Genomic DNA, 72,089 nt, shown 5'->3' with positions numbered 1-72,089 from the left:
TTTTTCCTTAGAAGTAACATTAAAATTTGAAAATGAATAATTTTAAGTAATCTAGTAGAATCACAATAGTGTTTAGTCTTTAAGAATGGTTACAGAATTAAATTATTGACAGATATGTCATTATGAACCATTTATGATAGTTTTATGTAACAAAAGAAAGCTGGATACATGTATGTACCTGTGTGTGCTGTATATATAGCTTTAGTCATTGTAAACTGTTGCCTTTTTATTGGATACCAATAATGTGGCTTTATAGTAACTTTATCATTTCTGAAATCTTTTTATATATATGAATGATCATGAGTTCCTTATTATCCATATAACAATACACAGCATCTTTTTCTCCTTATTTAATATATGGTTTTTAAGACAAGTTTTATGAAGTTCATTGGACATTTTATGTATTTAGTGTACATCAATCATCTCTGTTCACTGTTGTTCAGGTTAGTAAGTTGCAGTCGGAGTATATTGTACCCTCTTAGTGTACGCATGTTGTCATCTTATATTCTTATATTGAGTGATATATTAGAACATACACCTGATATAAGTATTTTTATTCTGTACAGATACAGATTGAGAATTTACAATGTGTACACAATACGCTGCTTAGCAGACAATGCTGTTGTATGGTTTATATGTGTCAGCTTCCATTATACCAGACAACTTGTTGTACCATGTTGTGCTATTTTTAAATATAGTTTTTAGTCTTTGGCTGTTTGACAAAATCCAGTTAAGCATATACATTGAACCTTGGTCTTGTAGAATTTATAAACACAAGTATCACAATTTTATTTGACACTAAATTTTGATTCACAGTCTTTTTTTCTTTTGAGATAACTTGTTCAGAATGGATTATTTTAAAGCTTTTTTTAACAAATCTTTTTTCTTTCATCTTTAAACATACTGCACATGCCACATGGTCTTCTAGCCACAGGAGAATGAGGAGTGGAGGAATTTGTTTTGCAAAAAAAAGATGTCTTACTCTAGTATTCAGGGATTAAACAACATCAATTGGTCATGAGTTTATATAGTATGATGAATTGAATTTTGACACGCTAACCTAATCCATGCATCAGCTCCTGTAGGCAGTATCGATTAAGTCTTCATTAAATGGAACAAATAGATAATCAATATCTTCTATAATCATGATAATGTATACAACAGCCCTTCAGACCAGTATGTAGATTCAGTATCATGCATAGTTATTATAATTAATATTCTACAACATTGATTGTGATCAAAATTTTTAGATACACATTTCCAAGTATATTTTTTCTAATATATTCATAGTTTTTTGTTATTGATTCAGTTTTGACTAATATTCTGTGAATATGTTTTTAACAAAGTCTATATTCTAAGAAAAGTGGAGCTATAGCTCTATGAGATTTATTGGATCACCTTGCAGTGCATGAAGGACAAATAGTTGTTATCCGTTACTTTGTCTATCTGTCTGTGAATCAGCAAGTAGTCACACTTTGTCCAAAAAAGATGACACAATCCTCAGAAAATACTAGTTTATCTTAAACTATCTATAGCTTCTTATTCTGCTTTGTTTTCTGTGCTTAGGCCAAAGTCCATCATGAAAGTGTAAGTAAAGAGGAAATGTTATGCATCATGGGAATGTCAATCCCTATACCCAGCTTTCAGATTTAGATTTTATGCATTATCCAACTAGTACCTTTTTAAGACTACAAAGTACATGTAATAGAAACCTGTGCTTGAAATGCAGTGTGATATAAAAAGCATAATTTAAGGACAGAAACCAGCATGTAAAAATAGTTATCATGGCATGGTTTCCCAGTTATACATGTTCTAGTGAGGATGTAATGATGGAAACTATAAATGTTAGCTTTCATCATGCCAATCTTTAGGGCCCTTAAAGTCATTTATAGTTTTTGATACCCCAGTTATCCACTAGCATCAGTATTTTGAATTTTTAGTTTGATTTGATACATACTTTTTTTGTAGATATTACTGTCACAATTAATAAGTTGATAAAGGATTTCTTTGGGGGGGGGGGGGGGGTCTCAACTTTTTCTTTGATTTATTGAACTTGCACTAATTCTCTTATCTCAAAATATTTGGTTTCATTTCAGCATTAAAATTTGAACTTGCACTAATTCTCTTATCTCAAAATATTTGGTTTCATTTCAGCATTAATATTTGAAACATATATTTTTTGCCTCTAACGTAAATGCATGTGTTTGATGGTTGAACACCAGAATGAATACTTGATGCATGGTTACACATTTTAACACAGACTTAGAGTTTTTTGCACACTTTGTTCTTTTATTTCTTTCTGAAACTTGCAAGCATTTGAGATCTCAATCACTTTTCTCCAGAAATATGTTCATAAATACTTAAAGTGACAATGTATGGAGAATGTAAATTTTTCTTAGGTCCAATCTGATAATTTGTGATTAATGAGTATTTGTGCATTTAATATTCAATGAGTAGACCTTTATTTTTTACAGAAGATTTGATTCAGAAGCTAGTTTAGAGTTGACCTCCACATTTCCAAGGTTAGAGGAAGTGAAGACAATGCAAATAGATGGGAAAGATGTTGTAGTCATTGATGTGGAAACTTATGTACATATCATGGAGGAGCTTGCCATGCTCAAGATGAAGCTCAGTCAGCTTACAGACTTCTTACAGGTCAGATTATATGGTGACAAGGCTGAAAATGCAGAAATATAAGTTTTGGACCTTCATTTCCACAAGAAAATTCCAGAATTGCTTTAGAAACTTTACATACTTACGTTAAAGGACTGTCATGGGGGCACATGATACATTCAAACCTCATTATCTCGAACTCGATAAGACCAAGAAAAAAACTTCCAAGAAATCTAAGGATATTGCGGGAGATTGTAGCCTTTGTAGTCTGCACAGCTGGAACAGAATCCAATACTTTTGTTGTTGATTGACTTGTAACTGCAATTTGATCCCCTCAATCCACATTTGCTCCTACCAAAGTTTCTGAAAATTTGCTCTGTCTGCTGTGTGAAGCTCCTTGTTGTGTTCTGTTGGTTAAATTAAACTTGATTCGAGCTCTGATCCTCATCTTTGCATAATTTTCTGTTTCAATCAACCACCAGAAACCTGGCCCATTGCACGTCTTTGGGTAGACTCATGGAATTGACTAGGGCTCCTCTCTGCAAGTATGCCACTTGTATCATAACTTAAATGGTTAAGCCTTCTGGGGATATTCTAAAGTTTTCGGATTTTATGGTTCTTTGGCCAATCAGTGTCTGGCTACCAAATCAGTTTTTACCAAATCTGGGGATGTAATATTGGTTGTATTTGTTGTTTTGAAATTATTTCCCAGAAATAAGTTTTGCCGTTGTAAATTGTTGTTTACTGTGCTCTGATCAGTTGCTGAAGAGTCCACACCTATTAGTGTAAGTACTCCTGAAGAAATTAATCTAATTAAACCCAAGGTCATTGGGCAAGTTCAAGTTAGTAAAACTTTGTAAGAAAGAAACATTGAATGCAACAGTTTAAAACAATTTGTTGGGGTCATCATTTTGAGAGCTCTCTCACAGTACTAGTAGTTTAATTTAAATATATATATAAACCACAATGCATTTGTATATTCCTAGAATTAACATTACAGGAACAAGACTTGCTGCAGCTGGATTCTTCAAAAGAGAGGGCTGATATATCAAGTTTGAACCAGTCTATAGAAGACCTAATGGACACAGCTTCTTTGAAGAAACCTTAACAAGTAATCTTTAATTGAAATTCTATATATAAATCTATAATTAAAAATTAGGTCTGCTCATTATTTTGCATTAAATTTTATGACACAGATTACTGTAAAATCACATATTTTCGTGGGGTCATTTTTTTGTGGTTTGAAGAAAAAATACTTGTTGATGGGGATTTGATTTTGTGGATGGAGAATTGCTAAGTTGTTATTTATTTGAAATTATACATTTTGTGGAGAATATGAATTCCTGGGTCTCTTCATACCACGATAACAGCAAAAATTACACACACCCAACCCCCCCCCCATGAAAATTGGTGATTTCACAGTATGTGACAAATAACGAAGGATTTCCATGTATAGCAGTTTACCGCAGACAGTCAAAATAAAATAAATTACATAATTTTATCTTTCATAATGGATTATTTAAAATTTTGATTTAATTAAATTATTTTTTTTAGCGGTGTAATTCTTCGAGGGAAAAGTCATTCCATTATAAACCTCATGAATCATTCAGCATCATACAGCTTGAAGTGGAAAGGATCCGTCCTATAGAAGTGCTAATGGAAAGCTGAACTTCTTTTCTCCCTGATAGGTTCAGATCTTTATGAATTTCAGTATTTGGATGCAGATAAGAGACTTTCTAAATTGATGAGCAGCAGGCCATCTACCTGTATTATGTTAAAATTAGGGATTTATTTTGTGTTCCCTTCTGATTATTAACCCAGAAATTTTATTTTTATTTTTTTTTAACTTAAAGAAACAAACATAAAAAGAAACACAGTATCACATATATTCATTCAGCAGATGATTTTTATTTTAAATATTTTATTTTTTGTTAACACAGAATGTGGCCAGGAATAATTTTGCATACATTTCTCAAAAATTCTGACTAATAGTGTTCTTTGTCTTGTTACTATATATCATGTATATGAGAGCACAGTTTTATTACAGTTTCAGTAGGTTGGTATATGCACTTGACTAAGGTTGTAGATGGGAAAAAAATCAGAGCTGTGATTTAATTCTAATATTTAAAGATGACTGCATATTTTGTTGTCATGTCATATTAAAGACTTACAATGTGTGGAAGGTATTAGACTCTAAAACACTTGTGGAGAGTGAATAAAAAAAAAATTAGTATGATTTCCAGTACATTAATATATGAATAGATTATTTTTAGCTTAAAGAGAATTGATGAACAATCATGGCAAGCATTCCTAATTGCATATATAGTGTAACTAAGGTCTTTTTATAGCTTTATCTTTTATTGTGTTTGTTAGTAAATTTTAAATATTGTGTAGTTTCTATTCTGTTGTAAAAGGGTAAATTTTCAGATATTAATAAATCCGAAATCAGGATCTAGGCTTAGTACTTTTTAAATTTATAGTTAGGTACATAAGTTAGTCCACAGCACAGTTAGATCTAGTCACAAAAAAAGATATATCCGAGAAAATGATATTTATTTACATAAATGAATGATTTTTAAAGAACCTAATCGATTAGATTTATAAGGTATATAACAAAAAAATAGGATACTATATAATGAAATGCATTTAGGAGGAGATAACTCTCCAAGTTGCTTCCTTGGTGTTTTATAAATATACTATAGTTTAAGGTTTAAAAGGAGTATTAATTTATTTGTTTTAGCATTGTTAGTTATCATTTTGTGTTTTTAATATGCAGAATTTAGCTTTTTGTTCTCTCTTTGCATAGTTAAAGTGTGACGTTGGTGCATACCTCTCTTTCAAAACGCAATTTCATCATGTGTTCATAATTAGTGCAAGTACTGTGTAGTAAAATATTTTTCCACTATTCACTATTTTGTCATTACTATGTTAATTCTTTTTTTTTGCTAATAATAATCATGCATTATAAATTTAAAACAGAGACTTTCAAACAGAACTTAATACTAAGTAAGTCGTGATATATAACGGAACTCTAACACTACCATTGAAATCACAACACAATTTTGCATTGATAGAAGTAAATCAAAATTAAATGAAATGTACATACAAGGAAATATATATTCTCACATGCTTAATTACCATCCTTTTTTCTTTTGTTTAAACATTATATTGCTTTATTTACCCTTTATGTTATATACAGTGTACCAGTGAAGATTCAGTCCATATCTCTAAACTATATGAAAAGTACATGTGATTCTATATATTTTTTAGGTGATTTTTCTTTTAAATTTTAACAAAAGTAATGTACATGGAGACTGAAAATAATTTGTTGAATTTTAGGGTTTTTTTTTAAGAAGTCATATAATTTCTCTCAGACTATCACATAGCTCTGTAACAAGTAAAGAGCATAAATAATTTGATAATTTGGTACAGTATAATACCCAAGTACATGTAAATGTTATTTTGTTTTTTATTCAAAATGTAGTGCTAATGCTGACCATACTCATAGCACAGTTATTAATTGATGCCATAGGTTTCAGTACATGTACAGCTTTAAGTCTTTGACTAGACAGTAATTGTGAAATAACATACTACATATATCTACTTTCCCTAAGATGCCAAAACATAACAGAAAAGTTGAGGATGTGTCATAGTGCATGTATATAAATTTCTGTAAATCACAAGAATTGAACCAAAAGTCAGTCCCTGAATGGGAACAATTTTAATTCACTGGCTGTTACTTTGCAGATTTCTTTTCATACAAAATTATTCACCCCACTACCCCTCCAAATATCATCTCTTGTAAAGATGTGGTCACTTATTGAATGTATTGTAATTCATCCAAGATGGGATTTTTTCAGCTCTTCTGAGCTCAAAGAGGTAATACTTTGGCCATTTGTGTTGTGTGTCAACTTCTTGGAATATTGGCCATATCTCAAGAACCCCTTGATCAATAATTGTCAATTTGTCACAGAGTATCATTGGCCCAGAGGGATTTCAGAGTTTGTTAACCAAAAAGGAGGTGACCTAATTTTGGAATTTCACAGCTATATCTAAATATTTTGGATGATAAGAGGCTTAGAATCACAAAATTTTGTCAGATGATGCATCTTGGGTTCTTGGAGTATTTCGACCTAAAAGTAGGTCATGATGACCTACTTTTGAAATTTTATGGCTATACTGAAATACTTGAGTATTTCTTATTCTAACTGGCTTAGAATCATCAAATTTTGATAGTTGTCAACTAAAAAGTAGGCCACAGTGACCTACTTTTGGAATTTCAAGGTTTTATCTAAATATTTCAAATAAAAAGAGGCTTAGAATCATTAAATTTTGTCAGTTGATGCATCATGGGTTCTCAGAGTGTGTTAACCAATAACCAATATGTAGGTCACAGTGACCTACTTTTGGAATTTCAAGGCTTTATCTAAATATTTCAAATAATAAGAGGCTTTGAATCATCAAACTTTGTCAGTTAATGCATCTTGGGTTCTCACAGTGTGTTAACCAAAACGTAGGTCACAGTGACCTACTTTTGGAATTTCATGCTTTATCTAAAGATATAGGATACTAAGAGGCTTAGAAGTTATAGGGTTGTACAATTTATCAGAAGAGCGATTCTAGGCCATTAGGCCACTTGTTTATTCCTTGTTTTCAATTTATATTGTAACAAATAACAGCTACATTTTTGTACTGGTTCAATTTTTTTTCACTGCATGGGTATTCTTTTTTTAAAAAAATCTCTGAATATTAAAACACAGCACAATGTATACAGAAAAGTGGTGTGTAAAAAAAAAAATGAAGTTACAACTTCAATGCTTGTCAGTCTTATTTTTTAATGAAATCTGGAAGAGAAATTATTATACAAGCATTTTTATAGAAATTTTATGTTTTATTTTGGAATAGATAAAATAAAGTATTGTTTTATTTCTGATGTGTTGTTTTGTAATATTTTTGTGTTGTATAATGGCTCTGTTAGTAACATCAACTGTAATTGCAGAGTTATTAAAAGTTTATACTAAAGCAAATAAAGAATAACAAATAACCTTGGACCCCCCCCCCCCCACACACACACACACATTACCACCACAAAATGGGGGTTTTGTTTGTTATGCCCCGCCATGAATATGGCCAGGGCATATAGTGTTTGTCATGTCCGTCTTCCGTCCTTCCGTCACACTTTGCATTTAGCTCTGTTCAAAGCTCAGTTTCAAAGAAACTATCCAAGATATTTTTATCAAACTTCATATGCTGATAGATATTGATGAGGGCTATGCAACTGCATCAACATTTCTTGACCTTGACCTTTCCTTTGACCTAGACCTCACTTTTCTTAAATTAGTGTTTAGCTCAGTTTTAAAGATACCATTCAAGATAGTGTAATCAAACTTCATATGTTGATACATACTGATGTAAGCTATTCAACTGCATCAACATTTTTTGACGTTGACCTTTCTTTTGACCTTGACCTCACTTTTCTTAAATTAGTGTTTAGCACAGTTTTAAAGATACCATTCAAGATAGTGTAATCAAACTTCATATGTTGATACATACTGATGTAAGCTATTCAACTGCATCATCATTTTTTGACCTTGACCTTTCTTTTGACCTTGACCTCACTTTTCTTAAATTAGTGTTTAGCTCAGTTTTACTGAAACAATTCAAGATATTTTTAACAAACTTCATATGCTGATACATACTGATGAGTGCTATTCAACTGCATCAATATTTTTCACCTTCGCCTTTCCTTTGACCTTGACCTCACTTTTCTTAAATAAGTTTTTAGCTCAATTTTAAAGATACCATTCAAGATAGTGTTATCAAACTTCTTATGCTGATACATACTGATAAGATCTTTTCAACTACATCAACATTTTTTGACCTTGACCTTTCCTTTGACCTTGACCTCACTTTTCTTAAATTAGTGTCAAACTTCATATGCTGATACATACTGATGAGAGCTATTCAACTGCATCAATATTTTTTTACTTTGACCTTTCCTTTGACCTTGACCTCATTTTTCTTAAATTAGTGTTTAGCTCAGTTTTAAAGAAACCATTCATAATATTTTTATCAAACTTCATATGCTAATACATACTGATGTAACCTTTTCAACTGCATCAACAATTTTTGACTTTGACCTTTCCTTTGACCTTGACCTCACTTTTCTTAAATTAGTGTCAAACTTCATATGCTGATACATATTGATGTAAGCTCTTCAACTGCATCAATATTTTTTCACCTTGACCTTTCCTTTGACCTTGACCTCACTTTTCTCAATTCATGTTAAAATGTTGCATTACTAATATACCCTTGGCGGGGCATTCATGTCCTATGGACATATTTCTAGTTTTCTTTTTTTGTTTGTTTGTTTGTTTGTTTTTCTTTTTTTTTTCTCTTTTTTTTTCTTTTGCTTGCTTGTCAAGAAATCTCTGGGTTGGAATTATTTACTGGGGTGGACACACACAACAACAACCCCGGAAATAAAATTCCTGGATTCTCTCTCTCTCTCTCTCTCTCTCTCTATATATATATATATAAAGTGGCAATTAGAAAAATTATGTGAAATACAGAATCTATGCAGATTCTGCATTGCAGAATTAGTCCAGAGTTGAGGATTTCATTTGAATATATGATTTAACAGAACGTTGTTTTCAGTGTCCAAGTAACTGGCGAAAAATAATGAAAGGTTTTCCTAGTTGTTCTATTCTCATACAAAATATAGCTACCCACAATAGTACTCCAAACCTTCCACTAGCTCCTTTTTTGTAGTCGCGTGGATCCAGCAACCATCAAAATAAAGGAGCTAATGGAATGTTTGATTTTAATCAGACTGGTATTTTACCCTGGACATCTCGAATGCTCGGATATCTTAAAGTTTTTTCTCGGCCCCATCGAGTTTGAGATGACGAGGTTTGACTGTATTTTCCCTTTTGATTTGACACATATTTCAGGTTTCCAATGGCAAAACATAGACACTGCAATTTTCAATAATATTGAGGGGTACCCATGCATCTTATTTCCGCAACTCCTCCTATACCACTGAATAAAATTTAATGATACTTTCATAGAATCTATGTTACATGGTGCCATTATGCACCTCTCCCATTGCCAAACGTGGACTTTGCCATTATAAACATATGGTAAGCGGGGGTATTATTTTGTGAGCTCAGTGCTCTAGTTCCTCCAGTTTGTCTTTAAAATTATACATGTATTTAGGTTGAACTTAAATTATAACATAATATATAAATTTTGCTTGAAAAGGTGAGGACTACAAAATTTCTCTGAGAATCTATGAAGATCTTGTTAAGAATTTTGTTTGAAAATATTGGTTATAAATAGCACCAGGGTTTTGTTTTAAACATCCATGTAATTGAATGAAAAATGAAACACGTATACTTTTATTGTAAGAACGCTTAATACGTAGAAGCGTGCCATTTAAAACTTCCTAGTAACACTTTTCTACATATGATGTAGATAGTACCCACAGAATACCCCCCCCCCCCTTTGAGTCGTTTATTAGGGGACTGATTGTACTTCCGTCACCGATGATTCCCCATGTGGGTTGAGGGATCATTACTCAGTTTCCCTGCCAAATTCATACTCGTCTGAGTTTCCTGTTTAATAAGTATTTTACCAGTCAATCTCAAATGTCCAAAAACTCATTTCGACAATTCATCTTGAAATTTTAACAGTGTGTCCTCATTTTTGTGTGAAAATTTATCATATTCAAAGTAAAAGTAAATAGGTAACCAATCTTTGAATAAGTGCTCACTGGCTGGTATCAATAAAAAAAAAAGGTCGTTAATGAAAGCAAGATCAGTATGACATCTGGGGTAATGCGAGGATGAAAAGAACATTTATTAAATTGTTAGGATAATTTCGAAAATTATTTTCGATTTCGATGTTGTATTATATCATACCTCATTATAATTATTCTATACAACACGTTATCTGATTGGTTCTAGACAGTCACGTGACAGGGCCATAAAACTTCATATTTCCCTGTCGTCGACATGCTTTTCATCATATTCAACCTCTTCGGAGACTTCGTGCATTTATCGTTCGTTGAAGGAAAACTCCGGAGAGCAGCTGACGTCAATAAATTTATAAAAGTAGAAAGATTACATCTCTAAAGCAGTGACAAATTAGCGATCTTCTTTCAAATAAGAATAATTTAAAAAAAAAAAAAAAAAAAAGGAAATCGAAGACAATTATCTGTGAAGTGTCCAAGGGACTTCAGTAAAGTGTTTCGGTAACTTTTTTTTAAATGAAAGTGAATTTGAGAACGGTGCCGAATTTGAAAGTTTGTGTTTATTTTTTTTTTAAGGACTTGGCTTGTTTCGGTATGATAAACAATTTATTGCATGAATGTTCGGGAAATATGAAGATTTATTCATCCAAGAAAAATCATAATCCCCGAGGGCGAAGCGTGGCTTCACGTATGTACGTATGTACAATTTCTAAAAAGAGGTAAATTATTGACAAACAAGTTGATGAAACAAGAATATCAGCTGTCTCGTTTAAAGTCATCATTTCGTAAGTTCTATGGTCGATACAATGACCTTGTCAGCAAATACAATTTATCATTGAGTCAAATGCTGACAGACGTTTTTCATACTAATTGTTAGGCCATTATTTAAACACTGAATTGTCGACGGATTTTTCCATTATTTCCCGATCATGACAAGGAGCACACGGCGGGTGTGACCGGTCGACAGGGGATGCTCACTCCTCCATGGCACCTGATCCCACCTCTGATGTTTGGAGGTCCATGTTTGCTCTGCTCCTATTTTGTATATTGTTTGATGGACTTTTGAGCTTGAATACTGTTCGTTATCTCCATATATTTCACTTCATATTTCCCGATGCTAAGACAAAAAAACTCTGTACTTTTATATTAAAAATATATGATTTAGTCTATCCTCCATGATTTTTCCTCATTTGTACCATTATTATTATATCTATTATATGTATCTTTTTTTTTCTTTTTTTGTTCTTTTTCACTTTCATTTTCTGAATATGTATATCATATACTTGTACCTCTGACCTGAATTTATATGTTGTAAATATTTTTCATTGTCCTCATGTACCATATATTTACATGGTTTTGAATGAATAGATGAACATGAACTTGAACATTCATGCAATAAATGTATTTTATATTGCATATTGGGCTTACACTTCGCCCAATATAAGTTTTTTCAAGGACTCCGGTCACTTATTTCCGTAGTACCCCTCTAAAAGTGTGTACATAATAAATATCCTCTTAATGACAGGTCCAGGAGACAAGCTGCATGAATATGATTCTGATTTTAGTCTTGGAGTTTCCAGGTAGGACCAAAATGGACATAGCCAGAAAAAAAAACGATGTTCAGGTGACCGTCAAGGCCCATGCGCCTCTTGTTCTATTACAGAATTTACTTTTGTATGTAACATTACAGACAATCAAAATACGAGATAAATACCTTATAGCCATCCGTCCCCCTTTATATTATGACCCCATTTCCCTTTCCCGATGATAATCTTATTTACATGGTCTCTTCATATTCATCTGTTAAAATTCGCATTTCGGATGTTCTATTTCCGTCATCATCATTTTAGATATTATATTAAGAAAATGGCAAAAAGGGACATCATAGGATTTTTACAGTCTGTAAGGGCTGGTTTATTAAATGTAAGTATTTTTTCATTGTTCAGTTCAGATATGTATCCAACTTTTCAATTATGGAACTTTGCTGCTTCTCTTTTCACATTAATCAGGGAAACTGATGTGTATTGGGTTATCTCGAATTTCCTCTAAGTTTGTTGTCATTATGTGAAACAGGCAAGCATACCAAATTAGAAAATAAATTTAGCCTAATATAAACAGAATGGATTCTTATATACTGAAAGATTTGAAGTTAAAAAAAAATATTTAATATACATGTATTCGAATTCCCCATGTTTCGCGAAATCACTGCTGAATGTCAACAAACTTGGAGGAAATTCGAGATAACCTAATACACATCAATTTCCCTAATTGTAATAAATTAGTTAATTACACTCTAATTTCATTGAATAATATAAAGGAGATATGAAGAAAACTAATATTAAGGATATCTTTATTAATTAAAATAAGGAAAGTAACATATCTTTTGAAATTTTTAATAAGTTTGTAGATAACGTTAGCTAGTTTATAGGCGCCTAATCATTGTTATACATTTTGAAAATTTTGATTGGACAGGTTGAACCTTTTTTGTTATTGCTGCATAATAAGCTAGAATAAACTCAAATGTCAAGCAAGGTATATTTACGTGTGTTTTTGTAGATAAAACACCCTGATAATTATTTGAGATTTCAAGTTGGAAAGGAAGTAGCTGCAAGGTATTTATAAATTAATGCAATATATCTTCCCTGATGTACACAAGAAGATTTTCCTATGATATGAAGACATTTTAAATGTTTTGAAACTATTTAAAAAAAATTTTACCTATCAAACTTTTTCACATTTCTGTAGAACTCAGCCTGCACCAAACCTTCCAGATGGCCCAAGTCACAAATTGTCTGCTAATTACTATTTAGAAAGAGATGCTCGCCGCCTGGTGGAACCACCAGAGGAAATCTTGTCTGGAGGACAAAAGCTCCTCCCAGATACAGCTGCTTCAGAGGGAAAAGGGTAAGATTTCATCACCTATCCTAATTAACACAAATCTACTCTGTTTTCATGTTATCTATTTCCACAATTTGTATTTTTTCATGCAACACCACAGGAACTTGATGTTTTGATGGTGTAACCCCTTCCCCCCTCCATACCCACAAACACATACACACCTTCTGAGAATTTTTATTAGACATTATAACTTATCAAAAATTCATGAATTCATTGCCTATCATACCTGTTTTCTTGTTTAAATGATTTATTTTCTTGTGTTCGTTAATGATAGGCATGGAATTCATGTATTTTTGATAAGTCTTCTTGTCTAATATTCTCAGAAGGTTGAGGGTAGGGTTCGGTTGGGGAGGAGAGTGTACCATCCATGCATCAGGTGCCTGTGTCCAATACTAGTACTTGTAAACTCTTGAAGATTTTCATTTTTTAAAATTTTTGATCTTAACGTAGGTCGCGGGTTTGCTGACGTCGTTAAAACTGGGTACGCAATTTATATGATTTGGGCGACTTTCTTGTGCACATTTGATTATGACGTCACAATGAAAATGAAATCTGCGATGATTTTCGTTTTACTAAATTCTTCAGTATATCATTATTTATAGTCTTGGACAGATTATTTATTTTCTTGCCCAGTCGAGAACAGATTATTTATTTTCAACATTTTCGAGGACAGATTATTTATTTCCAAAATCTGTAACCCCCCCCCCCCCCCCCCCCCCCCCCGAAATGACCATCCCCTAAGCAACAGCTTGCAATGCTGTAACCTACAGATTTTATTCGCTACTTTGCTTTCCATGTCCAACAAGTAGAATTAATGTTCTTAAAAAAAACTGGCTGTTGATTATGTCAATAAAATTAATTTTGAAATCCTTGTCCCATTTACCCCACTGAAAATGTGGTATGTAAAAATAAATATTTTGTTTAAATATATACTGAAAATATATTGTATTTAGCCGGGACGATATTTGGCAGAAATTCGTAGATTTGAGCGCCTTGCTGAATGGTCAAAATAAAAACATTTTATATACTTGAATTACTTGAATTAAAGGATACCGTTTTCTGCCAGCACGCTTTAAAAGAAAAATACACAGCCAAATGTAAGGATACGTCTAATCAACGAAAAAAACAAAACAAACAGAAAACAACACATAAAGAAAGTAAATTGGAAGAAAGAAACTAAAGGATTGATTGTTGTTTTACGTCCCTTGCGAGAATTTTCACTAATATAAGACGTACAAAAACCCTAATCTGAAGAGAAACATGTCTAATAATCATTTCATTGATATAAAATTATTATGATACGATTCACGGGTCACTTGAAAGCAGACAGACGTGAATTTCTTTTTTATGAAAATTATTTTAGCGTATTTTTCTGCACCGAATACCGGATAGATATTCACGACGTCAAGCATGACGTCGCGATATTTTATGACGTCGCTCTTAAAAATGTTACATTTTGCGATATAAAAGCAATTATCCACATTTAAATTACACGAAAACTAACCCGAAGACATATTAATTTTTTCACATTGATTTATTTCAAATCAATTCTTTGTTAAAATACCAAAGGGAAAACAATTTCGTCTGCACCATTTAAAAGTTATTGATATTTTTTTAAACAAAATCTTGCCTCAAAATGAGCCGAAAACGACGTTTTTCTTATATAATTCAATAGAATAACGTCGAAAATGTAACGACAACAATGGCATGTTTGGGATTTAATTACACAAAAACGATGCAGACGAATTTTATAAAATTTTCAGAGAATATAAAACGAACGTAGAGGATTCATATAACTAATTTTCATGGTATGTTTTCGGACACTTTTAAATGGCCTGCAAACCCGTGACCTACGTTAATTACATTTATTGTCATTGATTTGTGTCCTTCAATACTTTTGAGAAATGTATCAGTTAAAAGTCATTTTAGTGCATTGAATGCACTGGGATGTATTTAGGGGTAAAATTGTTGATTAAGTATCTTTAAAAAATCATGATAAAATCTGGAAAAAAATATCATGTTGGAGTTAGGCAAAAAGATGAAACAAATCTTATGAGAATGAAAATTAAAAATCATGTTATGGTAACTTTTATATCTTGTGTACAATGATTACTCTATTAATATACATGTAGTATCAAGTCAACCAGACAAACTGGTAACCACATTGAGTCCAACCTAAATATAGAAATTTTTGCGAATATCTTTCAAAATGGTTCTTCCCTTATTGTTTTTGTTTAATTTCAACAGGACTTTTTACACAGGTAGATGGCACTAAGATACATAATTCTGTTTATCAATTTTTGATAATGACAAAACAGTGTTGTCATGGTTACTGAGAATATAAATATCTCTGTGTAATTTCTCCTCCTTCAGTTAAAATCAAATTTCAGTAAAACTTGGTACACAGGTAGATTATACTTAGATAAATAATTCTGTTCATTGGTTTTTTTATTTAAACAATAAATCGTTTCACAATAACTGCAATACTGCTCTTTTGCAGGGCAAAATGAATATTAATACTTTAGTGAAAAATGATGTAAAAGTAATTATTTAATTTACGTCATTTAATAATCTGTCAACAAAAATTTCTCCAAACATTATTAATTTGCCCTGCAAAATTGTAGTATTGCAGTTATCGTGAAGGGGCTAATTGATGTTGCCATGTGTTAGCATATTTAAATAGAAATTTCTGTGAAATTCTTTCAAAACATTATTTCTCCTACAGTTTTGGTCAGATTTCTAGACTTGGTACACAATTAGACTATACTAAGATGTATACATCTTTCTTTATTATAAATACACCAGTAGAGCTACAGTATCATCAGAGACTTCTGGTTATTATTTACAAATTCAGTAAAATTATTTTTTTAATGTTTTCTTTTTAGCCCACAATCCCCAGGATACAGAGCAATTACACCTGGAAACCCATATAATCCAAAGTCTATTCAACTCCCATACTAGATTGTGATTTTGTTGTTTTTATAATAAATATAACAGTACAACTTTCATGATTTGTCATTTTTATACCATGAGAATATTGGTGTATACTGGTGTATTTGAGAAATATTGCTAAAAATAATAATAAAATTTTATAGTTTAACAAATAAAGAAAAATGTGGATTATGTCTAATGAGAAAATTTTGCTTATCAAGCTGGGTAATTTTTTAATCAATATTTTTGAAATAAGAAAAACTTAATTATATAATGTTAAATTAAAACACATAAATGCAAAAGAGTAATAATATTTATTTAATACTCTAGTTCAAATATACGTTACAAATTCTCCGTACATATGCTAATTATGTACATGTATGTTTTGTAAGCATTTATTATAGGTAATCCATATCTGCTAGAGTCATCATAATCTTCTTTAATTAGTTTATCTTTTATTTATTTTATTATTATTATTTTTTTAATATCGACATGTTGCTGCTATCAGTTTTGAATTTCTTCTTATTTTTGTGTTATTCTTCACTTGTATGCCCTGAAGGGCCCCAAATTTTTTTCAATAAATCTCATCTATACCATGGCCGGGGGAACCGGGGGTGGGGGGTGGACCCCCAATAATTTTGTCGATATATAGAATACTAAAGAAAAATTAGCTTCCATATGTTTGTGCACCCCCTCAATATAAGACCGCGGAACATTAACTGGCAAAATTGGAAATATACAGCTTACGTCCTTTCCATCTGTTACAGTCAAAACATTTAATGATATATAATAAAACATGATGAAATGGGCGGGTACAATGCGGCACGGACGTCCGAGAAAACATTGGATTGAAATTCTAGTTTGAAATTCATTTTCAATCCACCTGAGCTGTTTTCAAACGCAGAGTGTGAATGTGTGATCCAAAAGACAAATAATTTCAATTCCCAAATACATTTGTTGTTTGAAATTCATATTTATCATTGTTTTTATGAGTTTTTAGCTTATAATTTTAAGGACATGTAAAAGACATAGAAGACAGAGATTATTTTTTTCAGGGTTGGCTATTTGATTCTAGAGGGGGGGGGGGGGGGGGATAGTCGATTCAGATCATGCTTTCACATGACAAAATATATTTATTTCTAAGATGACACTGAAGAGGTATTTTCTTTAGTTTTGTCTTCACTGAAAAATGTTTGACAATCAAAAACAGGGAGGGCTTGTCCAAACGAAAAAAAAACTTTCTTTTTTATTTCCAAGATCGTTCTTCCCGCCCGCCCCCAACATATGCATGCACATACCTAACAGAAATCAATGTTTGTCCCTTTATATTTCTTTAAACACACTGGTCAGAAAATCTGATTTATATATTTCAACTTCAAATTATTCCGAAATTGAAATTATTTGTCTTCTGGGTCAGTCAGTAATTCGATCATTGCCTTCTAGCGTAGCTGAGGTGGATTGAAAATGATTTTCAAACTAGAATTTCAATCCATAGCTTTCTCGGACGTCCGTGCCAAATTGTACCCGCCCATTCCATTGTCTTTCATTGTAACAGATGGAAATGATGTAAGCTGCATATTTCCAATTTTACCAGTTAATGTTCCGCGGTCTTAAATTATGGAAGGGAATTACCGCCAAAAGTCTATTTATCTTGCTTTTATTCTTATTCTGCTTCTTCTTTATTCTTTGTTATTGTAACTATATGTCACTTTATTGTTTTCATATTCGTCTTTATTACATTTCACTTTGAACTTTTTTCATTCTTCATTTTGTCCTTACTTGCATGTTGCTTTATTCTTGTAAAATCGTTCTTCTTTCTTTTAAATTGATGCAGTTTCTTTAATAAATAATTATGATCATCTCTATTACAAATGTAAATTCAGTCACGCAAACCATGAAGCGCATTCAACGAAGACGAATACAAGTAGTGTGAATTTAATGTGGCATTATAAAGCTAGGTGGCAGGGTGTTCGCTGCGAGTGTTGGTAAAATTGGGTACGCAAACCCGGGCCGAGGTTATTCGAGATTTTTCAAATTTCTGCCTTTATACTTTATCAATCGAACCCAAATTTTCAAGTTATGTTAGTTATAGGTTTATTTGTATACGCGGTAAAATTGCCCCGAAATGCTCAATATTTTAGATTTTCTCAAAGAAAATTATTTGATTTCCAAGTTTTTGGAAGGCAATATCAAGCTGACATTTTTTTTTTTTTTTTTTTTACAAAAAGCTAATAAATTTATAAATTATTCGGATGCTAAACATTATATTTTAACTATTTATAAGCCTTTCTTCTTTCAAATGTGCTTTTGTTGCTTTAAATAACACGTTTTAAGAAAGTCTGGGTCATTAAAACCAGACCAATGATGAAAACTCCAAAATAATTGTGTATTTTTCTGTCACCTATTCAAGTTATTTGTTGGATGATTGAATTTCAGTTTTATTGATATTAAAAAATATTAAATATTTTGATAATTACTAGTATACCCTTATAAATTGAGTTGTTTTTCAGGACCCCTATATATTCTTCCACTGAACTGACATTTCTTTATTTCAGGATAATAACTGTTCATGCGCAGTCGCTTGATTCTGGGGACCGCGGGGCTAGTCTGGTTTCGGCCAAACCATAATGCTCTGCAAAGTAGTGCGGAACATCATGGGTAGGCCGGAACCAGGCTAGACCGAGGCATACTAGAAATTTCCCCCGGTTTTAATGAAAATATGTATTAATTTTTTGTATAGAAATAGCACTTTTCAATAAAGAAATTAAATATCTCTAGTAAGCACACAGTGTTTGACATCAGAATAACTCAAAAAAAAATATTTTGTCAATGTCTCGTTCGGCAAAAATATGTAAAATGTCCGCTTGATATTGCCTACCCATCTTAGCAAATTGGAAATCAAATATCTCCAAAAATAATCTAAAATATTGAGATTTTCAAAATATAAATACATGAATATAAATATTGGCAATTTTTACAGCGAATGCAGATGAAACTTAGAGACGTCGCATTGTTTTTGAAAGGGGCAGCCAGAGAAAAAAAATAACTTACCTAAAAATCTTGACAAGCAAAAACAAAACAAAAACACAAACAAACAAAAACAAACAAACAAACCAAAAAGAAAACAAACAAACAAACAAAAAGAAAAAATACTTCAAACTCGAAAATTCTATTTGGGGGGGGGGGGTCCAACTTCTTTCAGTACCAAATTTTACTCATACGTCACTACGTACATGGCCCTTATTTGACTAAACTACAACAAAAAGTGGGAGGGGTCAACCAGACATTCAATGAACATTTTCATTAGTAAAAAGTTATGGCTAGAAAAATGTTTGGTGGCCAGCCAGCCCCCCCCCCCCCCCCCCCCGCTACCGGTATCATTTAGTGAGACTTACCCCATAGTCAATCGCATCATCTCGGGTCTTTCCGTAAGAGGTCGGAAAAACAACCTCGAATGTATTAACACCACCGGATGTTAAAATTTTATACAACTTCCTATTTATTTAAATATAGGATAGACGGAGTTAAAAGTCCCTTCTATAGTATATTTTAGGTAATATCTTTACATTCAATAAAGTTAAACTCTATACTCCACAGATAAGAGGTCTTCCCACATTCATTTCAAAGTTTGTGAAAAGGGGGGTTGTCATGGCGTCTACGTAATACATTCGAGTTTGTATTTCCGCTAGACGGAAAGGCCCGAGAAGTTGCGATTGACCCCATAGTGAGTCTTCCCCCGGAAGTCTGGCTATATAAAGAGACTTCCCTTCCGGGGGGGGGGGGGGCAATGACTATATAGTGAGCCGACCATAGTGGGACTTCCCCTTCCGTGTTTGGTTTGGATTTTATTTACATCGACGATGTATATATTGCATATTTAGGTAATGATCTTATATATATATAAAAAAGATGAATAGTTTCAAATGAATCAATATAAAAGTGCGCATTAAAATTTTATCGTGCACAGCAGATTATAGTATTGTTCCGAGACGATTCTTATCAAAAGAAAAAAGACATAATTAGTTTAACAGTAAAGAGGTCATTACCCGTAGAAACGTGCAGTTTACCTATATGTTTACCTGCATGGTTAAGAAGTTTTAATTGTAAAAATCACAATTAAAATGTTTTAATTATTTATTCATATATTTATTGATTCATTCATATAGGAGGGATAACTTTTATCCAAACACTGAAAACGTTAGTATAAAAACATTGTTTTACAATAAAAAAAAAAATATTCGGAAACTAAATCAAAGGGGGAAGTTTCGCTATGAAGGGGGAAGACTGACTATATAGTGAGACTTTCCCCTGGAGAAGTCTCACTATATAGCTAGTCTTCCGGGGGAAGTCTTACCACCTAGGCAGCCTTCAGGGGGAACGACACCGGATACATGTCAGAACCTATAACATACATATTTGAAAATTTGGGTTCGATTGATAAAGTATTAAGGCAGAAATTTGAAAAATCTCGAATAACCTCGGCCCGGGTTTGCGTATCCAATTTTACCAACACTCGCAGCGAACACCCTGCCACCTAGCTTTATAATGCCGCATTAAATTCACACTACTTGTATTCGTCTTCGTTGAATGCGCTTCATGGTTTGCGTGACTGAATTTACATTTGTAATAGAGATGATCATAATAATATTTATTAAAGAAACTGTATCAATTTAAAAGAAAGAAGAACGAATTTACAAGAATAAAGCAACATGCAAGTAAGGACAAAATGAAGAATGAAAAAAGTTCAAAGTGAAATGTAATAAAGACGAATATGAAAACAATAAAGTGACATATAGTTACAATAATAACAAAGAATAAAGAAGAAGGCAGAATAAGAATAAAAGCAAGATAAATAGACTTTTGGCGGTAATTCCCTTCCATATTAAATAACGTCTGATGACCTTTTGATTTGTTTTGATTTTTGCTTGTCAAAGGATTTTTGATAGTGCCCCCCCCCCCCTGAAAATGTATGATTATGCCCCCAAACTGAAATTGCTTTCTACGGGCTTGTACATACAGTCAGTTTGGACTGAGAGACCCAATCCGAATATCTAATCCGGAATCGATTTTGTAAATTAGTTCGAATATATAATTTCCAGTTTGCAACATGAATGTAAACAAACATTACACAGTAGGCTTTACAAGTAAGTAAACAACAGTTATCTGTGACAGGGACGTATATATAGTATATATTTCCCTGTCTGTGAGTAGATTTGACTTGACAAATCGGTGTTTGAAGTCGTTGTTAAAAATGCCTGTCAGGCTGTCACCAGAGACGTAAATTATTTATGTCTCTGCTTCCTTTAGGAGGAGGTCGTTATCAGGGCCATACAGGAACTCCTTAGGTACATGTTCATGTATGGAGCTAAGCTCTTCAAAACTCTTTGTTCTTTCCCAAAGTAATAAAGATTCTAGAAGGGATTTCGTCTTCAAAAGTTCTAAATGTGCCTACGTAGTTAGAACTGACTTTGGGACCATAAAACTTAGATGAGCTCACTTTTGATCTTAGTCTATCTTTTCCACTATCTATAATTCCTTTTGTAAAAGTGAGACTAAGATCAAAAGTGAGATCATCTAAGTTTTATGGCTCCGGAGCCTGATGCTTCTTTCCTGTTAAATAATACACAGTATACACATTTCTGTTGTACCTTTGAACTATAAAGCAACTACAGGTACATGTATGTTTCTCTATACAAATTCACTTTAGAGGAAGTTCTTAGAAATTAGATAGGTCAGATTACGTAAATAGATATAATTCTTAGTACCAAGAGAGAGAAAAGGGGGTGTGTCACGATCTATATATATATATATATATATATATATATATATATATATATATATATATATATATATATATATATATATATATATATATATATATATATTTAAATTTACTTTCACAAAGAAAACAAGATGTGTTTGTGAAACACTGATGCCCCCGTATGGCAGCTTATGGTGAAGGTTAAAGTTTCTTCAAATGCAAGTCAAAATCCAGGCCAAAAGATAAAAAATGTTGATACCCAAAGAAAGGTCTTGTCTCAAGGAATACACCTGTGAAATTTGAAAAAGTTATGGCGAAGGTTAAAGTTTTTTAAATAAAAGTCAAAGGTCAAGGTCAAAGTGGTTGGTATCCAAAGGAAGATCTTGTCACAAGGATTACATATGTGAAGTATGAAAGCCCTAGCATCAACCATTCAAAAGTTATGGCCAAGGTTAAAGTTTTTCAAAAGTAGGTCAAACTCCTAGGTCAAGGTCAAAAGGTCAAAGTGGTGGTTGGTATCCAAAGGAAGGTCTTGTCGCAAGGATTACATATGTGAAGGATGAAAGCCCTATCTCCAACCATTCAAAAGTTATGGCCAAGGTTAAAGTTTTTCAAAAGTAGGTCAAACTCCTAGGTCAAGGTCACAGGGTCAAAGTGGTTGGTATCCAAAGAAAGGCCTTGTCACAAAGAATACACATGTGAAGTTTGAAACCCCAAGCACCCAACTGTTCAGAAGTTATGGCCAAGGTTAAAGTCTCATAAAATTTTGTAAAAGTGGGTCAAACTCCAAGGTCAAGGTCAAAAGGTCAAATATGATGGTACCCAAAGAAAGGTCTTGTCACAAGGAATACACATGTGAAATATGAAAGTCATAGCTCCAACCAATCAAAAGTTATGGGCAAGGTTAAAGTTGACAACAGACAGACAGACAAACGGACAAACAGACAAACAGATAAACAGACAAACAGATAAACAGACAAACAGACAGACAGGACAAAAACAATATACCCCCGGGATCTTTCGATCCGGGGGCATAATGAAATGTTCAGGCTTCCAAAAATAGTGCATCGATAAAAGTTGATAATGAATTCATAGGAGTGAAACTGTTCACCGCGGTATATTTTCTCGGTTTGATACACGGTGCAAAATCTTTAATTTTCGGTTCGGTTCATTTTTCGGTCGGGGTAGTTATTCAGTCGGGTTTGGCATAAGGTAAAACACGTTACTCAGTATAAATAAGCATAGAAAACTAAATTTTTGATGAGAGATAGTTTGTAAAATAATTTTTGACAGTCAAATAACTCTAATCAATTTCTTCCAGTCAATTTGCAAATAAAAATTAGTAAATTAAGTGACTAGATTTAGTAAAAGAAAGAATAAAATAAGGTTGAATTTGTTTCCTTCTATTAAAATGTATCGTATCGAAAATAACCGTGCCGAGACAAAATTATACAATACGTATCGAACCGTGAAGGAGGTGTATCGTTTCACCCCTATGAATTCAGTGCAACATAAGGTAATTGGGAGTAGCACAAAGACGCTCAGTTACGTTTATTTAGAAAGTGGAAGAACATATCATGCCTCCTTGGTTCGTAACCTCCGTGGTTGTTTTCTCTTTTATTTTTATTATTTTTTTAATAACCAGAGCGATTTGTTATAAAAATGAAAACCTTCCTTATAACTGAATCATTTACAACAAAATGTGACACCTGATCCGGCTTGTTTTCATTTTATATTTAAGTAAACAATAGTGAAGTAATACATGTACCTCGTCGTACCCCAATGGAGATAACATGACTATTTCTTATATTGCTTTATAAATGGGGTATTGACTTATTATAATACTTATAGATAGGTCATAAGGTGGGTCAAGTGTCTAATTTTCGGACTACTGCAAAGTAGAAACTGTAAATGCCGATTTGAGGATGGATGGTACTCGAAGGAAGGATGTTTAAGGTGGTTCTTTTGGGAGAAGCCGGTGTTGGTAAATCCTCCATATTCTTACGACTTAAAGATAATGTCTTTGGGGAATTTCTTCAACCAACTTTGGGGATAGAGAGCTGTTCAAAGGTTGTGAAGATTGATGGTCAAAATATCACAGTAAGAGCATTTCTTGTTGAATTATCGATTGTATTCACAAGCACCACGTAAGCTTAGTGATAAAGAAATTTAAGGAAATAAGCACGATCATAAAAGAATAGTTTATACTTACAACTTATTTACCTTATGAAATATATTAACGAAAAGTTTTATTAGTTTTGCATCTGGGATACAGCGGGAGCAGAAAGATTTAAAACCATCACCCGGAATTACTACCGAAACACGCACGCTGTGTTCTTAGTCTTCAGCTGCAATGATCCGGCATCTCTCCATTACCTATCACAGTGGGCAGAGGACTGTACCAACCATGCCCCAAAAGGCAAGAACGCAAAATCTATCTCAATTTTCGTTTTGTTGGTATTCATTTTTAACCCCACCTCCAACCAGAAATAAAGAAAGAGGGCGTACAAGGCGAGGACAATCCCCCGCTCTGGGACAATATATTTCTCAATTTTCAAAGTTCACGGAAAAGTTATATTTTTCTGAAATAATGTTCTCAGTAATGTCATCTTCAACACATTTGATTCAATTATTTTATTGAATGACTTTTTGATTGATAATTTGTTATTAAAGTTGACAGTAAAGCATATTTAGAGTGGAAAATGGGTTTATTAGAGCCATAAAAAATGATTTTTGAATATGAATGGGTCAAGTCTCCATTCTTCATTAACGTTTCAATGACGGAAAAGTAAATGTAAAATCTATTTCATGTTTCAATAAAATGGAATCTGAACCCATTCTATATGAAAATCGAACATTTCTGAAAAAAATTTACGCTTCAACAAACTCGTTTATTTAAATCATACTGACACACAACAAGAAAAGCAGATTTCGTAGCGTTGTGGTTAACGCGTTCATTCTTACGCCTAACCGTGACTGAGCTTTGGAGGGAGTTCGAATCATGCGTGAAGCTTTTTTTTTCTTTTTCACTAGGGGTGCAACGATACACTAACCTCACGATACGATATGTATCACGATACATGACAAGGTAAAGAAGTCCTTCACCCAGTTAAATCTGAGGTCTGTAAGATGCTGGAGATGAGTTTAATTGCCGTACTGCGTTATCGTCGACCTCATGTTTTGCGCGGAAGCAATTTTGAAATTGTAAACGAGGAAACAAAACGGATGATTCGCAAGTTCTGGACCGATTGAACCGAACCGTGATATTCAGTTTAGCGTATCATTAATTGAACCGAGGAAAAATATATCGCGATATACCGACGGTCAAACGGTTTGTCGTTGCATTCTTATTTCACATACCTTAAAAAAATTAGTGAAAAATAAATTGTCAATAATGTGTTCCACAAAATATAGGAAGCAAGTGTGTAAAAGATTATATTGACAATGTAATTTTTGAAAATTATGACATTTCATGAACTCTTAGAATTGAAAAATGTCTTCTCTCAGAGCGGGGGATCGCCCGCGCCTTGCACGCCTTCATTCTTTGATTAGCACACAGGCTATTTTCCCCCTTTCTTTATACAGTTCTGGTTTTGCACTATACATATTGTAAAGATTGAAATCATGTCCAAATTAATAGCTTGACAAGAATTACTTGACAATTTTTTTTAAATCGAAGAACAGTCTTCGATCATTTTCTTTTCAAAATACTTCTATTTTTACAGTCGTGTATTGATACATTTAGTTCACAATGATCTTCCGTTTTCGCATGTCATCACCAACACTGGAATTTTCACTACTTTTCTATTATTTTCAGCTTTAAAGTTTCTTATTGGAAACAAGTCTGATTTGGAAAGATTAATTCCCGTTGAAAATGTAGATAACTTCGCCACGGCTTTTGATTGTGAAAATACTTACTTCATAAGCGCTAAGACAGGTAACTTTGAGGATAATTCAGTATAAAGTCTGCATCAAACAATCAGTTGACCTCACAAGAATAAGTTGACGCATCAGGATACATATATATGTATATACTGTCTTAGTATCTCTGTAACTTTATTCTCAAATTTGACAGTTTTGCAACTGGTATTGAAAAAAAAGGGAAGGGGGGGGGAATAAAAATTTTAGAATTACTAGGTCACCTGCGTCACTCAGGGCTGCGTTCAAAATTGTAATTGCTAACCTAGCAGCTAGGTGTTAAATATCTATCTCTACTGAACGGACAGCTCACCTAGTCGCCAAGTGTTAGGTTTAGGCTTAGGATAGTAAAAACATTTTTGGAACCAAAAAAAAAATATTTGAAGCGAAAATATAAATGTAAATTTACATTTAATTCGCTAAGATATAGAAAATAGTAACCCTTTTTGTTAAAATCTTGTTTGTTGCGAAGTTTCAATAAAGGAGGCCCTCTTGGGTTTGGTACTAAGCTTCATATATTTATGCTAGCTCACCATACGTAGCGGCTAGGCTAGCTCGTAATTTACGTAGAGGCCACGTAGCCACCAACTTGAACGCACCCCTGGTAACCTATTGCTATATGTTTTTGACCATCGTTGGCCGTCAATCGTATACTCTGGGATATTTTCACCTTGTTTTTTTTTTTTGGAACCACTTCTCTACTTTCAACCAATTTTGGTACATAGCATATATGGGTAATGGGGATCATAAATTGTGCCTTGAATTTCAAGCCCCCACCCCAATTAATCAAAGGATGTTTTGCTCACAGACTATTTGAAACTGGTTCAGTATTATATATATTTTAATATTTAAAAAAAAAAATATTTATGATTCACCACACAGCTTAGAAGTCCTGCAGGCAAAAACAAACCAATGGGTATAATCCTGTACTGTTAATATTTCTAATTTTAGGTTCTGGAATTGAAGAAAGTTTCCAAAGAATTGGCGAGAGACTCATGGATGTTTTCAATACTCCACTTGTAATTGAATCTCAGTATAATGAAACTGTTGAAATCACCAAATTCCAAGCACCTAAGAGTAGCTGCTGTCAGTGACAACATTTGTTTACCATACATTAGTTAAACTTCACATTGAACTGATCATTACATTCAGGATGCATGTAGTTTTTCTCCATTTCAAATAAACTGTAATTCTAGGTAGTATCTCAAAACAGTAAAGGTTTTGTTAGTATAGGCACTCCTTTCCTTTAGATGTACAGTGTACTATCAATTTTGTGAACATCAACATTATACTTTTCATAGTGTGATATTATTAAAAAAAACTTTTTTCTTTTCTTTTTTTTATTCTTGAAATGAAAGGCAATACAGATTACCCTATTTTTAAACAATAGATTTAACTCTCAGACATGATTAACAAACAGCGGTGAACATAAACCATGGATGATCAACCAAGGTTGTCAGTCTCCCCATCAGCTGATCATGTCTTTTGTTGTTGCTGTTGCTTTATTGCTGCTGTTGTTGTTGTTTAGGTTTTAGAATTAAATCTGTTGTTAATCTTAAGTGTCAGTTATGGTAAATCGCACTCTCAATTAGGAACCACATTCTCCAGGTGTGGCTTATGTGCTGCAAAAGTCTCCACACAAAAACACACACACTTCTTCATCATCATCATTTATCATCATCATCATCTTCTTCATCATATAAATAGTAAGATTTGGAGACTGTAGTGCCATGGGTAATTCTGCTTCCCTGTCATTCCAAGAACAATGGCCTGTATAAAAATAATTGCATTTTATAATAAACTACAAAAATTCATGCTAAAGCAGTAACTTTTTCCTGCCCTGCTCTGAATCTAATGCATAATAGGTAAAAAGCTATCTGTAAAGATGAAGACAAAAAGATAACATTTTTTAGCAATACTAGTACTATACATGCTATTGGGTTCAATACTCAGAATAATTGACATTCCAAACTGGACATTCACTTTACAGTACCAATTAATGAATCAAATGGTCTATAAAAAGCAAGCTGGTATTTTAATAAATCAGATTTCCCAGTAAAGTCAATGGAATGTGATCAGGTTCCTATGTTAATCATAGATATATATACATACCACATGTGGCCAAATGGCTACCTCAGTCGCCGAGCCTCTCTTTCTGATTCCAGTAACGTCAAAATGTCGCCCTCACGAACTGGACCCTTGACATTACGGATAATGGAACGGTTACTGTCATCCAGAAATTCTACTCGCACCTAAAATATGTTGATCATGCATTATTAGCTATATATCTGGCATAATTCAATTGGTTTAATCATTGCATTCAACTGTAACTGTTGTATTGTTTCAACAGGATTCCATACAAACACCTACTAGAAAGCTCCATTTTCTCTCATTAAAAGAAGTACCGGTTAGAAAATAAGACTCCACACTAGCATTAATTTTGTCACCTTACCATTCCAACCTTTTCATCCGGACAACCTGAAATTGAATCTAGGTTGTCCAAGTGATGAACTTGTGTAGATTCGAGTAAGAGGCAAATATTATGACCTACTGCAAATTGATGCATTTCTGAATTTGCACAGGTGCAGGGATTCATTCCAACATGCATACATCTGAACTCTTAAAAGCACCACCACAATTTCATTCCTTTTGTAGCGAATCATTTGCAACAACTGGACACCTTATTAAATTTACTGCAGCGTTTAAAACTTTTTCATTTGTCTGATCAAATGGCGAGTTCATAATAGAGGAGTGAAGACCAGGCCAGAATTGTCAAAATTTTTAAATCACTATCAGACATTTGGTCTGACAAAGTCAAATGTTCTGTCAGACCAGATGAAATTTTGTCAGACCAGATACATTTACATGTACCTTACTTTGTACACTGAGAAAGGAATAACTGCATTAAAATGCCCTTTATTTTCAGCAGCATTCAATCTCTCAGTTTCTTTTCTTAGGATAGAGTCTTTAATCAGAGACATAAATGATGATAAATGTCCCAGCTTCAACAAATTTTATCGACCATTGTCACCACGCAGCCTTGTCTGCTGTTTTAATGACCATCTCTGCTGATTTTGTGACCTTCACCAAAAGCACCCCGATCCAAATCTTTTAAAATTTTAAAATTTGCATCACCTCATTTTTTTTTGAAAATGGTCATTTGGACCGATTTTTCTTGTGTAAGTTATCAATCCAGTCAAATTTTTACCAGCCCTGCCTACAGGACTGATGGTTTTCAACAACTCCGAGATCCCCTGAGAAGGTAAAGGAGAGTTTCTTTGAGTGACCCCCTCATAACCATGTAATTAGAAGTAAATCTACAATACTGTAAATGCTTCCATGCATAAAGCACTCAACACATCCATTATGTTAGTCCATGTAAAATTTGTATTACCATTACGCACATCTGGTAAAATGTCACTTGACGAATGCAGAGATATATGTATATGCTATACCAATTCCCAACGAAGTACAATATTAGCTCCAACTTGTGCATGGATATGGAAGTGACATTATCAAAAAAACATTTACTTGACAAAAAGTCATTATTAACCAAACCTTTTGATTTCATGTGGAGTATGCACTTCAAGAGCTTTTTCAGTAAAACTTTGTCAAGTTAAAGTGGTCATTTTGCCGGACTGAATGTCCATTTAATAAAATTTAAAATTATACCTGTGTACACTGTCCTTGTGAGCCTGTGCGACCAAGCACCTTCAAAACCTGGAATTAAAAACATTTAGACATCAGAATTTCCTATTTTTTTCTTAATTTCCAAAAGACATAGATCCATAGCAGGGCCTGGGAAGGGGCCTCACCATGCTCCATATGTGTATACCCTGAAAAATAGTGCAATGCAAATACAAGATGCGAGCATGCATGATTTTCTAGTTTGTAAGTTCATCACTTTCGGCACTATTGGTATTCTTCATCAAAGTTAGATGGAATCTTACTACATACTAAAATCAGAACCGACATCCACTGGCAAAGAAACAAACTTTTCCTCCCATGTGGATCGTAAGAGTTAACTTGAAGTTGTTTTGGACAACTGACCACAGCTTAACGAAGTCACACATATGGAAAATACTGTCATTCCAATAACAGCTTGTCACTTTGCTTGAATGAGCGTGTTAAACTTCATAAATTGATAACGATATTACTTATCAATTGGATGTTGATTTCAATGAAATTAATGCTATTTCACAACTAAGACACAGAGCCCAGCAATACCACTGACAATACTGACCAATTGTGTTGAATGAATGTTCATGAATAAGCAGTAATACAACACTAATTTAATTTCAGCCAACCTAAACAAAAAATATCATTTCCTTTAGTCAACATTATATACTATGATTTGTCAATTCCTATCACACCTTTTTTTTTTATTTTCCTAAATTTTGTTGTCAGAGATGGCATTATACTGCACTGTGATATATTTTAGGGCTGGGACGACATATTGAGATATTGATTCTGTGTGAGGACGATATGCATATTGATAAATTATTCTTATTTGTGAAGAAATGTTTTCTTCATTTCAATACAAAAAAAAAAAAAAAACAACAACAACAAAAATTATAACAAATTAAATATATTCTGATAAAAAAAAAATTATAACAAATTAAATATATTGTGATACATATCTTATCGTGGCTCAAATATTGTGATACGTATTGATATAAAAAAGTTGTATCGTCCCAGCCCCAATATATTTTCTCAGCCCCTAAAATTTCAATATGGGCCCATCATGTTATGAATAGTGGGGCCATTGGCCCCACCTGTTGTTTGACCTTCCCAGGTACTGCTACAGAAATTCTGTTGTACCACACATACATGCCAACTTTCCCGATTTTTTCGGGAGTCTACAGATTTTAACCCTACCTACCGCTTGTCTATCGATATATATTTTTTAATCCCATTTCTACCGATTTTTAGGAATTCCGGATTTTTTACCGATCCGCTTTGAATAATACTGCATTTCCGTGTGAAAAAAGATGGCAGTTCGAATGTTTATCGTTAGATATCTGTTTATTGCCTTTGATAAGGCCAACATTTTTTTATTAAATGATTTACAGGAAATTTTTTTGAAAAATTGGGTTGGGGGGGGGATAAATAAAAATAAAAATGAAATTCCAATTTTTACACAGTCGACTAAAAAAATAAAAATAAAAATGGAAAAAGTATCTGAATTTTTTATTTTCAATTATTCGATAAAAATTGCCATATACAGTGTGGAGCTTAAAATATGATTACAGCAACACAAAAATTAAAGTAAACTATTAAACCCTTATGAGAAATGGGGGGGGGGGGTTCTAAGGAATTTATCAAAATATTCATCATCATCATGACCACAACAAGATGACTCAAGAAAAAAAGTTTATAATGAGAACCTCACTTTGCTCAAAGTACTGAAAAAAAAAATCATGTACCAACAATTCAAAAATGGAAAATATTGTTAAAAAGAGAATCTCAATACAATATAAAACCCGGAAACATGATTTAAACCTGTGTTTTACAATACAGCATATGTTAATGCATATGAACAAACTTCTGAAAGCTTGAAGGTATTAACACAAATACCATTTCGTTTGCAGTGTCTTTTTACATCTATTCAATAACTATTTACATGTAACACACAACAAAATACATATGAATTTCCAGTCTGTACAGTGCCGCATATGATCTTTTTAAAATGTTACAAGTTTGAAAACGTTTCTTGGATATACATGCAAGCTAGATACCTCACATTTTATTCTTCACAGAATTCGAACGTCTATTTTCGATTTCCATTTTTTTTTTATCACTTTCATCAAAGGTATCAAAATTGGAAAAGAGAACTACTGTAACTTGTGTTTGAAGTTGGCATGTATGACCACATAAAATAGGGGAGTGCAGAGCATGGTGCACTAATGCACCAATTAAGAAGTTGATGTAATATAGCCATAATAGGCATTTTATTATGGTCATCATAAGCCAACAATGTGGGCTTTATTAATAATTGTAAAAACGAAAATTCTTGTCTTCCTACAGACTAACCTCAACAGTGTACACTCATCCCCCCCCCCCTTTCTTTCTACTTCAGCTTGTCTTAAATTTTTAGATCGTAAATCAACTATACTAGCGTTCAGTAAAAGGACTAATTAACGTATCTGAACATTTTGGTAGAATTTCATTCATAAAATAAAGTTAAGAATACACATACTTTAGCCAGCTTCACTGGTTGTAGCTTATCCATGCTTGGATTATGGACAAAAAAGGACCGGAACAGGTTGACACGCACGGAGCTCAAATAAATATAAAGTGTATCTCGATCCCGATCAAGGACACAGATACAAATAAGAAATGTGTAAATACATGTATTTGATGTGAAAATTGTAGACCTGATTTTCTTCTATTCTGAATTGAATTTTAAACTACCTGAGGATGCTTCCATATCAATATAACAAATGGCTTTGCGGTTCTTGAGTAGAAGATTTTAAAAAGTTTTTTTCCTATATATTCCTATGTAAAAATTTGATACCCCATTGTGGCCCCTCCCTACCCCCAGGGGTAATCAGTGGAACAAAATTTAATCTACACTACCCGATGATGCTTCCATATTAATATGACTAAACATGGTTTTGCTGTTCTTGAGACAAAGATTTTTTCCTTTATATTCCTATGTAAAACTTAGATCCCCCCTTGTGGCCCCACCCTACCCCCAGGGGTCATGATTTGAACAAATTTGAATCTATACTACCTGAGGATGCTTACATATCAATATGACTAAACAAGGCTTTGCTGTTCTTGAGAAGAAGATTTTTAAAGTTTTTTCCTATATATTCCTATGTAAAACTTTGAACCCCCATTGTGGATCCATCCTAACCCCAGGGTTCATGATTTGAACAAAATTAAATCTACACTATCTGAGGATTCTTGCATATCAATATGACTAAACAATGTTTTGCTGTTCTTGAGAAGAAGATTTTTAAAGATTTTTTCCTATATATTTCTTTGCAAAACTTTGATCCCCCATTGTGACCCTACCCTACCCCCAGGGGTCATGATTTGAACAAACTTGAATCTACACTACCTGAGGATGCTTCCATATCAATATAACATATCATGGCTTTGCTATTCTTGAGAAGAAAATTTTTAAAGTTTTTTCCTATATATTCCTATAGAAAACTTTGATCCCCCATTGTGGCCCCACCCTACCCCCAGGGGTTATGATTTGAACAAACTTGAATCTACACTATATAACAAAGTTTTCTTATAAGTTTCAACTTTTTTGGGCCATTGGTTCTGGAGAAGAAGATTTTTAAAATATGCCAACAAATTTTCACTATTTCTAAATTATCTCCCCTTGAATTAGGGCATGCCCCTTCATTTGAACAAACTTGAATCCCCTTCACCCAAGGATGCATTGTGGCAAGTTTGGTTAAAATTGGCCCAGTGGTTTTGGAGAAGAAGTTGGAAATGTGAGAAGTTTACAGACGGACGGACGGACAGACAGACGGACTACAGACAAAATGTGATCAGAAAAGCTTACTTGAGCTTTCAGCTCAGGTGGACTAAAAACAAATACTGTACAAGTCAACATGTTTGTCGAATTTTGACATGACCATATATAGAAAGTCAGTCACTGAAACCTTACGATTGGTAGACCGCCATGTGGGCGGTAAATCTAGTGCAGTTGGATGCTGAAAATTCTGCTCTAATTTTTTTTTTAAAGATTTCTTCCTAAATACTATTCTATTCAGGAACATAATTATATATTCTTTTCTACCAAATATGATATTTTTGTTCACTTGAAATGAACTGTTCAACAGAATTTGTCATAAAGTTTTCATCTTTATAAATGGTTGTAGTGAAGATGCAGAAACAAAGACGGGAAAATCGTCTTCGTTACCCCCCCCCCCCCCCCCCCCACACACACACACACGTGTTCAAGCTATAATTTTTATTGCAAGTTCCTATATTTTTGGGTCACCGTTTAGACGGTTCGGGACTTGGGTAAAGACGGTTCGGGATTTGGTTTGAACATAATTTATTGTAATTTATAATTACAAAGGGATTGGGCACAAGTTCTGAAAACTTATTACGCCCTCTCCCTACATGTAAATTACACATTTAAATCGTCACAGCTAAACATGAATTTTTTAAAGTATACAATATTTGTAAATGTTTACAAATCGATGCATATAAGTTGATACATTAATTAATGCTAACAAGGAAATCGACCAGAATGTTTAATAAATGTTTGAACAAAAGAAAAGAGACGTTCATTCTCTGCAGCATTCAATGAATCTAACCCCCATAATAAGACATGTGTATCTAGAATGTGGATTTTGTCAAATTGTAAACATTTATTTAAAAATTCTTTTCTGGCTTTCTCATACTTTGGACATACAAAAATAAATAATAATATGTATCCTCAACTTTTCCACACGAGCATAAAGGACTTGATATTAAACTGCATCTATAAAGGTCGCTATTCAATACACAATTATGCCGTAGTATGGTTTGAAGAACATTTAGTCGTCTTTTACCGTAATCAAAGTATGATGGCGGAGCAGATTTTTTAGTACTAATTATAGATTTGAATTTTGACACTGACTGTAAATTTCTAATTTCAAGTGGAACTGAGTTCTATTCATTAACTACTGTCAGAATAAATGTAGACTTATAAGTTTGTAATCGACATTTTGGAATATCATAATTTCGACAATTTCTTGTTGAGTAAATATATTTATCCCATGTTTACCCCTTTATCCCGTGGATATGACTCATTGGATAATTTTTTCATATTCCACAGTTAAGTGCAGTTGTGACGTCACAATGGTTTTAGCGTTAGCGTGATGAAATAAAATAAAGTGGAGTCATACATATAAAACAGTGTAAAACATTGGTTGTGAAGTATTAAACATGGGATAAAAAGAATCTCCCATGATTTGTAGTTGGATATGACTTTTATCCAACTCGTTGTGTGTTTTTATCCCCTCGCCAAGGCTCGGGGATAAAAAAACACACAACTCGTTGGATAAAAATCATATCCAACTACAAATCATGGGAGATCCTATATGTGTTAAAGTGCATATCTGGAAGTATGTCCATTAAGTATTCAGGCACTAAATTATTATGAAGCTTGAACATTGTTTTTATTCTAGCTTCTTGTTTTCTACAACTAAGAGGTTCCCATCCCGTTTCAAAGTAGAGTGAATCTTTGGAAGCTATAGTTGTTAACCCTGTTACAATTCTAGCAGCATAAAGTTGCAGTTTTTAGCTCTACTGGTCAAAGACCAGAAGAACTTATGCGATAGTAAGGTGTCCGTCGTCCGCCCGTCTGTCTAGCTGTCCGTCTGTCTGTAAACAATTTTTCAAAACGCTACTCCTCCTACAGTTTTGGTTTGATTTCAATATAACTTGGCACTCAAGAAGAATACACTAAGATACACAATTTACTGCATCGGTTTTTGATTTCGATGATGGGTGTTGCCATGGTTACTAAAAATAGAAAATTCTGTGAAGTTCCTTTAAAACGCTACTCCTCCTACAGTTTTAGTCTGATTAAAATATAACTTGGCACACAAGTAGACTACACTAAGATACATAATTTAGTGCATCGGTTTTTGATTTCAAATAATGGTGTTGCCATGTTTACTTAAAATAGATATTTCTGTGATATACTTTCAAAGTGCTACTCCTCCTACAGTTTTTGTTTGATTTCAATATAACTTGGGACACAAGTAGACTACATTAAGATACATAATTCTTTTTATTGCTGCATGTTGCAAAGTTTCAAATCCAAGTGCTACATTTCCTTTGTTATACATACAGACCAGTAGCTAGAGCTACAGTCTCATCAGAGACTTCTGGTTCTAACTTATCGTTATCAATATGTTGACAGCATCCCCATACCACTGAAGCGTATTCAAGTTGCGGTCTTATGAATGATGTATACATGAGTGTCAGAGTTTCTCGATTTACTTTAAATTTTTAATTTTTTCAAAAGAGATAATTTTTTGTATGCATTAGACAGTAGATTTTCAATATGCGGTGAACAACTAGCGTCGTGTGAAATAAATACTCCAAGGTGTTTGTGTTCAGAGATGAAGTCCAGCTGGCATTGTTGGAAAAGAAGCTTAGGATATTCTATGTTTTTCTTTGTACTATACATTATTGCTTTAGTTTTAGAGGGATTGAATTTCAATAACCATTTTTTAGACCAAAGTTCCAGAACATTTAGATCTTTGTTTAAGTCTCTTTCAATAATTTTCACATTATGAGACGAATGCTGCAAAGAATTATCATCAGCAAATAGTCTATAAAAAGTAACCATATTATCAGCAACATCATTCACATATATTAAAAACAAAAGTGGTCCTAAAACTGAGCCCTGAGGAACACCAGCATATAAGGGTTGGGTGTTGATAACAAGTTACGATATATCACCCGTTGATACCTATAATTTTCAAGCCATTTATACAAACTACCAGTAATCCCATGTTTTAAGTTTAAATAGATACCTTTAGGCCAAACGAAATCAAATGCTTTTGAGAGATCACAAAATATCATACAACAAAATTTTCCATCGGTTTGGGACCTCAGCAAGTTATTTTATGGTGATTTAGTACGTTTTTCTAAGTACACATATAACATATAATATATCAAGCTATAACCGCATCATGATTTATTTATCAATTTAAAAGTTGCAATTAAAAAAGTTTTTGAACAATATTTTATTCACAGCAGATGAAGACGAGTAAAACTTTATTTATAAATATATTCATTTTCCCCCCTTTGGTACCAAAATTGAATCATAAAAGAAAAGATTTCTCCCATTGATGAAATTTGATTTAATTCATCATACGATAAATGATAATAAAAACTTTAATTCAAGTGATCTCCAGCTACCATTCATTATAGTTAAAACAACATATCAGTAAATTGTTAGAACAACAATTAGGATCACACACACACACACACACCCATACGTGTACAACCGCAATTCTCACTACACGAGGTTTTACACCTGAAAGTCACTACACTATGTTCCAGCAATGCTAACAAGATAAACAGACCATAACTGTGATTCTATGGGTCTTTGTATATGCAAATGAGGTTCAGAAAGATGAAAATTCAAATAATGAAAAAATGATTTTTCACCTAAAAGTCACTACATTTGGTCACGTGATTTTGCTCAATCACACACCGGAAGTTGACAAGTCACTACATGGCTTTACCAGGACACACACAGGAAACTCAGTACATAAACACTCTTGTAAGATATTATACAAGAAAATCACTACATTCAGTAAATTTTGAATGCGTTTCCCGTAAAAACACCAATTTTTCCAAAAAATTGTCGAAAATACATGACAATGTCTGCATGAAATCTGTATGCTATAGAAAAAAAAAATTGTCAAAGGATATCCGATAAAGTTAAAAGATAAAAAATTGGCTTTCAACATCTGTATATAGATTAAAATAAAGCAAATGAAATGAGAAGAATAAATTAACAGTCATGACAAAGATTTAAAAGTATTAACGGCCAGGCACGTAACATCGTTTTTGAAAGTCGGGGGGGGGGGGGGGGGGCAGAAAATACAACTTAATACCCGAAAATCTTTGGCAAGCAAGAGAAATAGGTTTACTTCAAAAAGTCGAAAATCCTATTGGTGGGTTGAACTTTTGTGAACCCTCCAAAAAATTTCTTTACAATAAAATGACCGCATTTAAATACAGAACAAAACAGTGTGTGTATGGGGGGGGGGGGGGTTAATGAACACTTTCACAGTAAATTAAAAATAAAACTTTTAAGTTTGAAAAAAGGAGGGGCCAAGCTACCCCTCCCCTCTGCTTTTACGTCGCTGACGGCAATGAATTGCCGAGTGTGCGTTGATTCAAGACTTGCTTCGTCAAGAATATTCGTTTTGGGTTTTTTTTTCTGTTGCATTGAGTAAGACAAGTAGAAATTGAAAATCGTTCCCCAATTTTAATTGCAATCATTATGTTTTTTATGATCTTAAAGAGTTTATTTTTTTCTTAACAAGAATTTTATAGGATTACAAATTACTTAACTACTGTTCATGTAATAACATCTCGTTCTTTTTTATGTGGATGACACCACAACCAGCATTCAAAGGAAAATTTACAATAGTAATATAGTATATTCAGAAAAGGGGGGGGGTAGCCTCCGCGTTCTACGGACCTGAAATAAGGGGAAAAATAATGATCCCTCTTATTTATTCTTGCAATTTAATGACTTCAAAAAACTGAAATTACTTTGGTGGGGAAAGTCTACTTCATTGTTTTTTTATGCATAACATTCTATCATTTCATTTTCCAATTCAGCATTTAAAAATCCCATTGCTCAGATATGTTGGTCTCTAAAACCATGATTTTTTACGAAATGCAGTTCATACAGCACCCTTTAGTTTTCTTATCCCTTTGCTCAAATGTTTTACAACATTTTGAAAGATCAAACAAAAAAGACGGTTTGTTTGCATGAAACAATTTAATTGCATCAACTATACAAAAAAGTACATAAAAAGAATGCTGACATGAAATAAGATACACATGTATAAGCCAAGTGTTAATAGATAATTCTTGCTGTTAATTTTTAAGGTATCCAAAATAAGTTTATTTTCACAGAACAACCAAGGACAATCAGTCAGTATTTGTGCAAAATATAGTGGCATTTTCTTAGTGCATTAAACAACATACAAGTTTTGAAATAAAAAAAACTCTTTAAGCTTAAAGCTGAAAACCAAGCAAGAAATATAAATATCACGCAGTTAATAACTTCCTGTGTTTAAAATGCAACAAAAGGCCCTAGGCTATGACTATTACCTGAGTATTATGAATTTCTCAGGCTGTGGTCATTTCAAAACCGCCTGGATCTAGAAATCTAGACCCATGCAACAAAAATCGTAAATTTTCACAAGAATTCTATATTTATTATCATATTGATGCAGCTGAACTCCTAGAAGTTCAAAAGTAAAGATGATAAGGTATACTGGCTAATACTGTATAAAACATTCTAATTTATGACTAACTCTGCCTTTTCATGGGCCTGAAACATGAAGAAGCCTTCAATTAGAGGGCTAAGCATTAATTAAGATTAATTTTAGAGGTCCATGTTTGCTTTGCTACGAATATGGATTATTCTAATGGACTTTTGAGTTTGATTACTATTCATAATCTTCATATTTAATTTTATGCCTGCTAGTTTGCCTGCTAGATGTTCACCAGTAAAGGATTTTTTAAAACTTCAATTTACAGCCCATAGCAAGGGTTTCAAAAGTAGGGGGGACTTCAAAAAATATCTGACAAGCAAAAAAAAACATTATTTACTGAACTGGCCTTATTGCAACAAAAAGGGGGGGGGAGGGGCAACCAGGATATAAAGGATACTTTACTATAGCAAAATACTATACTCAGAAAAAGTGTGGGGGGGGGGGGTTCTATGGGCCTGTTGCAGTGTCAATATAAATAGGTAAACCTTGCATGAACAATGGGTCATGAGCGATAAATTTCACAAATTTTGGTTAAAAAATAATTACTTGCTTAAATTATGCAAACAGCTGTCTGCTACATGTCCATGAAAAAAAAATTTATAGGATATATTTTTTCAATATTCAGCTCCATCCTGAACCTATATGCAAAAATGAATCTCACAATTTTTTGTACTTAAAGAGCTATGGGCTTATATGATATGCATACTATCAACTGCCTGCTGGCAAAACTTCTCACAAAAGAGACATGAATGTTTTTTATTATCATAGTTTCCAGACGATGTTTTTGGCCTCTAAAAACCTGGTCTTTTGCTTCTCTGACTGTGGTAAAACTTTGCCGACATCATCATGATCATCTTCACATTCACTGTCCTTTTCGCTGTCACTTGCAAGTGCAGCTTGTTTCTGCTGCATTTCAGATTTGAGAGGCTTACTGGGCATATCTGAAATTATTATATATGTACATGTATTGACAAAAGGGATTCATCTTTATTTTTATAGAAGAGGCCAATGGGCCACATGGCTCACCCAAGTCACAATGGCCCTGCACATTTCCCCCCTATATATCCCTATGTAAAGCTTTGATTGCCTATTATGGCCTCATCTTACCCATTCAAACCTAATGAAGAGGTATGAAAGTTGTTTTTCCATACTTCAATCTGTTAGGCATGATTGAAACACTCTATGTAAGCTCCTTATGGAGATATTTATAATTTATAATGCTGGCTAATGAACATCATGTTAATGTAATGCAAAGGAAAGTAATTTATTTAAAATGAATTTTGTCAATTTATCAGACTGTGATCATGTCTGGAGAAAAAAAACAACTTATGGAATTAATCCTTAACTGTAATAAAGAAACAGTCATACTTAAAATTCAAGACAGAAATTCTGCCAGAATTTTAATTCACTTTAAACAATCTACATATTGTACAATGTAATACATAGCACCTTATACAAGAGGCCCATGGTCCATGACACCTGAGCCCTTTTGCAAGAGAAAAGCAGAAATCAGTTCAGTATTGGAAAGTTTGAGTAATTATACAATTGGTGCCACCCTATGCCCTGTGGGTGATGATTTGAACAAACCTGAAACTACTTCTCCCATCCTACCCCTTGATGTTATGATTTGAATAAATTTGAATGTACACTACCTGAAAAATACTCCTGTATTAATATAACAAATCATGGCTTTGTTGTTCTTGAGAAGAAGGCCTTTAAAGACATTTTCTATATAATTCCATGTAAAAGTCTTATGCCCCATTGTGTCCCCACCCTTCTGCCAGGGGTCATTTGTTGATAAAACTTCAAGCTACATTACCTGAGAATGCTTCTGTATTAATATGACTTGTCATGGCTTTGCTGTTCTGGAGAATAATTTTTCTGGCCCACTCAGACCTGTTTAACTTTTCTAACTGATGTCAGTATTCTAGAAGTTGTCAGTATTTTGAGCAGTTTGTCAGTAAAAATGCAACTCAGCTTATTAGACATTTTTATATGAAGAACCCCTTGTTATACAAATACTAAGCACTAACTACGCAAGTCACCATATGCTGTCTACTGTTGCTTACATATTTTACATTTGCCGTAATTATATTGTTTTTAGATCATTTTTGATAAGACCACTTCAATCAACAAGCTTCTTTATCAAACTGATTGGCAAATTTCGGGAACGACTCTGATTTTTTCCGTCTTTAGGGAAAATCTGTATATTTTCAACGTGAATCTGTAGAGCACTTTTTTACTCGAAGATTCATGGAAAATACTAAAAAGCTGTACAAGTAAACAACTCTGCCCATTGTTTCTGGAGAAAATTTTTTTAAAGATGCCATCAAATTTGCACTTATTTTTGATTATATCCCCTTAAAATAGGGTGATGCCTTTCATGTGAACAAACTTGAATCCCCCACCGAAGAATACTTTGTGGCAAGTTTGGTTGAAATTGACACAGTGGTTCTTGAGAAGGAGCTGAAAATTTGAAACAACAGTGACGCTGGAGATCGACAATGGACAAACTTTGATCAGAAAAGCTTACTTGAGCTTAAGAAAGTTCTGTTTTCAGCTTTATTACCAAGATCATTAATGGTATCTTCATCACAGCTTTTTTCATCGCTTGAAGGATGGTATGATTCATCATCATAACCATCATCATACTCGTCTGCTTCATCACTTAAAAGTGGCCCTGTATCATGTCCTATTTAAAATTCTAAAAAAGAAATTATCATTTTAAGACTGTTCATTTTTATGGGGTTAACTTTTAATTTGTAACATCGAAACAACATCATAAATATAGATTACCATTCTCATTGACAACATCATGACTGCTGCTTTCATTTACAAATGATTGGTGTGATTCCTCATCCTGCCCAATTGCAAAAGACTCTGTCAAAACATTCAAATTAGATATTAAATTGGAAAATAACACTTTTCTTAAAAAGTAAGATTCAAATTTATGAATACAATAGGGGTTATCTATTTTTTTCTTTTTGCCTTTACTATGCATGCAAAGAAGAGTCCCATGGGCTACAACATTTCCCATGTAAAAGAAGCTTTTCTTAATGTTTATAAAGAGTTTTTCTCCTTAATTTTCTCATGCAAAATTGTGAACTCATATTATGACCCTATCCTAACTCTAAAGGGTCTCTGAATCCACTATCCCCCCCCCCCTCCTTCCTTCCTCCCTTTGGCCATGATTTGAACAAAAAGGAAGCTACAAGAAGGTTTAAAAATACTTTTTGTGGTCCAGTTGTTCTTAAGAGGATTCGTAAAGATTTTAACCAGTACATAAATGTATGTATATATTTCAAGGTAAATCTTTGATCCCCTATTGTGGCCCCATCTACCTCAAAGGCCATTTTTTGAACAATTTAAAATCTTTATTACATCAGGAAGCTTTCACATAAATTTCAGCTCCTGACCAGTAAAGTGAGAGTATTATGGGCTTTGAGAAGAAAATACACATTATGGTTTAATTTGACCTCCAAATCTTTTTTCTAGTACCATAATAGTGTACGATACATTTATTAACTTGACAACATACCAATCTTCTCCTGGATTTTGTATGCTGGTGAGCACAGACTGGGCTCACAGTTTCCAGCAAAGTTATCAGCTGTAACTCTAAACTCCCACTCTGAGTCCTGAGGAAGATCGGTGACAGTAAAGAGGGGTCAGTGCAGGGGTACTCATTTCTCTGTTCCCTTAAACCTCTCTTCTACAAGGTAGTCTACAAAGATAATCAATATTATCAACTGCTACAGTGTTTATGTGGTTTTGAACAGAGATCAACATTTCCCTTTTTCTTTTTTTATTCTACTTTTAAATTAGTACCTGTAATTTTACAGCCACCATTATGTTTAGGTGGTTCCCATTTCAGAAAAAGTTATAGAATTGTTGACAGCCTCTGGTACACCAGGTGGCAAAACCTTGGCTAAAATAAAAGTTTAAAAACGTGAAAGAAAAAATAATTGAAAATAAAGTACAATATGGTAATTGTTTTTTAAAATGTTATAATTTTTTTCAAATATACTTACTGTATTTGGGCTTGGGAGTTATGGGACCAATCACATCACTAGACTCACTAATTTGAAAACCTTCAAGATTCTTGGCCTGTATGTGGAAGTTGTATTCCTTGTCCTTTTTTAATCCCTTCACTGATGAAAAAACTCTCAAATTCAAGTTTTGTAAACAAAACAAATTTCAAGAATCACTTTTGTAAAACATCTTTTCACAGTTTTCAGCCATAATATACTAATTACATGCAACAAAAGGACATGTAAATCCGCTTACTAGTTCATAAGAAAGATACATGTGTCAACAAGTAATCAGTTACTCACCCTCATAAACACACTCATCTACTGGGTAGTCATTAGCCTGCCTCAAGTGGTGGGGTCTTCGTATTCTATGACATATCCTATAATCTTCTTAAAACCATCATTTCTTGGTTTGGTCCAAGAGAGAGATTGACAAAATCTTCATCAATGTCGAAAACACTTGGATGTCCAGGAGGATCACAACAAGCTGAGGGAAACATTTAATATTTTCAAAATTTTTCAACCCAGTTCATCATGCAAGCACAAAGACATTCTTTTAATTGTATACACCAATCAATGCTCGAATCTTAACATATCCCTTCATATTGAAACGAAGTCTTAAAGTTTGGAATTCATTTGATATCTAACAATTCATGTTCAACAGAATTATTACTTCACTTCAGCTTAGCTTCAGGGGAGAGATCAAAATTCATACACATCTACAAAAACTAATCAATCACCTGAAAATGAATTTCTTTGGCTACCACTTAAATATTTAGATGACTTGCAAAATAAAGTGGACAGACAGGACAGTATATATAGCTTGAACGAATAGGGATATACTAAAATACTTAACTAAATGTGCATTCTCAACCAAATTTGTGCACAGTGCACTATTTAAAGAATGTCCATACAAAGTAGTCAAACATGTCAAAATACCAATCCCAAAGATCTTGAACTTAGCATTTTACAATTTTTTCCTCATAAAAATAGACGAATTCAAAATTTGATGAAAAATATTAATGCTCTCAAACTAGGAATAATTAACATTTTTGGTGGAATGGCTCTGTTCAATGGTACCAGTTATGGAAGAAAAAAAAATGCTGCTGTTTGTTCTTTATCACAAAATACATTGTATTTAAAAAAAAAATTCCATTTCTTTTTTATTTTAAACATTTTTTCCTTTATATTCCCACAAAAAACTTTAATCCACTATTGTTGTGCCACTCTACGGGTACCTCTAGGAACCATGATTGGGAAAAAAATTGTACAGCACTTTCTGAGGATAACAGCTAGGACATTAATATCACTAATCAATGTCCTGTTGTGACATACATTCCAATGAAAAACTTCAATCCTTCATTGTAGCCCTATCCTACCCCACTGTAGATGCACTTCATTTATTCATTTTTAATTACAAAAAGACAATTGAACAAACTACCATGTTATGACCGCATCTTATTATGACATTTTTTTTTATATGTTGATGTAAAAAAAATATTGATTCCATACTGGTTCCACCTACCCCATTAAGTCAGATTTGAACATGCAAACTTGAATCTATACCATGTCAGGACACTTCCACATAAGTTTCAATGGTTTATAAAAAGGAGACTTTTATATGAATCAAATTTTCACTGTTTCATAGCTACTTCTCCTTGAAAAGTTGGTCACCATTCATTTAAACAAATTAAAATTGCTAAGTGGTTCTCCAGAAGAAGTAAAATGCTCCTGAGCTTTTGAGTAGATTTTTGTCTTAACCTATATTTCCACTTTTGCATAATGTTTTAGTTCTTACAATAAATTTGGATTCTACAATACCAATTAAAATATATTCAGTTAAAACTCCATGATTAAATTCCATACCAAAAGCATTAAGTGAGGAACTACTGTATGTGTACTTAAAAAAGCAGGCTTCATATTTTAGGGGGCCCTTGGTGCAGACAACAATGCCCTAATTCATGAATACCACTAAGAAATCATTTATAAATACAATATATGGTACAGACATTTAGAGCGCTAATTCATGATGTCGCCAACACCTCAAAACCCAGTGATTTCGCTAAATTTTGAATACACTATTTTATGGACACATACAGTATATTTTGTGGCGGAAGGTTTTTTTTAGAAGAAAATGATCATTTCTTTCTCTTTCAAAGTATTTAAAGTATGCTAAGTTTGGATTCCTATTTTTCCATGCAGCCTACACACAGAGTTATTCTGAGCCATGAATTGTTTTATGCTGGTCCTAAATTATATATCAAATAAAATATCATGAATTCTATCATTATATTTGATAAGTATAGCAAATATATTGTGAAAATCCAGAAAAAAATTAAATTAAGCTTAAAATTAGCACTATTTTGGTAATATCTAAAAATTAACATCACAGACCCCCACTTTTAATTTTCTTTTCTGAATATATAAAATACTTTTAACCATTCTTCTTAAATTCAGTAAAATGTCATTACTTTCAAGATATTTTATTGCTTGATAAATTTTTTAATGCCAGAAAAATATTTTCTGAGTGCAAAAAGGTCAAATAATTGAACTTGCGAAGTAATTTGAAAATTTTTTGTTGTCACAAATTTTAATACACCTATATATTCAAGGTGAAATAAGACTGTGTTTGTTCCCATAATTTATTTGAAAAAAATATTGGAGGAAAAACTTTAAAAATTGATTTCTGTTAAGACGTATTTACAGTGCAAAAAAGTCAAACTAAATGCTCAATAGCGCCAAGAGAAGCACATTAACCCCTTTTTTTTGTTTTGATTTTTAATTAAGCTAGGTGTGTAGATTCTAAAAATATACTTGATAAAAGATTCTCATTACTTTTGAATTTAAATTTTCAAAATTATGCTTTGTAAAGTAGAAATCTGGTGTCTGATTATAATCGATAACATTGAAACACTAGAAGCTGATTCCAAACATTGATCGAAAATGAAAATAAACCAATGCAAGGAAACTCACAACATCTGTGTGATAAATGTATACAGACAGGGAAACTCACTACATGTGGGTAAATAATGCACTCTGGCAAGGAAACTCACTACATGTGTGTTAATAATGTACTCTGGCATGGAAACTCACTACATGTGTGTAAATAATGTACTCTGGCAAGGAAACTTACTACATGTGTGCAAATAATGTACTCTGGCAAGGAAACTCACTACATGTGTATGATAATTTTAAACAGACAAGGAAACTCACTACGTGTGTGTAAATAATATACTCTGGCAAGGAAACTCACTACATATGTGTAAATAATGTACTCTGGCAAGGAAACTCACTACATGAGTGTAAATAATTTACCCTGGCAAGGAAACTCACTACATGTGTGCAAATAATGTACTTTGGCAAGGAAACTCACTACATCTGTGTAAATAATTTACTCTGGCAAGGAAACTCACTACATGTGTGTGATAATTTTAAACAGACAAGGAAACTCACTACATCTGTGTAAATAATATACTCTGGCAAGGAAACTCACTACATATGTGTAAATAATGTACTCTGGCAAGGAAACTCACTACATGTGTGTGTAAATAATATACTCTGGGAAGGAAAATCACTACGTGTGCAATTACTGTCCTCTGACACGGAAATTCACTACATCTGCGTGATAAATTTTAAAGTTAAAGATAGAAACTCAAAACGTCGACACAAATACTGAGGTATGTGACTAATGCAGAGATTATTAGATACTGTACGTAGCATGAAAAAAATTGCTGGCTTCACATCAATGTTGCTATGGAATGAAGGAAAAAAATATACTACATGTTTCGTCTTTGATGAAAAAAGAAAAAAAAAAAATAAAAAAGATAGAAATAATGTTATATTGTAATATATTTCAATACAAAATTTAATATTGCAATGTATCCAAGGTATTGTAATAGGATTTTTAATTTGCAATACCTAGCACTTAACTATGAACACAATGAGTGATTTGGCAATGTTAAAACAAACTACATTTCCTTTGCAGTAAATTCATCATCAACTTGTTCCTACTATGGATAAATTATATATGGCTCAACTAGTATTATAAACAATGAAAGTATATCCCTGAATAGAAAATAGCAAAATTTATATTTTTTTCCCTAAAAATGTATGTCTGTAACATGAATATATTTCATTCAGAATGAAAGTAATAATAAAGAAATAATCCTTGAAATATTATGTTTTTTACGTTATGTCAAAAATCTTGACGCGAGCCCATTGCAGAGGTTTGAGAGAGGAACGAACGACTACTCTGCATAGGAGATTGGTAAACAGCAACCCCCCCCCCCCCCCCCCCCCGCCAAACAAACAAACAACAAAACAAAAAACATGATATAATATCTAATCATAATATTTAACCTCCTGGGGTAGTGAACTCTATAAAACATGTTTAGTAGACTTATCTATAATGCATATCATAGAAGAAATATGGAATCAAAATAATCATCCCAAATTAAACATACATGTATTAACCATTAGAGAGAATCTAGGTAATATGTCACTCCAGTTTGTTTACTTTGTACCCCATTGGTTTTTCTGAGTTGAAATCATGTTTTTATTTCAAAATGAAATGCCATTTCACATTCTTTTGACATATAATTCAGTCTGTCTTTAATTTGATGAAGCTTTTAAATTGGATTTGCATCTCATAAGAATCCTACAATTTATTCTCAAATACAAATCAATCAGTGTTTTGGAAAATCCTTAAGTAAAAGCAAGAGGCCACTCAATCTCATTCATAACAGTATGTCACTTCTTTTCATATCCATGCTCAATACATTTCACTCTGATTCTTATTCTTCATAATTTCAATACTTTTCCGATGCTTCATTGTGTTAGCAATGTATACCAGTTCTTCTTACTTTTATACTAATTCCAGTTCTTAACTACTGTAACATTATTTTTAAATTTGCAAATTAAATCTCTGTTACATATATCAATTTAAATATTTTTGTTGTAGGCAACCAAGAATTCAAGTAATGTGAGAAAAACAAAATGCCAGTAATATGTCTTCAATTATGTCATAAAAATGACTGTGGCCATTCGAACCGAGCAGCATCCAATCTTATAATTATGTGTTGATACTTATAAGTGTTGTCAAATCGGACAATTTTTAGTAACCGGTTACTCGCTTACTTTTCTGATCAAGTAAACGGTTACACGGATGGATTTTTTTTTAGACCTTTAAACATCCTTGCTCATGGTATGTATTCAATAATAACTGTAATATATGTAACGTCATTACAATTTCCATGTTTAACATTTACATACTGGCCAATATCAAACGCAAATGCACTGTAGATGCATTTCATTTATTTATTTTTAATTACACAAAGACAAATTAAAGCTTCTAAATGAATTTGTTCTTGAATATCCTGTAATAGTTGGCAATTTTTGCGGATGTCCTAAATATAAACTTACTTTAGTTTTGTTTCTGTGTATGTTAATTTCATTTTACATATTTTACACCTTTCGGATTTAAATTCTTTTAAAACATTTCGGAATCTATGCTTTTGATGGCTGTGGAGGCATCTTGTTTAAAATTAATCCTGTACTGTGGACTAGCACAGTATAAGTGAGGTAATTATAATTAACCCAGGTTTTCTACATTGTATACTGCTTGGCAATCAAAGCCATCGATTAGATAAACTGTGAAAACTAAGTGTTATCAAAACAAATCGGTCATGTTTGTGAAACGCTAGATCAAGTCTAACGTTAAATAACGGTAAATAAAATGGTAGAGGTGTACATTCATTTCTGAACAAAATAACATTTCTTTTCTACTTTTGTCTATATATCCGAGTAACTGAGTAGCAGTTTTACTAACTGATACTCGCATTGTTTGCTGATTAACCGGTTAACCAGGTACTCGTTGACAACACTAGTAGAAATGGTTAAAATGGCATCACACAAAATAAAGATAAATTAATTATTCAAACAACAGGGAGTAATACAGTAAAACATGCTTACAATAGCAAAGAGCTGGGGACCAAAATATTTAATTCTTTATAAACATAAACTTTCCATTTACAACACTTTTAAATCTATGGGGAAGGAAATCACTTCAATGTAAGCATATAAATTCATTTTAAGCATGTTTGCTATAACAATGTTCTGGCTGATTGATTTGAAAATTTTATAAATGGTTCTTCAATGATGTGCACAATTTAGGAGACACTGCAACAAATGGAAGCTAGACCACTGCTCCTTGATGAAAATATATCCTTGTTCGTAACCTTATTATAAATCTAGCTTAATAGTCAGACTGGGTGAAGCTTATCTTTATGAAGTATTGATACTGATGGTGGCATTACATAAAATCAAAGGCCTGAAGGCCTGAGAGATGCATCGCACTGAAGGTAGAAAACTCAAATTTTTTTACTCAGAAAAATTCGACATACATCTTGAGGGAACGAAAAAAAATCAGGAATAAAAATAAAAATTAAAAATATCATTTCTTTGAGGTTAAAAAAAGATTTTGAGTCGTGGCATTTTTTTAGTCGGTCGGAAGAGGGCAAACAAACATTTTTTTAAAGATAGTCTGATATATCAATTATAATTCATTGATATTTAAATTAATCTATAATTGATTTTAATTATACTTTTATTTTTTTTATTCTTTCATTATAAACATAGTAGAAAGATGAAATAATGAACAAGAATTTAGAAATGAATGATTATTGAATAATTCTATATAATTTCATATCTGAATTTTTTCCGTTTCTTTCATTATGAGCATTTTTTTTTTAAATATCAATACTTTGTCTTAGACTAGTTTTATCAATCAAAATGACATAATACGTAAACCATAGTGGGATACATGAAATGTTCATATAATTCGGACTGAAAAAAAAAACAATCGGGAGTGGTATACGGTATACTATGAAACACGTTTCTTCCGATATTTTCGATAAAATTAACTCAAAAAGTCTTTGTTTATACGGTATTAGTAAACCTATAAATTGAAATCCACTGTCATTGCAATTTTTTATCAGATATTTTATCATACTCAACTGACATTTTACCAAAAACCGATCATTTCACCGTTTCGTGTCACCCTTCCTCGTGGAATTTTTTTCCCAAAACAGTCTAGACGAACTCCAAAAACAGCTTTGCTTTTCCGGAAGTAAGAAATTGAGACTGAAAAAGACTTCGAAAATAGAGTCCGCGCATGCGCACACGCACAAAAAATAGCGATTTTTTGGCAAAAATGATGGGTCTACAAAAACTTGTAACTGTTAAAAACTTGACTGAATTTTACACATATATTAGCATTCCAGTATTTTTATTTGTGTACGACATCTGAATTGAACGCGTAAGTTCTTACCATGGTTATTTACCGATTTTTTTTTATCACATACCAACATATATTATAATGAAAACATTTTTAAAACTATTAGCTATCAAAATGAAATCTTTAAAAACCACTCTTCTAGAAATTAAGGTCACAACATGTCTTCTAAATATAAACCTGTGAATATCTCTGCTCCGTAGTGAAAAATGCGCATTTTCTAATTAAAATAATACAAGCTGGGTGTCTTCAAAAACAAGTAAAAGCACCTAGATATCGTAGGAACAACATAAAATTTAAATCAAGGAGACAATAAATCAAATAAGAAAATAATTCTTACCGGCAGTATTGAATTCGATGTCGTATAATCCAATTTACTACTATGCAAGAGTTTGAAGCAATAAATAAGTCAATATCCACAAAATAATTTCATAAATATAATTATCCATTCAACAAAAATTAAAGTAAAGTCACAATGCACTAAATACTGCCATTATGCAGCCGTATATTTGAAGAAAGCGAACGACAATCCATCGTTTGTTTACATCGGACACCATTTTGCCGCAATGCATGATGGAGCCAAAGACTTCGTTTTCGGAGTTCACGCCGTTTTTAGAGTTCGTCTTGACTGCGAAAGGTGGCCCTTGTTGCAAAAATTTATTCAGTTGAACATCTTACTATTCGTTTCATCAAGTGAAAAAATAAATTAATGATTTCCCTTCTATTTCTATAAAAACAACCATCTTGTTCCTACTGTTAGTGATGTTTTATAAAATAAAATTATTGTATATTTTTCTCAGATATTCGTACAAGTAATGTCGTATTACAAGGCCTAATAATTTATGGCAAGAGCTGTTGCGATGTAAATAGATCTTACTCCACGTAGCACATGTTTGTTTGTTGTTGTTTTCTCTCTTTCTCTATTTTTGTTTTGTTTTGTAATTGTTTCTTTTTTGTTATCTTTGTTGCTTTCAAAGTATAAACAACATATATATGTGAGATTTTATGTTATTTGGTATTTAAAATAGACAATGAATATCACCAACTTGTCAATATACATTTGCTCTATTTTCAATGGCGTATTTAGAATCAATATTGTGGAGTCCTTTGTCGCCGCAGTAATTGAAAAAAAGAAATGGGGGTCGACTGCAATGAGGCCACATCGCTGTTAGGGATGCGCCTCAAAAAATAGTTTGTGTCCAAAAACATGTGAATAAACATGATAAATATTAAATCCCTCTTTATGACATTATGATATCATGAAATTAGCTTAACAGAAGACTGGGTAGTGCAACTTGTATAATTATATTTATATATATTACCTGAATTAATCTCATCATCATCATCACTGTCAAATGAATTTCCATTGAATTCCCAACTAAAAGGGTCCGATTCCACTTCCACATCTGAGCTAGCCATTTGGATGTCTAAAACATCAAAGCATTTAGATTCAACATCACCTTTTAAAAATTAAAACTGTCTTCAAACAAGAGGCCCATGGGCCACGATGCTCACTTTGGTCAAATAGGTTCAATAAAAGACTTACTTATAGACACAAAATATTACAAAAAAATTTATCAATTCAGATTCTGAGATCTTATTTTCCAGGTATAAGTCTTCTGCTAAATATGTCTTTGTGTGACATCATATTGTAACTAGGGGATTGCTCTAAAATCAGCCCCAGTATTTCCAATTTGTTTAAACATCATTTATGTTAAAAATTATACAAAAAATATTTTTTGGAAAAAATATACAAACTTAAATTTAAATACAGATCAATCTGGATTTTAACTTTTTTGCACAAAACTATAAATTAAGAGCATATAAAATTATAATCATGTAATGAAAAAATATGAAATTCAAGCAATATTATCATTCTTTCTACATCCATCCACTTTACAAAACAAAACCACAGATGTTGAGAGTAAATAAATAATATAAACTTACTTTTATAGTCTGATATAAATTTGATCTCAAAACCTTTCTGGTCAAAGCCAGCCTGGCAGTAAAAATCTGCTTCTGACGAAGGTGACATTCGTCTTCTCTGAAAATAGATGTGATCAGGGAATACATAAGCTTTAATTCATAACATACTATATAAATGGTGCCTGTTTTGGAGGGTAACAAATGAAATTGACACCCTTTTGAAAACCATTGTTAACATTTTGTTTTGTCATTGAAATGATCCCTCCTGAAATATTTTATCGACCAAATATTAGAAGATTTTTTTTAAATTTTAATCAATTCTTTGCCTGTAATCAAATGACCACCAAAACTTGTGTTGGATCTAAGGGAAAACAAGTTTCTTGGTTGACTAGTGATTCTTTTTACAAAAAAGTTAACTGTTTATTGATTTTTTTTTAAAACATATAAACATAGGTAATCAAAGATTACAAAGCTCAATGAATGGTACATGTGTTATCTATAAGTAAGGTAAATCAAGGTTGTACCAAGGTTGTACCAGGTTGTAGGTTGTAAGGTTGTACCAATTTTGTGTGAGATCAATTATCAATGCAAGTTTGGTTAAAGTAGGACTTATAGTTGCATGGGAATAGACCTGCTCCAAAAACTTTAAACTTAAACTGTTTACTCATAAAGAAAATGTAGGTCAGTTCCAGCATCCATAGCATGTCTGGTAGTGTCCATCCCTAGTTTCGTCATCCATGCAAGTTTAGTCATAACATGTCATATAGTGATAGAGCTACTCCAAAGACATTACTCTGGTCACATATCTGAAAAATGTAGGTCAGATTCAGCATCAAAAGCAAGTCTTCTTGTGTCCATCTTTAGATACATCATTCCATGCTAGTTTGGTTCTGGTAAGGCTAATAATTACTCATCTGGAAAATAAAGGTTAGATCCAGCATCCAAAGCAAGTCTGGTAGTGTCCATCCCTAGGTGCATCCTCCATGCAACTTTGGTTCAGGTAGGGCTTAGTTACTTGGAAATGCATGGACTTGCTCCAAAAACTTTAACCTGGTCACTCATCTAGAAAAATTTAGGTCAGATCCAGTATCTGAAGCAAGTCTAGTATTGTCCATCCCTAGATGCATCATCCATGTAAGTTGGGTCCAGGTATGGCTTATAGTTACTTGGGAATGGACTTGCTCCTAAAACTTTAACCGGGATGCCGACACAAACGAAAATCAATAATTATGATTTGCCATCTAAATCACATGTTCAATTTCAAGTGTGATTTACAACATTTTCATAATTTTATTCGGTAAACAAATAAAAAAAATTACAAATTCATTTTTAATGGACCCAAATTATAGCTTGTATAGCCACTGTATTAGTGTAAAATGTGCACTGTGCCATTTGGCTGACCCCACAAAATGCAAGAAAGCCTGATTTTCTAGTTTGTAAGTTCATTGCAGTCTGCACTCTTGGTATTCATCATCGAAATTAAATGATATCCATGATGTATCATATAACAAGAGGCCCAAGGGCCTTAACGGTCACGTGAGTATAAAACAATAATCCATAGAAGATCCATAGAGTATAAAATAAACTGATAGAACCTTAATTTGTTGCCCAAAAGCAAGAAAAATAGGATGATCATGATCTTTGAAATAATTAGTCTAATATTCAGTAACAACTTATAAATTAAGTTCTAATCTGTCCCCCATTTAGATTTTTTTCCTATAAGTTTTATTTTCTAATATGCCCCCACCCTACCCCCGAGGGTCATAATTTGAATAATCTTGAATCTACACTACTGTAAAACACTTTTTATTCACAAGAACTTTATTTTTGCGTAATTACGTGAGACAGTGTGCTCGTGAAAATTTCATTCTCACTTATCTTAGTATTCCTAAAGATTATATACAGCAAACACATTTCGTGAATATTCTGTCTCGCTAATGAGGAGTCAGTGACTATCTCGCGAAAATGAAGTGTCCCGAAAATTTAGTGATCTACAGCACCTGAAGATGTTTCTGTATTAAAATGACTAATCATGGCTTTGTTGTTCTTGAGAAGAAAATTTTTAAATGATCTTTCATATATATTCCTAACTAAAATTTGATCACATGTTGTGTCCCCTCCCTACCCCAGGGGGTCATGATTTGAACAAATTTGAATTTACATTACCCAAGGATGCTTCCATATAAATAAGACAAATCATGGCTTTGCTATTCTTGAGAAGAAGATTGTTAAAGATTTTTCCTATGTATTCATATGTAAATCTTTGATCATAAATTGTGGCCCCACTCTATATTACCTGAGGATGCTTCCATGTAAATATAACCAATCATGGCTTTGCTGTTCTTGAGAAAATAATTTTTTCAAGATTTTTCCTACGTATTCCAATGTAAAAATTTCATTGTTCATTATGGCCCCACCCTCCCCGGGGATCATCATTTTAAGAAATTTGAATCTACACTACCTGAAGATGTTTCTACATCAGTTTCATCTTTCTTGGCCCAGTGGTTCTGGAGAAGATTTTTCCAATGTATTCCCATGTAAAACTTTGATCTCCCATTGTGACCCGCCCTGCCCCCGGCAGGGGTGTGCAATTACCATTGCCCAACGCTCAGGGCTACCAATTTTAGAGGTTGGGCTATCATAAATCTATACTGCATTAGCCTGTCGGGCTAGTAAATCTGAAACGAAAGTATATGTATATTTACATCGACTGAATTGATGTACGAATTAACTTGTTGTAAAATCATAATCTTTAATTCTTTTCAACATATATGTATTGTGTGTTGCTATCGCCAGTCGTTTCAGTGACTGTCACAATTATATTCAATAAAAATAGGGAGAAGTACCTGACAATAACATAGTGGAAACCATTATTTGTTTTATTTATTTCAACTTAATTTTTTTTTTTTTTTACCTTTTTGTTATACTTATACATGTATTGTTTTCGGTAGTTAATGGGCTAGTGATGATTGTCAACCTCGAGCTAGTAACTTTGTTACTTCCACTAGCCCAGGCTAGTAACTAATTTTTGTAATTGCACACCCCTGCCCAGGGGTCATGATTTGAACAAACTTGAATCTACACTACCTGGGGATGTTTCCACGTAAGTTTTATCTTTCTTGGCCCAGTGGTTCTGGAGAAGAAGATTTTTAAAGATTTTTCCTATGTATTCCTATAATGTAAAACTTTGTTCGTCCATTGTGGCCCCACCCTACCCCTGGGAGTTATGATTTTAACAAACTTGAGTCTACACTACCTGAGGATGTTTCCACATAAATTTCATCTTACCTGGTCCAGTGGTTCTTGAGAAGAAGATTTTTAAAAGATGCCATTAATTTTTCACTAATTCTTAGTTATCTCCCCTTGGAAGACGGTGTGGTGCTTCATTTGAACAAACTTGAATTACCTTTACCCAAGGATACTTTGTTGCAAGTTTGGTTGAAATTGGCCCGGTGGTTCTTGAGAAGAAGTTGAAAATGTAAAAAGTTTACGCAAGACACACACCCGCACGACGACGGATGAAAACAGATACATGTAGCAATAGGTCACCTGAGTGACTCAGGTGACCTAATAAAATCAGAGCCACCAATCAACATATTGACATCCACTGGCTAAGCAACAAACTTTTCCTCTGATGTGGTTCCTAACTCCAAAATATCAAGTCATTTTGCATGGCTGCACCACAGATTTATGAAATTGATGCATATGGAAAATATTACCTTAGGCCATTCCAAGTTTTTTCTATGTTTAGCATCCACCCATCTTTCAAATACTTCCCTACCTATTCGCAAAAAACACACAAACCAAAAAGTAAAACACAAGTCATTATAGCCATAAAAATGATGTCATTCAAAGAATATGATTCCATTAATCTATTTTTCTCGTAGAAATATTTATTCTTCAGCAAAATCAAGGTATTAAATGCTTAAAATATTCCAAATATGGCATATTGTAGACAAATACTTAGAGAAATTGACAGAATTCAGTGAATCGACCAGAATAAACAATTTCAGGACTCCTGATTTTGTTTGTTTGTTTGTTTTTTTTTTTTGTTAAGGGATGTCAAAAAATCCAAGGCACACGCGGACGCTAAACATTGAAAAAACTTGGAATGGCCTTAAATGTACAATGAAATACCATACTAACAAATTCTAATTAATTATCTAGGCTCGCTCTTTGATCTCTAAAAGTTGGCATTAAAAAATGATTTTGGTTTAAATATATTTTATTCTAAATACTTGCTGTAATAGATGACAAATCTCCATGAAGTTCTAAAAACAGAAAATTTATTTCCACATATCTGTTATCAAGGTGGCAGGGGATAATTTTTTTTTTCAATGCCAAACATGTGCCGAGGGGGTAGGCATATGCATGAGGTCAATAAAAACAGATCATAGTTTGGGGCAGTTTTTTGGGTGCTAATTAATTGCATTTCATATATCTATAGCTCAAAAAATGTGTCAACGTATAACATGTAACCTACATATTAAAGTGCACATGTACCGAAAATGCACTTGGAGGTCTCCAAAGATTTTGGCTTGTTTTTCCAAGATTTGGACTGCTGTCGCACCTATACAGCCCATCCCATTCCCGAGCGAGCAGGATAAAACACCCAGTATTCTGTAGAACAATGCATGCCCTAATGAAAATTCACCAATTGATCTGGGGCCATTCACCTTCCCTCTGAGATGCACACCACGGCTTTTCAGCTGAATTTCCTCTGCGACTGACCAAATGTCTTAGTTTTGCATTTACAACTCTATATATGCTAAGCATCAGAGTGACACCTACATGATGCACATCATTTTTCTCAGCAAGCTCTGCTACACTGCACATGTACATGTATCCCATAATTATTCTATTCATTTTTCTACATAAAATATCACATCAATCAGGGGATATCTCAGTTTTTAAAGAAATTTGACAGCGTGTACTAATCTATAGTATGAAACTATCCCCTGCCACCCAATGTCATATGGCCATTGTCAAGTTGTACCCAAGGCAATTCAAATCTTAACATGTTAACATACAAACATATTATGGTTTTGAGTTGACACAGATAAATGCTGTTTTTATTCTCACGGATCAAAAAGTTCCTTGATAAAATGGTTTGCTTAACGGATAAAAGTTATGTAATTGATCCTAAAAGTTTCCTTTTATTATATTTTGCTAGTTGTAAAGGGGTATATAATAAATTTATCATTATAACAGTAACTTGATCCTGAGACCCATATTACGTCTCGTTGACAGGCGCGGATCATCAGATCAAACTCATTTGATCTGATGATCCATGCATGTCAACTTGACATGATACGGCTCTTCGGATCAAGTTACTATTATAATTATATATATAAACTGGCCTCTGTTCTTCTTTCAGAAAATATCATAGGCTCAATTTCGTTGAGTCAATAATTTGGAATATCCCATAATTATCTCTTAATTTGAATCACTTAAACATGTTAAATCAACACATGCCCCTGATCGGCCGAGAATTGCAAAATTTGGTGGTAATTTGCTTTACATTTAGATTATTTTACAACGTATACTTTAAAATTTATTAAATATCCATTCCAATAAACAAAAAGAACAGATTACATTTATCGGAAAACAAATTTTTTACTGAGAATAAACATAGTTTGAAAAACTTGTAGTGTTTTGGGCGAGTAAACATGGTACTGAAGGAGATGCCTATCCCGTTAGTATATAGATCCCTGACTTAATGCATAGAATAATGATTATACGTTAAAAAAGTGTGTTATAAAATTTGCATTGTCTGTTTATGATACGGAATACAACAGATCTAGGGCCTATAAGTCAAAAAATTTATTTGTTTATTCATTTGAAAATTTTGTTACAATTCCAGGAAATGCAGACATGGCTCTTCTTTATAGTAAAATTCTGCGCCAGATTTTCATTTTGCTCAGTAAAAGTTCACTTCAATTATAATGCCCTGTTCACACGGAGAGTTTAATTCGAATTAAACATAAGTTACTGCAAATTAAATTTGAATCGCATTCGCACAGGGAATTTAATGCGAATTAGTTTAATTCAAATTAATTAACTGCACATTAAATTACTTCGCATTAGCTCCGTGTGAACGCTAAGCGAAGCTAATTCGAATTAAATTTTGACGCATGCGTAATGGCACAATTAAGTCACATGCCACATGTCTGTGGACAGATATGGATACTTATGCTATTTTTTAGTGGAAAACAAAGTAAAATTATGTTAATCACTGAAATGTGCATAGAGACTATAACAGAATGTAATATGGGTTTGCTGCGCATAAGGCAACGTGATTTGAAAATGACATCATAATAGCCTTACTGAATAGCCTTACTGTAGAAATAAAATTTTAATTCCCATTAGTTTACTTCGCATAAGCTGTAGTGTGAACACAATTTAATTTGCATTATTTTAATTCACATTATTTACTTCGCATTAATTTACTGCGAATTAAACTCTCCGTGTGAACAGGGCATAACAATTTAATGCATGTTACTGTCAATCAAAAATTGTTTTAATCAGTAAATCATGATGCAAAAACTAACATAACTTGCAGAAGTCAGCATAAACAACTTCACTAGCGATTCAAGATCCCATTCAAAAAACATTGGTAATGTAATGCAATATCATGCACTCAAGTGTATAATATATAATTTTCTTATCGGTATTGTAAAACAATTGATACCCCATATGAGTTCCACATGGTGAAAAGAAGGACCCTTGACATGACCGACTTGCTAACCATACATGACCTCGGCCACTACGTGGCCTTGGTCAGGTTAATTACAATAATCTAACTGTGTCTTGGGACAGGCCCTCACTACAGTTAGAATCCCTCCCATATACCAATAATATAGCAGAAAATTGCAGAATCGCTCCGAAATGATTTTGGAGAAAATTAATGAAGTTGCATTGAAAATAACAGTCAAATTAATCATAAAAAACCTTTTGAGACTGTAAATACCTTTCATCTAAAAATTTAATCCATATAATGGAAGAATTCAACACTTTTTCACCAACATTTTTTACTCGTTTCAAATTTACACAAGATGTTGACATTCAGAACTCTCGGGATATTTCATAGTAAATGCACAAAGTTAGAGTTATCTCCCGTATTTTCTTTGCTACATAGACAATACACGGAATGCATTCTATTGTTAAACAGGGTCCGTAGGACATTTATCATTTTAATGATAGAACATTCTATCTATGGTCAGGTCAGTTCACCTCGTAGACCAAGTCTTGGGTCCGTATTTCACCATGTTGACCTCAGAAGAGGTAATAAATTGTTATTATTATACCTCTATTAAGAATACTCAAATTTGATTGGCTTTTTAGAAGGCTTTTAAACTCAATAATGACTCCAAAAAGTACCGTTTACAGCAATAATGACCTAGGAATCATTGCACGTGGGGTATAATGACCGGTCAATAAAATTAATGACCGCTAAAAATGACCTGTTAATCCAAATTCCATTCAAATTAAAAAAAAATATGCATACAGTAATGATTGTACATTACAAAAATTGCCGTTATAAAAATATGTATAGTATTTTTAGGATACGGAATACGATTGGCCTTTAGATGCGTCATAACATTTATCGTTTTCAGTGAAATTAACTTTCGTTACAATACAATGTCAAATTCAACGAACGCAGACTCGGCTCTCTTGTACAGTAAAAGTCTGCACCAGATTGTCATTGTAGTCGGGAATGGTATCTGTGAATTTATAAAAATGCAATGTTACTGACAATCACAGAGTGTTTTAATAAATCGGCGGTGCAAAAACTTACAAGACTAGCAGCCGAAAAGTAAACAACTTCACTAGCGAATCCCGATCCCGATGGAACACTGACAACAGTTCGTAGGTCTTATACATGTAATTGATTATTTTAGTAATTAAGCTTACAAAAATTGCCTTAACTTATATCGGTATAATAAAACAATTGATTACCCCTTATGAGTTCAACATGGTAAAATAAGGACCCTCGACCTGGCCCACTCGCTGACCTGACCTGACCTCGGCCGCTACGCGGCCTCGGTCAGGTCAGGTCACCTCGTGGGCCAGGTCTCGGGTCCTTATTTTACCATGTTGACCGCATAAGGGGTAATTAATTGTATAATATTGTTAAGTTATGAGTTGTCATCAATTTATATAGGGGAGTCAGCTTGTAACAATTCTCCTGGTTACGAGTTGAATTTTGTCGTTTCATTAATATGAGTTGACCTATTGGGTTTGATCTGATCTACTCAACATGCTAGAGGTTCACGGCGATATACTTTTGACTTGGCGCTCCGAGGTATATAAGGAGCGTAGGGACGTTTAACCGAGGCTCTTACTTGTAGGAGGAGATCTGACCTAGATACGATCATACGAGGCTGGTTACGAGTTGACCAAAAACCCTTAAACAGACACTGTAACTTTTCTGTGTTTCCCAATCCCAAACAAGGATAGACTGTAATGCAGGCCCAACTGTGTTCATTGTACGTGTATAAAAAATGAATAAAACGGGCACTATAGGGTAAGTCAGGGTAATTTCGACCACCGTTTAATTTCGACCACAGGAACACAACACCACAAAGATCTACGGAAGTGTTAAGACAAGTTTAATTTATTCGGAATTATAGAAAACTATTCCTCAAATAGTGTTTCCTAGTATAATTATTCATCGCAAATATAGCTTGATCAGAGATATAAATATACTATTTTTACTATTATTTATGTCTCCAGTTTGACGTTCGAAGTCCCCGTCTTTAGTGTGCTTGATTTGATCAAGGAAATGCAAGAGAGACAACTCGTACAACCTCTTTTTAAGTTTGACCTTGTTCAACAGTCTTTAGCACGAATTAAATTAAGATTGTTTTATTTTTTCTTGGAATATCTCTAAGTTGCAGAATTTTACAAATTTATCTTGGATTTCTCTCAAATTGCACAAGAAACGTCCATATGATTTTGGTCGAAATTAGCCCTACTGACTTTAAGGACGCGGGGTAAATTCGACCACTTATTCTGAAATATGTGTAAGTTGTCTTTAACAGCTGTTTAATGCAGAGTTAGATCTTCCAAAAAAATGATTATACTGTATATTTACAATATTAACTACATATAACCTTTTATATTTAAAAAAAAATATGTCAGATTAATTAACATATGCATGCCTAGCTATATATATTGCAGGCCCGTTGGAAGCAATTTCAGTTGGGGGGGGGGGGGCGGGGCACAGCCATACATTTTCAGTTGAGGGGGCACTATCAACTACCAAAATTTCTTGACAAGCAAAAAAAAAAAAAAAAAAAAAAAACTCATCAGACGTTTTTATTGAGGGGGCACAAGCATATAGTATCTATGTTTTCTATAGTAATCTATATATCGGCAAAATTATTGGGGGCACGCCCCCCCGTGCCCCCCTCCCCCGGTTCCTATGGCCATGTATTGTCCGGGCCGTTCACGAGGGTGCATCACTGATCGACGTGCGAGTGAAAACGGAGTCGGCACTAGCTTTGAAATAACACATGGCGAGAGCAATCCATAAGATTCCAAACCCGTCAAATTAACAAAAGAGAGGATGCAGGCAATATTGAATATATGTGTAAAAAAAAATCAGGTTTTTGTATTTTTTTTCCCATTGTTACGAATGTTTTTGACGGACCGTGGGTTTCCGACGATGTATTTAATTGACTTGATCGAATTTCTCAGGATATATCTCTTTTAAGAATTAAAAGAAAAAACACGTAAAATACGTAAAACAACGCATTCCAAATGAATGTGTATATGGTAAAAATTAGTGAAGAAAAATATACGCAATTCTAATGCTATGCTCAAACCTTATACATATATATATACAATTTAAATGATTCTGTTGTGAAAAGACGATATTAAATAAAATCCCTTTTGGGTTGAACAATTTAAAAATCATAACAAAGAAATTATTTGTGGAATCTGAGAAAAATTCATCTATTTGCATAACTTTATAACACAATTTTAAAATATAGAGTTAGCGAATTAAAAGCAGAATTTAGAATCGAAATAGGAATTAAGATGTCTATAAGACAACATTGAAAAGCTTAAGTAACCCAACCCAATCCTTTACTGTATGGATACTAGTACCTATCCATTTTAATCTTTTTATTGAGAGAGATAGATACACGTATTTTCTAAATAAGGCAGTATAGTTTCTCGGACCATAAATTTTGAATAAAATGAGACAGGTAAAGTTTACATGCATTGCAAGAGTTATCTTTCTTTTTGATGTTTGTTGTGGTCGAAATTACCCCGAGCCGGTCGAAATTAACCCATGCAACATGCTTACTTATTTCTAAACCAATTCATTATTTGTTATGCATTTTTTAACTCCTAAAGCAGAAATATGAAGAAAAAATCATTCTCAATTACTTTGAATCAATTTTAAACTAGTACATTTGAAAACAGTCGTGTTTTGTGGATTGAAAGCCACAAATCAGCAGAAGTGGTCGAAATTACCCCAGTCTACCCTAAAGATTATCGTTCCGAAAAATTGACACATACAACTGACCTAGTTCGAATTTTCTCAACTAAGTGACAACTTTCCAAAGTTCACAGTACATACGATGAACTTCAAGCATCTTCTAAATTTCCATCTTCAAAAGTAACAAGAGAAGATTTTTATACTTTAAAGCTTACAAATACTTACAAAACTGTCTTTCATACGCAATGCAGTCTCAGTGATCAGTTCATGTTCATGTTGTAGGGTGTTACCTTCGCTTAACTGGTTCTTGTGAACTTCCGGTAACCAGCACATTTCTGAAAAGTGAAAATCTTGTAATATGCAGGCAATATTTATGACTTTTAGAGTGGGACAGTTGCAAAGTATGATGGCAAAGGTACTTATTTTGGCCATTTTAGGGTGGGACAAGTCATTTTAACAACAAAAGACCCTACATACATAATCTATATAACTCAGTAACTGTAGGGCAGTGGCGGATCCAGAAGGGTGTCTAAAGATTAAGGGCCTGGGACACAAATCATAAATGCAATATTTAGCAACAACAAAATAAAAATTTCTTAATCTTTATACGAATAATTTTGGTTATAACAGGGGAGTTGGCGCCCCCCCCCCCCCGAACCCCCTCCTAATAAATGTCCCTGATTTTATTATGAATTGAGAAAAGACTCATGAATACATGTAGTTATTCAAATACATGAAATAAACCCTCAAATCACAGGTTCCTCCTAGTTTTTGGACAATTTAGACCTGGCCTTCAGTGCAAAACTGTCAAATTAATCAATATAATCAAATTATCAGGAAATTAATTAATCAATTTAGATTTAGAAAGTATGCTACATTTAAGATTTAGACAGTATGTTAGAAGCATATAATATACTTTTAGTCAAGAGTGTACAGGGATTTACCCTGGATTGTATTCCATACACCTTGAGGCTGAATCAAGGGTGTAGGGGATTTACTCTGTGTTGTATTCCATACATGTGTGCAGAAGGCCCCAGTGCTTTTTAACTATGCCTTGTGACATCACAATATTTTACCTTCAGCTCAAGCTGTACATAGTACATGTATACTAAATTACACCAGTTGGCTTGCTATACAAACAAATCTTGTATTACAAGTTAGCTTGCTGCTTCAGCCTCTGAGGATGTATAGAATACAATTTACCAGAGGAAAATCTCTTTACATCCTTGATTGAATTGCAGTGGATATATCCCTGCTAGAATTACAAGAAAAACAATCCAATGCATGTCATATTTCCTTAGAAATAAAAAATGTCATGGTCAAGTAAGATTTTATACAACTTTCAAACATTTTCAGGTTGCATGATATCCAAAATCATGCACTTTTAAAATTCCCAAAATTATTTCATTTAGAAAAGGAAATCACCAAATATTTTGCAACTGAATGGAGTCTGTACCCTTCAAGTAGTAGCCATCTATATCACAGCCTCAACATGGCTGATGAAGGAGAAATTTAAAGGTCATATTATATTGTATATATGTACAGGGGTATTTATGAACTTTAATTTACTTTGATTTAATTTTCATACAAAATGAGGACGGGAAATATATTCTTTCACTGCAGTGGAAGGTATGAGACCAATTTATTTAAGACTTTATAAATCTATGTTTATGCACTGGTCCCACTCTGGTGAATAATATTGCCTAGTCTCTTATTCATGGATAATAAATTTGTGGAAACTTGAATGTAATTGATATTGCAATTCAAATTATCCTAGTAATTAAGAATACGAAGCCAAATATACTTATTAAGCAGATGTTGCATTATTTTGTATGCTTTCTGTGGTTCATGACATTATGCTGAAAATTCTTTCCAAAAAATATTTACTTGTACATACGTATGTTTATCTAGAGTGTTCCAAGAAAAAACATGTGTTGCCTGCTATATAGGCTCATAAAAGTTGCAAATAAATCTAAGGATGGTCAGGTATTTGCTGTACAGTGCATAAAAAAATCCACAAATAGGAAGGCTCTGATAGAAATTGACAATATAATAGAAAATGTTGAATATGATTCCCCTATCCTCAAAACTAAACAAAATAATATTACAATTAAATCAGAAATAATTATAATTTAATGCATGTTTCCAACAATCCTCTGAAAGTCTGACTATCCCTATGATATTGACTTTACTACACTTGAATTTAACATTCAGCTGATTTTCAAAGGAAATACTTAGTATTCAAGATATCTTTATCAAAATTCACACAATGATATATTGTGAGAACTATTCAAATGTGTCCATTTTTTTTTACCTTGACTTAGCTTTTTCATTTTGCATTTTGTTCAGTTTTAAAGGAACTTTTTTTTTTATCCAAATACACATACAGTGTACTATCACATGTTGGTAAGAAGTATTCAAATGTGTCCTGAATTTTTTATTGTGACCCCTATGATATTGACCCAACTATTTCAATCTGCATTTAGCTCAATTTCAAAGAAATTATTCAAGATATTTTTATCTATACACATATATGAGATAAACTATGTCAATTTTTTTTATCTTGATCTTCCCTTTGACCTTGACCTCGCTATTCCTTATTTTGCATGTAGCTTAGTCTTAAAAAAATCTTTTAATTTATTTTTATCTATGCACTTGCACTGACACATATTGGTGATAACATTTCAACTGTGTCCAAATTATGACCTGTTCCTTTTGTTAATCATTAATCTTACTATTTATTTTAGTTACAGCTCTTTTTTTTAAAGAAAGTATTCATAATATTTCTATCAAACGTACAATAACACAAAATTGGTGAGAGTTATTCAACTGTGTCATAATACTTCAAACCTTTATAAAGTTTCCTTTGACCTTGACCTCATCATTCCTCCTTTACTCTGATTTTGAACCATAGAAGCCTGATGCTTTTTTCCTTGTTTCATCAAAACTTATCCTGGGTAAGGCATTCATGTCCTGTTATAGATTTTAATTTCTTTTCATGAAGGTTGTTATCTAGAACACTGATATCTCAAATACAGGGATACATGTATGTCGAAGTGAGTTGGCACTCCCTAAAAATCTTTTTTTCAGCATTCTTCATGTTTTTAACCCTTGTCATTTCCAATCTTTCTGCGAAAATTTCAAATTGTTATTAAAAAAAATGAATAGCAATGTTTATGCCTTTATAAAAAAAATTTGAACAAAATAAAAACAAAATTTTACCTATCAACCCTATTTTTTATTAGCAAGTAATGGTACATGTATACAAGCATGTTTTTTTCCTTAGGCCTGATGTCTTATAGATTTCATTCCAGTTAATAAATCTTGTTGATCGATTGATTGTTTGTTGTTTAATGTCCCTCTTGAGAATTTTTCATTCATATAGAGATGCTACCACTTGCTGGTGTAGGGCTACAAATGTTGACCTATACTCGGCACTCAGGGCCAGTGAGGGATATTTTTCGAGCCAGCACTTACTGTGAAAAGGGACCTTTGTTTATACAGTCTCATCCAAAGGACCGGTCTCCACGACCCGCAGTGGGATTCGAACCTGTGACGTAAGGATCAACTCCTTACTCCGCGACTCTAGAGCAGACACCCTAACCACTGCGTCATGCAGGCGACAAGAAATCTTATTAAAAAGTCTAATAAACTGTAGCTCTGTACATTGTATTTACCCTAAAATGTGCGAATTCAATGCATTACCAAACTCGATAAATCATGATATCTGTATAACAACATATTGCTGTTTCCTAATTAATGAGAATTAGTTTGTGTATATATATAGTGCAAACATATAGTGCATATGCATAATGTATATGCATATAAACATATCAAGTTTTCAAGCAATAATTACTTAAGTTGAACTTCAGTATCCATGACACTGATATATTGAATATCATGGATATGTTGAAAGGGATTTTGAAGTCCCAAACCCTTATTCTTTGGGTATTTTGCCCTGGATATCTTGAATCCTTAGATATCAAGGTTTGACTGTATTTAAAATTTTTGGAGTTTCATTGTTATTCTGCTAACCCAGTTAAGCAGGTATTACTATTTCAATCTATACTATATATCTTGTTAATTCCTAACCCATACTAATTATCAGACTAGTAATCAATGACTTCCCTAAGTAAGTTGTGACTTATTGACCACTTTCAGGTACATATAAAGTGGCAGATTCAGGACCCCCCCCCCCCCCCACTCCAAGATATTTTTTTTAAATTGTCATTTTTACAACATATTGCATAAATGAGATTGTCTCTTTGCTAAACACATTGTTCTGTATTGTATTATATGTATTAAAAAACCCAAACATTTACTTATTGTAGTACTCTTAGATAGATTAAAGGCCGACTGAGTCATGATTTTTAATATTATACTTTCATGTAAATTAGTTGAATCTGATTCATCAAGAAACATTTGTTAAAAACACTATTACCCGCTGAATAATGAAGCCACACCCTCCAGGATAGCAACAGTCGACATTGCTTGACTACAGGTGATATTCCAAAAAAAATATTGACTCCGCAGAATTTATGCGCGCAAGGTTCACTGTAATGTGATTGTTTGTTTGTTTGTATGTTGTTTAATGTCCCTCTCGAGAATTTTTCACTCATATGGAGACGCCACCACTTGCCGGTGGAGAGCTGCAAATTTTGTCCTATACTCTGCACTTACGGCCATTGAGCAGTGAGGGATCTTTTTTGTGCCAGCACCTACTGCGACACGGGACCTCGATTTATACGGTCTCATCCAATGGACCGGTCTCCACGTCCCACAGTGGGATTCAAATCCGCGACGTAAGGATCAACTCCTTACTTCGCGAATCTAGAGCAGGCGCTCTAACCACTGCGCCACGCGGGCGACTCACTGTACTGTGTATTTGTATAAAACATTCAGTATGATATGAAAAATACTTCATGTAGTTGCAATTGAGGGTAACATTGAAAATTTTCACCCCAAGAAAACCATTGTCAACCTCGGCTGTGCATCGGTTGACAATGGTTTTCTAAGGCTGAAAATTTTCAATGTTGCCATGGTTACACTCAACTACATGCAGTATTTATATAATACAATCTCAAACTTTATATTACTGAGAAAGAACTTCAAGATATCCAAGGATTCAGGATATCGAGCCTCGGTTGACAATGGTTTTCTTGGGGTGAAAATTTTCAATGTTACACTCAACTTCATGCAGTATTTATTATTTTATGCTGAATGTTTTTGCGAATACATATAATAGTGAACCTTGCATGCATAAATTCTGCGCAGTCACTATTTTTGGAATATCACCCGTCATGAAGCATTGTTGACTGTTGCTATGCCGGAGGGCATGACTTCATCATTCGGTGGGTAATAGTGTTTTTTAACAAATGTTTCTCGGCAAATCGGATTCAACTATATAGCAGCAGAAATAATCTGAAAACTGAAAGCCAACCAAAATGTTAGTCTAAAAATGTTGATTTATTTTGCTCCCATCCTTTTGCATAAAAAAAGCTTGAAAATTCTTTCCATTTAACTCACATTTATCTTTTTTAATTACTAATAGTATGCGCAGTGGTTATAGCATTTGCTCTGGAGTCGCAGCTTACATTGCGGATTCGAATCTCATTGCAGGACATGGGGACAGGTCCTTTGGATGACTGTATATACCGAGCTTCTGTTTCATAGTATACGCTGGCATGAAAAAGATCCATAATTGCTTATGGGTGCACAGGTCTAAATTTTTGGCACTCCACTGGCAAGTGGTGGCATCTCAGTATGAGAGAAAAATTTTCAAAGGGATGGTACACAAGCAAACAATTATTTTAATTACTTGTTCTTTAATATTAAGCAAATATGAAAGAATTTTATTTTTTCTCTTGAATATTTTGCAATTGTATCAGAGCTTGAAACTCTTTCTTTCAAATAAACTTAACTTTCGGGAAGTTCTGGTAAAGTCAAATTACTGGTATATAAAATGTGAGATTATATGATGAAATAATTTCATTAGAGATGATGAAATAATCTCATTAGATAAGGCAACATTATTTAAAATGAATTGTTTAAAACAGATAAAAAACACTAAAAAAAAAACCCAAACAAACAGATAAAAGAACACTAAAACAAATTCACTTGTTTTAAGTAAAATATTTACATATGTTTATATACTAAACATTTTTTTTAAGAAAAGGTAAGTCCACTTTTATCATTCTTGATCAGGAAATTCGGATTATCCCTCATTCTACTTTTACAACCAGTAACTCACAATGACTTTTTTCAATATCCTAATGTTAAGTGCACAAAAGACAAACTTAGGGCCTATAATTTATTAATTTATCTGTTTGCAATCGCATTGCCTTTGACAAACTACTTTAAAATGTCGGAGTTTCGAGGAAATTCAGTCAATATTAATAAATGTTATGTAACATATAAAACTGATTTTAAAGTTTAAAATAATAATTACATTAAACACGGTACGTTATTTTAAAGTTAATTATTTCAATTAGTAGAGAAAATATCCTTAGAAGAAGTGCAACTTTATTCACATCCTTAACTGAATGTCATTTCTAACAAAATAATCTGTTAAAATCATGTTATAATTTTTTTTATCAGTACTCTGGTCTTTAAGCGACTAAATAATAATAAAACATATCAAAAACAGTTAATTCGGATTTTGTACTATGTAAAAATTGTCAAAATATGTTGTTAATAACTTACTTCTACTGTTGATGTCCATTTTCACGGAAGTTACTCGTGCGCATGCGCAAAAAATCCATCAGGGGAAAGTGTGTAAACGCCATGATGCAGCATGAAAATGTGTGTGGAAAAAATCACGTTCAGACCGGAAACTCACACTATGAACAATTTTGTATTTTCTGGGTAATATACGGTGCGAAATTCCGTTTTCAACACTTTAGAAAACTCACTACATGAGTGTAAGTGGTGACTCTTCAAAATGTAGTGACTTGCTGGTGTGTTACCTAGTGCGTGTAGTGAGTATGGGGGTCTTACAAACACACCCACACACACACACACACACACACACACATCCCAACTGATACTGTACACAGGGAGGTGTTACATGTATGAAGACACCGTCCTTAATGAGAACGGAATAGATTGTGCGTCTCATGGATTCTCAATGAAATTATTAAAAAAAAAAATACTAATGATGTAAAAATATGGACCTCATTGTTGTTTGTTCATTGATAAATGAAATAATTTAAATATTCAGTGAAAAAATTAAGTGCAAAGTTATGATAGGCAAGGGTGCCTCTTCCAAAATCTTGAATTCAATGGCCCTGGGTCAAAGATTGTGGTTCATAGGGTGGGTCTCTATTGATTTTATAGTGAGAATGCATTAGTTCTCTGAGAATCTTCCTCTCTGCTCTTCGGTATTAATGAAACAAACTAAGTGCATGGTTAAGCACGGGTGCTTCTTCCACAATCCTGAATTTCATGGCCCCAGGATCAGGGGTTCTGGTGTTAGGGTGGGGTTCAATTGATCGTATAATAAGAATGCATAAATTCTAGCTTTGAAAATCGTCTCTGCTCCTTAGTATTTAGCAGATAAACCAAATGCATAGTTATGATGAGCAAGGGCACATTTTCTAAAATTGTGAATTTCTTGACCCCAGGGTCAGGTTTCATTCACATAGTTTACCGCTTTAGGGCTCTATTGATTATCTAGTGAAAATGCACAAATTCTTTGAAAATCTTCTCTGCTCCTGAGTAGATAAACAAAAGTGCATGATTATGATGAGCAAGGGTTCTTCTTCCAAAATTATGAATTTCATGCTCTAGGGTCAGGGGTTCTGGTGTTAAGGCAGGTCTCAGTATACCAGATGGTAAAAATGCATACATTCTTTAAATATCTTTTTTCTGCCCCTTGGTATTGACAGACAAACTACATGTAATTGTTATGATGATCAAGGATTCCTCTTCCAAAATTATGAAATTCACATCCCCCGGGTCAGGGATTTTTAATTTAGTGAAAATGCATTAATTCTTTGAAAATCTTCTCTGCTTTACACTAAATGCATGGTTATGTCAAGCAAAGGTGTTTCTTCCAAAAATTATTAGTTTCTTGGCTCCTGGGTCAGTGGCTCTGGTGTTAGGGTGGGGCTCTAATGATTATACAGTAAAAATGCATCAATTCTTTTAAAATCTTCTCTGCTCAGGGGTATTTTGCAGATGTGTATACTAGTAGTTATGATGAGTGTTCCTCTTCTAAAATTGTGAATTTCACCCTTTTTTAAGGGTGGGGCTGTGTTGAATGCATAATGGAAAATCTTCTGCTCTGTTCCTGGGCATCTAGGAGGCAAACAGAGTACAAAGGGCATATTTACCAAATTTGTGAAATTCTGGACCACTTGGTTATTTCAGGCCTGTAGGAAGCAATTTTAGTTTTTTTTTTGGGGGGGGGGGGGGGGGGGGTACAGCCATACATTTTCAGTTGAGGGGGCACTAACAACTACCTAAAATTCTTTGATAAGCCAAAAAAAAAGGTCATCAGACGTTTTTATTGAGGGGGCACATGCATACAGTATCTATGTTTTCTATAGTAATCTATTGCCCTGTTCACACGGAGAGTTTAATTCGCAGTAAATTAATGCGAAGTAAAATAATGCGAATCAAAATAATGCGAATTAAATTGCGTTCACACGACAGCTAGTGCGAAGTAAACTAATGCGAATTAAATTTTTTATTTTTACAATAAGGCTATTCGGTAAGACTATTATGACGTCATTTGCAAATCATGTCACATTATGCAAAGCAGATCCATTTGACATAATATTATAGTGTCTGTACACATTTTAGCGATTAAGAATGGATTCTTCTCATATTTCCTATAATGGCAGAATCTTGATTTTCTGAATACTCAATATTCAGACTGTTTACACTCTTTTAACATCCAAAAACTTTGGTGTCATCGACCTTGATTTACAGTCAAGGTCATTTGAAAGTCAGTCCTAAAAATAGTACTTTTACACAGAGAAGTTTTGAAATTTATGCATATGAATAAATTTTGCTGACTGAAAAAATATCTTTCACAATAAAATTAAAGTTGCTACTTATTTTTGATGACTAATTCATATGAAATGAGCTGGTGAAAAGATAACATGAAATCCTTTATATTCAATAAATATATTTAATCCGAATTTCCTCGAAATTTTTTCAAAATTCTCAGTTTTTATGAATTCACATGAAATTTCATCTCAATTTTTACAATTGACCATATAATGTCAAATATTTAGATTTTTGTCTGATGAATATTCAAAGGTTCAAGATTAATTTACAAGGTAAAAAAGATATAGTAATCAGGCAAATTATCGAAAAAAAAAATTAGCCCGAATTTGCTCTATACTTTCAGAAATCTTCATTTTACAGAGTGTTTTAAATGTCTATAAAAAAAATTTTTAATCCCCAAAAACATATCAATTTGGTGTAATTGTGACATAAATAAATTCATTTCTCCCAGTTATACATTCTATTTTTATGGTATATTACACTAATGATATTCAAAATATTCATTTC

General features: G+C 33.2%; 3 protein-coding genes and 1 long non-coding RNA gene across 11 annotated transcripts in view; 3 read left to right on the top strand and 1 right to left on the bottom strand.

Annotated features, from left to right (window-relative positions):
- LOC133206271 (uncharacterized) overlaps positions 1-7,546 on the top strand; it is a 9,640-nt gene extending 2,094 nt beyond the window's left edge. For 2 of the 3 annotated variants that reach the window (XM_061342226.1, XM_061342239.1), the window contains 4 exons: positions 1,567-1,587; positions 2,475-2,655; positions 3,614-3,724; positions 4,168-7,546. In XM_061342226.1, the coding sequence (XP_061198210.1) occupies positions 1,567-1,587; positions 2,475-2,655; positions 3,614-3,721 (310 nt within the window). In that variant the 3' untranslated portion in view covers positions 3,722-3,724; positions 4,168-7,546. The remainder of the gene's footprint in view (positions 1-1,566; positions 1,588-2,474; positions 2,656-3,613; positions 3,725-4,167) is intronic. The other variant, XM_061342233.1, reaches the window with a different exon arrangement.
- A 4,671-nt stretch (positions 7,547-12,217) lies between these two features.
- Positions 12,218-16,272, top strand: LOC133199662 (NADH dehydrogenase [ubiquinone] 1 alpha subcomplex subunit 7-like). Its single transcript, XM_061335539.1, has 4 exons — positions 12,218-12,289; positions 12,923-12,978; positions 13,112-13,270; positions 16,150-16,272. Exons 1-4 carry the CDS (start codon positions 12,233-12,235, stop codon positions 16,223-16,225), a joined length of 348 nt encoding a protein of 115 aa, XP_061191523.1. The 5' UTR covers positions 12,218-12,232; the 3' UTR covers positions 16,226-16,272.
- Positions 16,273-21,312: 5,040 nt separating this feature from the next.
- LOC133206257 (ras-related protein RabC-like) lies at positions 21,313-27,570 on the top strand. Of its 2 annotated transcripts, XM_061342213.1 has the most exons (5): positions 21,313-21,339; positions 23,808-24,056; positions 24,213-24,375; positions 25,774-25,893; positions 26,826-27,570. In XM_061342213.1, the coding sequence occupies exons 2-5, from the start codon at positions 23,886-23,888 to the stop codon at positions 26,966-26,968; spliced, it is 597 nt and encodes a 198-aa protein (XP_061198197.1). In that variant the 5' UTR covers positions 21,313-21,339; positions 23,808-23,885; the 3' UTR covers positions 26,969-27,570. The 2 variants fall into 2 exon arrangements, with proteins under 2 accessions (XP_061198197.1, XP_061198191.1); XM_061342207.1 differs by lacking the exon at positions 21,313-21,339 and having other exon boundaries at positions 23,592-24,056.
- Positions 27,571-39,221: 11,651 nt separating this feature from the next.
- LOC133199650 (uncharacterized) lies at positions 39,222-63,124 on the bottom strand. 5 transcript variants are annotated; one of them, XR_009722810.1, is made up of 11 exons: positions 62,793-63,124; positions 54,579-54,795; positions 52,139-52,235; positions 51,514-51,618; positions 43,204-43,387; positions 42,901-43,020; positions 42,698-42,797; positions 42,411-42,593; positions 41,669-41,752; positions 41,442-41,576; positions 39,222-39,813 (listed from the first exon to the last, which is right to left on the bottom strand). It is a non-coding gene; the product is annotated as an uncharacterized LOC133199650 (long non-coding RNA). The 5 variants fall into 5 exon arrangements; XR_009722813.1 differs by having other exon boundaries at positions 41,669-41,732; XR_009722812.1 differs by lacking the exon at positions 54,579-54,795 and adding an exon at positions 55,837-55,898 and having other exon boundaries at positions 62,793-63,122.
- Between the last annotated feature and the right edge of the window lie 8,965 nt (positions 63,125-72,089).

Source organism: Saccostrea echinata, unplaced genomic scaffold, assembly GCF_033153115.1.
Source record: "Saccostrea echinata isolate AGI-Se365-2 ecotype Australia unplaced genomic scaffold, CSIRO_AGI_Sech_v1 ptg000002l, whole genome shotgun sequence".
NCBI classification, from domain to species: Eukaryota; Metazoa; Mollusca; class Bivalvia; order Ostreida; family Ostreidae; genus Saccostrea; species Saccostrea echinata.
Note: the sequence above shows the minus strand (reverse complement) of the source record. Positions and strands in the feature narration are given on the sequence as shown.

What these genes read in the sequence shown, in the direction of transcription:
- LOC133199662 (XM_061335539.1), top strand. Translation starts at nt 12,233, where the DNA reads ATGGCAAAAAGGGACATCATAGGATTTTTACAGTCTGTAAGGGCTGGT. An exon ending in TAAGGGCTGGTTTATTAAAT is followed by an intron (nt 12,290 to 12,922) that starts GTAAGTATTTTT and finishes GTGTTTTTGTAG; the next exon opens with ATAAAACACCCTGATAATTA. An exon ending in GCTGCTTCAGAGGGAAAAGG is followed by an intron (nt 13,271 to 16,149) that starts GTAAGATTTCAT and finishes TTTTCTTTTTAG; the next exon opens with CCCACAATCCCCAGGATACA.
- LOC133206257 (XM_061342213.1), top strand. Translation starts at nt 23,886, where the DNA reads ATGGTACTCGAAGGAAGGATGTTTAAGGTGGTTCTTTTGGGAGAAGCC. An exon ending in TACCAACCATGCCCCAAAAG is followed by an intron (nt 24,376 to 25,773) that starts GCAAGAACGCAA and finishes TATTATTTTCAG; the next exon opens with CTTTAAAGTTTCTTATTGGA. An exon ending in CTTCATAAGCGCTAAGACAG is followed by an intron (nt 25,894 to 26,825) that starts GTAACTTTGAGG and finishes TTCTAATTTTAG; the next exon opens with GTTCTGGAATTGAAGAAAGT.